Source organism: Brachionichthys hirsutus, unplaced genomic scaffold, assembly GCF_040956055.1.
Source record: "Brachionichthys hirsutus isolate HB-005 unplaced genomic scaffold, CSIRO-AGI_Bhir_v1 contig_800, whole genome shotgun sequence".
Classification (NCBI taxonomy): Eukaryota; Metazoa; Chordata; class Actinopteri; order Lophiiformes; family Brachionichthyidae; genus Brachionichthys; species Brachionichthys hirsutus.
The window spans coordinates 1-72,089 of NW_027180394.1; the positions used below are offsets into that span (position 1 = coordinate 1).

Sequence of the window (72,089 nt, forward strand, 5' to 3'; positions counted from 1 at the left end):
TTGTTTGTTTTTATCCACAGATGAATCTTTCGATATGATTTTGTAACACTTTAGCAGTGACCCAGTTTCAGTGTCAACAGGCTTAATCCACCGACTTTATTAGACTGGCTACGATGTAAGAATGAAGATGTATTAAAAAAGAAAAAAAAGTCATATCACAGCCTGATTCAGTTCTGGTGATTCAATAATATGCCCAAATTGCATTTCACTGAGATGAGATGGAATGTTGAGGCAGGGGGGGGGAGGGAGAGACGCTGGTGAGAGTAACTGGACGTAGAGCGCTTCTACACCAATCCGCTGCCGTGGCGTGGATGACTTTCACGTGACTTTCATTGCTTGGGGCAGTTGGATTTAACTTGACAAAGAGTAATGAGGTTATCGATTGGGCTACAGCAAAATAAGCAGTCTTCAACACCTCTAAACTCTCTTGGGAGAGGAGGAACAGCCAAGTGCAACATCCTCAAAAACGTGGCCTGGGAAAATGCAGCTGATTGATTTTCGATAGATTATTCCATTAGAGCTCTAATGTAGTGTGTTGGGGGGGACAAACGCCAGCCTTCTAGTTGATTATAAAAATAAGAAATCAAATAGTGCTGCCCTGCCTGTAAGTGGATGGGAAAACAGCAGTGCATCGTCAAGCCACACTGTAGATAAAGTTAACACAAATTTCAGAACCTCTTGGCTTTAGACTAATTTAGATAATGTTAATAATATCTGTTGTGCTAAATTGTAAAAAAAAAAGTCTTATCAGTTCAGTCTTGTGCTGGGAATTAATGGCCCTCATTCATTTGACGCTTTATCCTCCTGTCCTCATTTCATGTAGCGTCAACGCTGCCTCCCAACCCGTTTTTGTTGCGTTCTTTTAATGGATGCTCCACATGGTCGTCTCCGTGTGGGAAGAGCTCACACTCACACTGGCATCAATCAAAAAGGAAATGTACAAATAAAAGAGTCACTGACCTAAAACAGAAAAACAGGGCACCAGGTGAAGTGGTGCTAAAAGACATTTATGTGGTCTATTTTAAGAGTGACAAAGTGTCTCTGACTTTATTGCACAGGTAACCAAGTCGGGACGTGCCAGCTACTTTGTGTCCTACATGAGAGAATCCTTCAAGCAGATGAAATTACCGAAATACTGTCTCCCAAAGGTAAGTGCAAATGTACAAAACTAGTTATCAAATACAGTGAAACCGTGGTTCTCAAACAACTCTGTTTTCAAACTAAAAAAAACTGAGTTTAAAATGCCTTGGAGGTCGAACAGACTTTCTGAATTCGAACACACGAGTGGTGCCGAGGCAAACCGAAAATGCGCGGAAGAAGGTGATAGAAGAATATTACAGAACGAATTATGTCCGAGGTTCCACTGTAAAATATCTAAAAAAAAGAATCAGAATCATTTGCTTTTGCTTCTCGACCAAACAATATTATATTACCTTTTCTCTCTTTCATCTGTCTCTCTTTGTCCCCCTCACTCACCCCATCCAAAAGGACATGCATATTATAAGTACAGATGAAAAGCAGGTATTCGCTGCAGTCCAGGAGTGGAATCAGAACAACACTTACAGCCTTTATATCTCAGACTCCCCCGGGGTCTACTTCACTCTCTCATTAGAGAACCTGAGAACAAGCCGAGGGCCTGCCGGTAACCTACTGGTCGACTTTTATAAGGTTCGTAGTCAGACTCATTTACAGGTTGCTGCTGTCACTGCGACCCCTATTCCCTTCACAGATATTTCACCTAGTAATATAAAAAGCTGTGCTGTTGGGTAAAACAGAAGAAGAAGAAGAATGCAAATAGATGATGTAATAATATCCAGTTAACCTATTTACCTGTGAAATAGTCCAATCAAACTTTCCTGTTTCATTAGGTTTAATAAAATGTTGCACCAAAATATTACCATGGTGCAGTTTTCAAAATATTGTGTTTTACAAATGGTCACATTCTGTTTTAATTGTGCTTAGACTGACTGATCGAACATGATCGAATAGATCAGGGACTTTTAAGATGCTTCTGCATTGCTATTTTTTAGTTGACTCAAATCACTGTGTACTGCCCTTGATTCTACCACAGTAGAGGGTCCAGCACCGCTCAAACAATCAATGATTATTGATTAATTCACGGCGTTTCTGAACACGTCGTGAGTGCCTGCAAATTACCTTTTAGAGAACAGATTAATATGTGCTATTATCCTTCCTAGGTGGAGGGGATTAATGGTATGTATCTCGCCAACAAACTGGTGAACAATCATGTCAAGACGTTTATCACTTACAACAAGGGACAAACATGGGCCCTGCTGCCGGCTCCCACCACCGACGTGGCTGGAAATAACCTGAACTGCCTTCTGGTGAGCTTAAGCCTTTTTGCAGCAATGAACGGCTGCTCTTATTCATGACAAAAGAAGCTCTTGACATATATCATTCATCAAATGTTTCAATTTCATCCTTCGCGCTTGATTCAGAGGCATATTTGCACGAGGATAGGCGCTAGCATGAGCATCAGCTTGTCCTTTTTAGCCTCTTAACTGGGCAAAGAGATGCTTGACTGGGATATCGCTATTATGTGTAAGCCACAGAGTGTTATCGCTTTTAGTTACAGGGGTCCACACTTTCCATTAACCTCCATGATTTCATTTTACTACCTGTAGTCACACTCGACTAATGAAGGTTAGATTACACCAAATTTCATTATCTGGCCATGTTGTTATTCAGCTGGTGTGATATACGCCTCATCCAGTCACTATGTTCCCTTGTCATAATGTATTTGTTCATTGAGCAGGTTACAGTATTTCTCTGTGTCTTGCGACCAGATGGCCGTTATGTCGTTGTCTGCGTTCCGACCTCCCTCCAGCCCCCCGGCTGTTTGAAAAGTGTTATTGATGTTTTTTCAGTATGCTTTAGTCTGCGAGATGAGTGGAAATGATTTGAATCAATTTTGCCAGTTTTATCGGTGCATCTTTGGGAATTTTAATTACATGCCTTGTTTGCCTTCGAATGAGACAATTAAAATGCCCTCTGTGTCCTCTCAGCTTTTTCTATCTTTCTCCGGGCAGAGGAGATGAGAGGAACAAAGCGTCTTTGTTTTATAAATTGTCTCAGATAATGTTCGCACTTTCCTCTCAATGGGAAGAGTAGTTTGAAGACAAAGCCCGTCGATCGCTGCAGCGAAGATCCTCCTCATACATATTGTCTCAACATGGGTGACATCTGTTTTGTTGACAGTCGTTTTGCTCACTGCATCTTCATCTGGAGATGTCGGAGAATCCCTACACATCCGGGCCCATCACCAGCAAGAAGTCTGTACCAGGCATCATTGTGGCTACAGGTAGAGGGATGTGCACTTGATTTACGCATTATGAGATGGTTTTCTTCAGTTGTCATCAACAGAGGCATCCCTTTCTATACATGCATGTAAATGATAAATGTACTGTAGCAGCGCCCCCTTTAAAACACACGCAACTAATCCCACACTGTCCTCTTTGTGTCATTGAAATCAGTCACTATAACTCCAAAATCTCATATTTTGCGGGAGACTATTAGGTCGTAGTAAAGCCTAAACATGTCCTCTGGTGGAAAATGAGGACATGCGCGGATTTGCAAAACAGCTAATGATTTTATTATATGATTGTGCGACTAGGTGTGTCATGGAGCCTCTGTTATGTAAATACACACGGTGGAAAATGATTCATCTCTCTGTTCTTCAGGGAATGTTGGAAAAGAGCTGTCCTCTGCCAACCTTGGGATGTTTATAACATCTGATGCAGGAAATAGCTGGAGACAGGTGAGACCCATCTGCATGTATGCGCCGCATGCATTTACCTTAAACTGATTATGCATTCAAAGAGAAGTTTGCCATTGTGCGTGGAACAAAAGTTTTCTGTCGATGTGTGGCTATGCAGATTTTTGATGAAGAGCACAACATTTGGTTTCTTGACAATGGAGGTGCGATGCTGGCGGTCTTACATGCAGCGACGCCCATTCGACACTTGTGGTAGGCATCATACGTCATAATTACTGCAAGCGGGAGCTGTAGGTGGTGGAGTTGTGGAAAATTACCTTGTTGCAAGCCGCATATGATTACAGTTAATGTTTTGAAATGCTGATGGCAAGTTTGCATGATTATTGTATCGGCTCTACAGCGTCAGAACTGTTAGAATTATTTCCAACAGACGAGGGTCTGTTACAGCTTCGTACTCGTGGTTGGAGATGATGGTTTGAGTGCTTTTATGTAAATGAAAAGTAGAGCAGGGCGGGAAAGTGAGACTGAGAATGCCCTCATAAGTGCCCCATATTGTGGGAGCTTTGTAACACGATCGACTTTGATGTCCCTGCTCACTATAGCCCTGTCAGAAGTGATTAAGCTCTGAGAAAAGTGATTTGAACCCCCCCAAAAGCCAATTCCTAATGTTCCAACCAAAGTCATATCTTTCTTTTATATTGTTTTGTCACCTTCAGAAATGTAGCTGTGCTCAGGAGCATTTATTCTGTTGTTCAATTTGCCGTCAAGATCATTTTTCATTTTTCAACACAGTCAAGGCTAAGTAGCCTAAAATCTTTTATAACATATCTCTGGAATTGTTGCATGCAGATAGAAGAAAAAGTACATTTAACCCCAAAAGACATTCAAACACGGATGGATCTGCAAGACCACGCTATGTTGTTTTTATTTTTTTATGCAGGATCAGTCTCGACGAAGGAAAGAAATGGGACCGTCACAGTTTCTCCTTGGTGCCTCTGTATGTGGATGGTGTTTTAATGGAGCCAGAATCTGACAACCACATTATCACGTAAGATGGGATGCACAAGTGGAGTCCAGCAGGAATGAAACAAATATCAAACTTGGATTAAATTGGCTGGGGATGCAACCAAAGAAAGATCCAACTGATCGCCTCACCACTTTTCATCAAAGGGAATGTTATTTTATCTGTCAGTATAAATTACAATCTCATATTAATATCTCCAGAGTCTCAGCATAAATTGCACATTTGTGAATCATCTTCCAGCTTCTTCGGACACTTTAGCCATCGGTCGGAGTGGCAGTTGATTAAGATCGACTACAAGGGCCTCTTTAGCAGGCGATGCATGGATGGGGATTATCAGACGTGGCACCTTCATAACAAGGTAGCAGGAATATAAGACATTATAGATTTCTTGTCATCCCAAAGATATGCACGTTTGTGCACTTTAATTATGGACAAAAACCTTTCTGTGCGTCCGTCCTTTCCAGAATTTCTTTCATTCGTGTGAAAGTCCAGTTCATGTTTTTCTTTGTTTGATAGGGGGAGCTGTGTGTGATGGGCGAGAAGCAGATCTATATGAAGCGCCAGCCAGGCAACCATTGCATGCTGGCCCAGGACTACTCAAGGATCTATTCCTCGGAGCCGTGCCTCTGCACAGCCTATGATTTTGAATGGTAATGACTTCACCTATCAGATTTCCCGACCGAGAATACAAGTTGGACTTTTGTCATACTGGCACCTAATTTATTTCATTGCCTGTTTACCATACAGCCCCTCTCCTATGATCATGTAATTCCATCACACTTAATTAATGCTGCTTATATGTATTTGCAATCAAAAACACAAGTATCCGCTTACATTACATTTTCACTGGATGTCCAGTTCATCCGTATTCAACGAGTCTAATTATAGTTTCGAAATTGTAAATGGGAGTTGGGAACTTTTCATCGTGCAACTGTAATTACCATAATGTCAAGTGACTTATTAGAATTCAATTAATAATGAATCGCTAAATGAATTTTGAATATCTTTTATCCATCCGACTGAAATTCTGTTTGATCTGTCTAACAATCGTGTTTCTCGTTATGTTCTTAAAATATGCCACGAAGATCCGGCTGCGGAGCATTTGCCCCACCACAAAAGCTCATTGAAGCAAGATTATTTCAGTAGCAGTGTTTATCATTTCATGAAGTACTCTTTTTTTTTTTTTTTTTTTGCCAGTGATTACGGGTGGGAACGCCAGGCAGATGGAAAGTGCTCCCCTGCTTTTTGGTTTAATCCAAATGGTGCGACTAAAAGCTGCAGCACCAGCCAAACCTTCCTTAATAGCACAGGGTAAGTGGGCCTCTGTGTTCAATCCATCACAAAGAAATATTATTCCATTCATGCCTGTTTGTCATGTTGTCTAGAACACAAACAGAACATTCTACTTCACATCCTTAACGGTTTAGAAAATGAAACTCCCAGTAAAGGTGCACAACCTTGACTCTGCCCGAATTCAGTTTTAGCACAAAGTACTGAACTGCACACATTTTTGCAAAGGTGAATATTTTTACAGAGCTCATTCTGTGTATAAACATGTAAACCTCTTTTTCTTTTTTAACATAATGCTTTAAAGGTATCGAAAGGTTTTGTCCAATAACTGTAAGGAAGGAGGGAGAAATCTGTACTCCCCAAGGAGACAGGCGTGTCGTCCCAGACCTCCCCGAGGCCTCTGGCTGTCCACCAGTCAGGGAGAGTTCAGCACCGCTGTCGGAAGTAACGTGACCTTCATAGTTTACCTCGACGACGTAAGTCATGCCAACAAGTCTTTGTAGTGTTACGTATCAGTGTCAGCATAGCTGCAGGTTCAGTAGATACAGAAACATAGACATATAGATGCTAAAAATAAAAAGGGAAGCTGTTTTTATTCATTGAGCGCATGAGTTATTTAATTTTCAAGGGTTTTGCAATAAATGTGAAAAAATGTCTCTAGTTTATTTTTAAATCCCAATAGAATGGACAGAATTGCTCATGTAGTGGGAAATAAGTAATTATTGAAAAGCTCCCGTTGTTTGTTTTTGAGTTTCTTCGGAGTCTTCGGAAATTTACGAGACAAGTGCAGAAAGTTTAATATAATAACTAGAAAAACACTCCGAGAGCGCAGACCTCCACCAAGCAGCTCATTCCCCTTGTAATTGGATTTCTACCATCAACACGGTGATCTGGATCATCACCAAAAGGTTATCAATTGCTCTTGGTGTCTTTATACACCAACCGTGAAAAGTAAAAGGGTGCCAACATGCTAAATGAGCACCATGTTAATAAGCTAATATTTAGCATGTGTAACGTTCGCCATAGCGAACATGATATAATAGCTTTGACTCATGACTGCCATTAGTTGAGCTGTTCAGACTTATGGTTTTAAAAGTTTTACGTGTAAAAAGTACGATTAGGGAATCACAGACATCAAAGCAATTAATTCTCTGGGAAACAATAAATGCCTTATCAATATAATGATAATGATCACCAAAATTACACGGATTCCTCGCCTGGGGGAGAATGTTGGTACCAAATTAAAAGGCGAGCTATTGAATGTTTGTTAAGCTAATTCACACAAAACAACGGCACATTAGGGGATCTCCAACGTTGTTGTGATACTTCCTCTGGGAACCATGTAAGTGTGCAAATCTGCTAACTTTATAATGAACCAAATGGTAATAATAACGTAATAATGGCTGCAAATGTATTTCCCCACTCCCTTCTAGTGTAAACATGCAGATAGCTTTGTTTTTATTTGCCCAGAAGTTGTTGAATTAAAAGGACGTTGTCATTAGCCTTTTTAATCATCACATTTCTGTGTTTTCTTCATGATTCTACTTTCAGCTGAAACAATACTCCTTGTTAGACCTTGTCAATGTGCTGGCTGCACTAAACTACGTTTAATCTTAAATACTGTATTAGTACGGTGCCAGAAATCGTACAGAGTAAAAGCAACACTTTATGGATTGCTCGATGCCATTTGGGGACAAGCCGTGTTTATATATTTGAAATTCAAATGGAAAAAAATACTTCAATAATGAGAAAATATATCTTTGTCTGTTTTAATGATTTCATCAGTTGGTGAAATTGCACTAGATTATAAATTGATCCCATGTACTCTGGAAGGCTTTTATGGCTTTGTTCGCCTTCCTCTTTTCTTACCTCGGCTGAATTCCTGTCTCCAGTCACTCCTACAAAGTGTTTATGACACAGCATACATGACAACTCAAGTACTGCTGTACTGGACTGCGCTTACTTCACTCTGATTTGGTCTCAATGACGTACTCTGACTTAAGCTGTAGTGACGGAGGCCATGTCGTCGATCCACAGGGAGAATCGTTGGGAACCAGCATCCAGCTGGATTTTGGGGACGGCATCAAGATCACATACTCTAACCTCAGCAGGACTGATGATGGAATCAAGCACATCTACCGAACCGCCGGGATTTACCGAGTGACAGCTTCTGCTGAAAATGGCCAGGGATCTGACAGCAGCACGTTGTTTTTACACATCACCAGTATGTGAATAAGACGCATCAGTACTCATTCCTGCAGTAGGGCATCAAGCATGCAGCTCTTTCCTGGATCGTCACATTCCTAGTCTGCTGAATAACATATCCAATCATGATTGTATTACTTTCATCCACTAGAAGATGCAAAAATGTGGACCAAAATGTACATGAAGCTGTAATCACATGTTCATGTTCAGCGAATCTCTTTTGTATTGACTGTCTGTTGTCACCTCAGGTCCAGTGGAGCGAGTGTATCTCTCAGCATCTATTGTAGCCATCCGGGGGAAGGAGGCTAATCTGAGTGTGGCGGTTTGGCCAAGCCACACCAGAACATTGACATATTTCTGGTGGTTTGACAACAGCACTGCTGTGAGAATCCTGCCCTCCCAGTACTGCTCCACACACAGTCTTTTGTCTTTACAGTCGTCTTTTCCCATTCCCTCACTCCTCTGTTAAAGTCCGTCTGTGCTGAGGCTCACTAAGAGGGAGTCTATGAAGCTATTAAACAAAACATAAAATATGGCTGCATGTTACCTGGCTGTGTCTTCCTGGAGGATCCGGTTAGGATGGCCGGTCATATATTTGTCACATTGATTCATCATGCAGTATGTCAAGGGCTGCACATGTGTGGAGCTCTAGATCTTCAGCAGAGCATTTCCTTTTTGTGAAACATTCACTCTTTTTCTTTCTGAAATATAGCCCATTATAACCTTGGAGGGAAGCATCTCTCACACATTTCATAAAGAGGGGAAAAACAAGGTCACGGTCCAGGTTGCATCGGGGAGCACTATAATCCAGGATTCAAAAGTTATAACTGTTAAAGGTGAGTTGCGGCGACAGTCTACACAACACTTTAATTGATGCGATGCACGCCACGTGAATATGCAATTCGCTATTGCCAGGAAAGTGTGATGCATCTCGGTCCACTCTGCAAGCAGCTCCATGTTGATGTCAGCGTGGACTCATCTAATGAATAATGTGTCACAGTGGGCGAACACGAAATGTTGAGGAGCAATTAACATCAAGGCATACATCGCTAAATGAAAAAAGACAAAACCACGCCGCAGATTAATCAAAAGCCAAACCAGATGTAGCACTCATATTCTAAAAGGCATTGTTTTATCTCTCTTCCAGGCTTCTTCAGGTCATTGCTGCTGTCGTTCTCGCCGGTTCTTGATGAGCACAATCCTGACATCCCAGAGTGGAGGGAGGACATAGGGCGTGTGGTGCGGACAGCTCTGTCACAGGTACATCAAGTCCCTATTGCGCTGAAGTCTTTCCAGGAACCAACACCAGCCTCCAGTGGCTTCTATGGCTTTTATTATTTCATACCTGTGTGCAGTATTGATAAAGCAGTCGAGATGTTTTACGGACCCATGTGAAAAACAGTGCCTTTTTTTAAGTTTACTGCAGATGACAGTAGCGATGAATGGTCATCTAGTGTGTATTTGAATTGCTGTCAAAATGTTTGCCATGGGACCTTGTCAGTTGAGAGACTTTGAATTAGTCGTCCAAACTTTAGAAACAGCCGCCAAAAGTTTAACTTCCACCGTGAATTAGGGCTGTCTGTGTTATCCTGCTGCTGCAGGTGTCTGGGGCTCCCGAGGAGCAGCTGCTGGTGTTTTTGTACCCGGGACTTCCATGTTCAGCTGAAGTCTTTATCCTGCCATATGAGCATACATCAAATGAGCACAAGAGAAGCAGTAAAGAGGATCTGGATAAGGTCAGAGCCAGGAAATGTAGAAATATAGAAATAGCGTGCAAGTCATCGTGTTGATGTCGATGACTACTGATATGACACATAACTAATAAATATACTGTACATGTGTATATATTTATTTATTTTTTTCATACTAGTTGCTAAGTAACAGCAACAAACATGATTCTGGATTTTTTAGATGTCTGTCGCTCTCTTTATTTTCCATTTGTCTTTTTGTTAACTACCTAAAACAGATAGCAGACATGTTTGCCACTGCCCTGAACCAAGGCCTGATCCAGTTTGTGCTGAAGGCTGATATTCGTATTATTGTCTACATGACTCAACAAACTTTGGGTGAGTTTGTTGCCGGCCTTTTCAAAATCAGTTTGCAGGTAAAAAAAAAAAAACATAGAAATTATTTATTTCCATTAATTTATTCCACTCTACTATTATATGCTGTGGTAACTTACAGTATACACTGGATTTAAATATCTTTGATACAGTGCTTCAATTTTACAACTGGGCTTGTGAGACTGGAGTACTCATTCAAATCAGCAAATCAATGGCCTGATTGACAAAGAAAGTGTTTGGTATGCACTGAGGAAATTAGCTGGATCACCAGGTGATTAGCATATCTCAAAAATGTGTCGATCAACCTTGCACGGGTTTACCCTTTTCATCCACCAACTGATCTGTCTTCATTTGTGTCTGCACACAAAGGTCCGTGTTACCTTTAAAATGACGGACAAAGGTCAAACGCTCCATAGGCTTCTCTCAGAAGAGAGAACGCCTGGTGGATAGGAGAAATACTTTGAATATTGCATCTCAGTATTTAAAATACCATGACTATGCATAAGCTACCCGCATGGTGGACTCCAGAGGCAGGCAGGAGACCTCCTGAAGCTTTCCTGTAATACTCTGAGTGGATAACGTGCAGAGAGCAGCTGTTGCATGACATGAGGTAGTGAAAGGGTTTAGTGAATAACAAAAAAAGAACAGGTCAAACTAATTTGATGACGCTCATTTGATGACTTTGTCTTTCAGCACCGCTTGTAAATTCTAATTCCATCCATAGTGGGTCGGCAATGCTGATGCTCCTCACTGTGGTATTTGTTGGTCTCGCAGCATTCTTCATCTACAAGTTCAAAAGGTGTGTTTGCTTAATAATTAACTTATTTCTTAATAATAAGAATTATTGACTGAAATCAACTGAAAGCCAATCTTGCCCTTTTCCTAATGATTAGGAAAATTCCTTGGATCCACGTTCAGACTGAGGACAGCCACGAGAAGGACCCCGAAGTGATCAGTACAGTCGGACAGAATGAAAACATGTCCAAGGTCAAGCTCAGTGAGTTTTCTTCTGCAAATGAATTCATGGAGAAGGAGCTGGAGGCCCGGAGCAGAGGTACATTTACTGCTGGAAACGATAATTATTAGGGATGCTTCAGTGCTCATATTGAGTCCGATAGTAGACGTGCAGTGAATAAAACTTACTGTAGTACCTCTTCAATATTAAAGTGGTACCTCGTTGGATGCAAGCAATTTGTATACTTGATAAACCAGCACAGTGGGAGTTCAAGTTTTTTGCTAATTCAAGCTGACAGCTATATATAATGCTACCTCCCACTGACTGTTTTGTCTATTGCTGACAGTTTAGTGAGTTTGATGCTTTACATCCTCAATAAAGTTCACCAGAACCGGTATTCTAGTCAATAATGTTGACCGACTGGGCAGTAGTATTGGTGGTCCTCCATGTGAGGCAAATAAACAACACCTGATTTTGAAAGTAAATTACTTCAGCCAGTACTCAAATTTAAGTACTCGTATTCAGTCTGAAAACTGGTGCATCCCAAATAATGATGTATTGTACTGACTGAAGCATTTTAAACATTGTTGGAAGCTAACTCTTGAGTTCAACAAAAATGTATTGGTGGAGTCTACTTAGAAATTAGATTTAATCCAACACTATTTTACAGCCATGATACTATATTAATACCAGTACTAAATATTTGAGTATTACTTAGGTGCATGAATATAGTAGAACTTGAAGATAGCTGCCACCATAGACATCCTGTTCGTGTGTGATTTAGACACAAACTCATTGACATTTTTTTCAATTTAAATATAGTCTAAAGAACGAGGTACTAGAATTTGTTTATCAATGCAATATCATATTTTAAAAAATTGCCCACCAAAAGCAACACTTTATATCACGATGACAGGACGACATCAGGATTACATCGACTGTGATGTTTTTAAGATGAGAACTATTTGGTCCCTGCAGTGAGGGAGGATTCTTTGACACGAGTAGCATTGCAGTGCTCCCGAGTCCCAACAGAGAGATGTGGGCTGCAGACCTTTTTTTCTGGTCATTCAGCACTTTCTGATATTCTTCATTTCTCAGCTGTTTCTAACTTTGCTGATCTGAAACAATTTAACTCCTTTTCAGTGACTTTCAAAAAGTGTTTATTTGTTAAAAAAAAAAAACAATGCGACCTCTTACTTTTTGATTGAGGGATGGATTCATTTCCATCTGAAGCGAGTTTTGTTAGAAACACTATACTTAGTCTTTTTTATGTTGCTTCAGTCAATTTGACATCCATCAGTTAGTTTATTTATCATTACTGTGTTTAAAATATACTGACAGCAGTATAAAGAATAGTATAGACATGCATTTCCTTTGACTCTCACCCACCCCCCACCCCCCAGTCAGTGGGAAGCATGCCCCTTACCAGGGGAAACACATTAACCAGGTTTAATTTAATTAATGTCTCTGTTCAGTGATTTTATGTTTTCTCATTTTGGTCCAAATGTCTTTAAAAGCTCCAAGAAGAATCCATCTATTCATTGATGGTCCCACAGTGAAGCGAGACAAAGTAACGGTTGTAAAATTCAACAAGGAAGACTTCAACAGCTAAACCCGGACTAGTTGACTGATTAAAATAAAAAAATCCAGATGCAGGTTTAGATTGGAATATGAATTTGAAATATATTAAAAATAATAATTTACAAATTATTAACACAACATCTATTGATGCTAATTTTTCAGAATCAGCAGACATTTATGTTTCAAGTGGAATAAGCTCTTAAAGGACATTGAGATTCTCCTGAATGCTGCATCACAGGAGAATCTTGACACGCAGGAGGTCATAACAGAGCCATCTAAGGAGCCATCAAATGTGTATTTAAAAATTAACATTTTAAACTGATCTGTAAGGAGACAAGTCACACATATTAAAGTATACTCGGGTATACTGGTCCAGTATTAAACATATGCTGAGGAATGCCCATTTAACAAACTCAATGAATTTAAAAACACACTAATGTGTATAATCGTGCTTTTGGCAATTTTCGCCTAAATATTACCACCAAAAATAAACTTTAGCCTCCTCTTCTGTCCTCTGAAGCTGATAGCTGGAGTAAAGATCATTGATCAGTGCTCCTCTCTCTACTGATCCTTGCACAACCCTTCTTGTGCACGTTTCTTCCAAATGTGTTTCAGTAGGTGATTACAGACCTACGCAAACGACGAAGGAATGACTGGATGGCTTATTTAGCTGTTTTTGGGCCTAACTCACCACCATAGTGGAGAAACATGGGAAGATTTTGTTTTTCATAATATGGGATCTTTAACTAAACAAAATTCTCTTAATTATCTCTAACCCTAACTTTTCTAAAGAAGAAAATGAGCTGGGGTTTTTTTTAGGATGTAGCCTGTTTGTTCAAATTGTAGGCCGCTTTTACACACAAAAATAAAAAAAAGTGTGGTTAGGGTGGGGGCTAATGTTGTTCATGACTGGAGTTTGCATGTCTAAAGGATAAGAACTTGGGAAACACAGCATAGGTATAACAATATGCCTACACCAGCTGTTCAAGCTGCAGTTTGCATCAATTTCTAACAAACTCACTTATTATACTGTGTGAGGTGAAAATAAAATGAATATCTCAGTGTCCTCACTTAGGAACCACTTTTAAAATTAATATATAATTCAGATAAATGACAGAAGGCGCTGTCACATGTCACTTATCAATAAGAGCTGGACGTTTTACCACAAACACATCATTTGTACAGTTATTGTAGGACACCTCTTGCTTTCTCTTAAATTTCATAGAGTTGTTGAGCGGCTACAAACTCAGGTCCCTTCCCTCGTGGACACTCAGCCCTTTGAAGGCAGCTCATCCTGGCTGGCAACGGGTGATAAAGTAACCTCTGTGGAGGCTCAGTGGGCAGCTAAACCTTGCTGCAGACTACATTTAAAATTCAGTCTATGCAGTAACACATCTAAATCTTTATGAAAAAAAAATCTTGAACAAATCTGAAGTGACTGCTAGATCTGTACCTTGATACATTTACTGCCAGGTTATTAGATCTATGGATGAAAAATGAGCTTGGTGCTTAGGTATTTGGAGATAAACCGCCTTTGAAAGGTGCAGCATCTACACAATCTGAGCAACCTCACCAGCGATCCTATCTTATCCATCCATCGGTAGCTCAACCCTGTTTGTAGAGGCCATGCTCCTTCAGATAACTGGTATCCTAACACAGACAAAAAAAAGAAAATAAATTACACACATTAAAATAAAAATGCATGCAAACCATTAAAACCTTTATTTAAAGAATGATTAGGAAGCAAGAATGTACTTAAAGTTGTTTTCTTGATGTTAAAATCTCATAAATACTTTCGCACAATGTTGATATCGCAGATTTTAGTGCAATGTTGTGTTTGCAAATAATCTTTTTCTTAACCCTTGAATTCCCAAAACAAGCAAGTTGCACTGAGCATTTGATGTTAAAGCAGCAGAGTTTCAGCATTTCTTCAATTCTATTTTTGTTGTTTGCATGTTTCCAGGAGGAATTGGAAGAAATGTCGAAAGAATTGTTACAAGGGAATTTCCAAACTGTACTAATGTCTAAAACAAGCTCCCTGTCGTGGAGTAAGTACATATTGTTGTTACAATAGTGCTGAAACTGTTTGCTTTGTTTTATTTAGCTTAGCTGCTATTGTTCAGAGTCATGTTTTTAACATATGCATAGAGTTAGTATGTACTTTACAATACTTGGTGAAGGTTAATCCATCAGGCCAGAGCTGTGGACCTCTAGTTTGAGGGCGGTCACTGCTGAAATTCACTGTTAGCTATGATACCAAGCACAAGATTTGCATTTAACATCAAGATACCCAAAGATACTTGGTGTCTGCTTTGAAATCAAGTATCTATTTCATAAATATTTAGGTATCCTTGTTAATTCAGACAAATTATTCACTGCCTGTTACATGTCACATTGTACAATTACATTTTGACATACCACAAGGTGTAGAAATCGGAAATATCTTCACACAATTTAAAGAAAGTGCCATTAACTTGTGGGTCAGTCAGAATGTATAGGTTTTACTCCTCACACCTATAATGCGTTGAATTATTTTGTGTGATTACATATGAGGATAATTAAGCCCTTAATGAATATTACTTGTGTATATTACTATATGATTTACTATAATTTATATTTTTTGAGGCTTTGATTTATTTACACAAAAACCACAACGCCCTCCAGGCATAGTGTGTGTTCTTGAATTTAAACGGTACAATTTACCTAGTATAATATTTTTTATGATTTAAATGTTTTTATTTTCTTTACATTCTTAACGGAAATATAACCCAAACAATAAATAGTTTGAGCGCCATAAGACATGATGTTACCATGTCTATATTTTAAATAAAGCCCTGGATGCTCTGGAGAAATGCATTTACCGCCCTATAACTGGATGTTTTTTGAGTTTTGAATATAAAGTAAAATGTGAGCGAGAACTATAAATACAGTATGGAGATGTTCTGTAAGATACCGTGGTGCTTTCAATGATATTTTTTTTCTCAGATGATGGTTCACAACAATAATGTGATATATGGGCATGAAATATAAGGTCTTAGAAGTTAAACACTGAAAACTTGTAAATAAAATAAGATGGGATGTAAGTCTAGCTTCACCCTAATCTTTTGTAAAATTGACCCACTGAACAGGCCGTAATATCTTTCTGTGACTTAAAGGACAGTTCACACCAAAATCAGTAATATATATAAGATATGAAATTTAATTTCTTATTATTTAAAAAATATACATGTGTGAATTTGCATGGGAATATTAAAATGTGCCGATAGCACCCAGTTCTTTTTCCCCCATGGATGAGAGGGTCGACATGGAAACATGAACAGAATCGTCTTTGGATGAGCCACATAACATTAGCTAGCATAGTTATCTTGCCTTACATCCATATATAGATGGACACTTTTCTCTGTGCTGTGGTATGGGAAGAAAATAGGTTGTGCAAGAAGCTACGCAACAAGTCTATCTGTTAGCATGTCATGATTTCAGGACAGACTGTTGAGTTTTTAATTTCATTTTTTTATTTTCAATAAATGTGATAGATAGCTGACATCTTTACAGCTGATATCTTAAATCCCAACAAATCACACTAAAACAATTCAGACAGATAAATAAGACTGCAAACTAGAATAAAAATATGTTTGATTTTGGGGTGTACTGTCCCTTTCAATCTCATAACAACCTGTACCTGTTTTTTATTTATTTTCTTTTTTTTTACAGTAGCATGCCCTAATTGTCTGTGATGAAAGACTTAAATCTACATTAGGGTGAGCAACTGCAGTATAAATATATATCATGGCTGGTTTTAAAGTTTACTTGACACATTAAACTAATAAACACCTTGTCTAATAGTCTAGTTGTGCAGCTGCAAAAAGTTTTGCATGATCTATGATATTGTCCATTTTTGTCTGTTTTTGTCAATGATATAAAAACCATCTTGTTTTGAATCACATTTCTTACTGTGAACAAATTGCCATTTTAAAATTGTTCAAAATAAATGTATTTTTACATGAAATTATATATTATTTTCTCATTTCCACCTACACCTACAGAACAGCATGGGTTGTGAACTTTATTTAAATGAAGTCCTTTGCACACTTCTAAAATACTTTTAGAGGGGACCAATCACAGGCAGGTAGATCTGATTGCAGGTATAAGCACATCCCAGATACATTGACATGTGGGTATTCTGGCTGAATATGTCGACACGATTTTAGCAGCATTTTCACAACTGTGTTTTGGGCAATGCTGCATAGCCGCCTACTCAACTGACTGATAAGCAGAAGGACTCACTAATTTGCACGCCAATGGCATTAAAAGTGCTAAAGAACGAGAAGAGGCCAAAAACCCAAGAGGAATTAATTCTTGAGGATGGTGGACATAACACTTGGGCCATTTGAACTAATTGATTCCTCATGCTCAAACTTAGAAACTTTTAAACCACATTGCTATAAGCCTTTATTTTTATTCCAATGTAGGCATGGGAAGGACATCGCTGCCTCCCACTAGTTAAAAACAACAGGTTTCACTGCACAGAAATTATGTGTGTAGATTTTTATATAGATCCATTAGCATGTGGTCATTTTAGATGAAAGTGGAGACATAATCTTACGCCAGGTGTCCACTTATGCACTTGGAGCTGAACACATGAGATCAGATCACCTGAGACGCATGTTAATCTGGATGTAAACAGAGCAACAGGTGTCTTGTGGCAGCCAGTTCATCAGGCTCATTGTTCAATTTTTAATGATCCTGCAGAGGATCTGAAGTTGGTTTTAATGAGCAGAAGTTTTAAGACACACTTAATAATATTCCCTGTCTGACACTTTAATGGAGCTTGATCACTGAAGGTGCCAGTTACAGATGGTTCCTGTGAACACACACACACTGAGGTAGTAGAACGATGAGAAGGATGCACTGGTATCACCCCTTCGTCAGCCTCAGATTAAGAAAAGAAAGTTGTGCAAATTAAAATGGCAAAGAGACGCGATGGCTGGAGAATGGAACCGCTTGGTCGATTGGCTAATATGACTCTTCGCACAGCAATCTTCGTCACTTCCACAGCCATCAGTGCCCCAAGAGTCTTTTTTCTTTCTCCTGCTGCGCCGTCTGAATTAACAACAAGGCCTTTGTCTAACTGCCCTGGGATGTCGGGTGGGACACAATCAAATTGAACAGTGACAATTACTAATGGACGATTCGCTACAGCCAGACATTACTGTAATGTAGAACTCAATGAAAGGAAACATGCTCATCAATTTCACACTGTGGATAACACAATATTGCTGTAGGTTATTGTTGTGGGACATTTTTCATTCAAGGTGCTATCCAGTCTGGTAACTCTCCCTCGCCTTTGTGTGTGTGTGTGTGTGTGTGTGTGTGTGTGTGTGCGTCAGAGAGAGCGAGAGAGAGTGTGTGTGTATGTGCGTGTCGATTTCCTGGAAAGGGATAATTAATTTGTTGCGCGATGGGAGAGCGGAATAACCGGCCCATTAGAATGGCTCCAGGCTACTTGGTGCTTTTCTTTGTCCTTCCGGTTTGCCCCATTGTATCAGGCAAAAGCCTACGTTGAAAATGTAAGCATTCTAAGCAGCGTCTTTTAGAAACAAAGGATGAAATCTGACAAAACCAACCAAATGAGGAGGCCCGTCAATGAATTCCTGGCTCACAAGGAGCTGAGGTGGCGTCAAGGTGTTGCCCTTCATGAGGTCTGTTGATTTAGTAAATCGAAAGGTCAGACACAATAAACACGTTTTAACGATTTTAGCAGACTGAAGGCAACTATTTATGCTTCTTTTTGCTTTTTAGCCCCCATCTTGTGAATAACACTGGATTCCCTCATCACGCAGCACATAATCCGAAGATGGGTCTTGGTCTAACTTAGATCTCATAAAATTGTGAGAGCGATCCGGATACCCGTTTGGATACAAAAATAAAATTCCACGGTTGGTGTATAAAGATACCAAGAACAATTTAGAACCTTTTGATGATGATTCCTATCACCATGTGGACGGTGCACATCCAGTTATGAGTGGAATGAGCTGCTTGGTGGAGGTCAGCGCTCTCCGGGGGCTTTCCTAGTTTTTTTTTGTCTTGAATGATCTCCAACTGTACTAGCTCCACCAAACCTTTTACCAATGTGAAACATACTTGTTTTCTTTGTATATTTGAGTGTATGCTAATTTTATATTTCATGGTTTCCATGGATATGTAATTTTTAAAGTGAATCTGAAGGTTGGCCATGTTCTCCGCAGCATATATCTAAAACAGTACACAATTTAGGAATGCAGGAAGATATGATATATAATGATAGTTGGGGGGGTGGGGGGGGGGGGGGTACAGGGCATATGAAATATAATGGTGCACAGAGGGGATATGTGAAGGCTTTTGTATAACTTAGTAACAAACAGCCACAACGTATTAATTTTGTGTTCCTGCTTTATTCTGCAACCACGGATACTTCTGCAAGATCAAATGGAAAAAACATAGAAACAACTCACTGTATAATCACGCCACTTGTAATTAATGAGCTGTCTAGCCTCTGAGAACACTGCAGTCCACGTTTCATTTTTTTTCTAATTAAGTTGTAATTTATGTAACTTGAAAGAGTAAAAAAAGAAACATCATGCAAATATGTTCACAGCTGTATTCACAGGTTGATTAATGGGACTCAATGAAAATACTTTTTAAATATATAACAAGCAGAAAATAAAACTCTTCTGACGATCGCCGAGGAGATCGTGTGATGTTCATCTGGTAATGAGCACAACTTTATTTATGATTCAGGCTCAATCGCGGTATTGGACAGAAGAAGTATGGAGAAGCCTCTCGTCAATTCGTCTTACTGACATACGATGCTGACAACACTTAAAGCGGAAAGTTTGAAAAAGAAGAACTTCAGTGCTTATCCCAAAGAGACAGCAGCTGACCAAAGCTCTGTGCGTAGGCTGAGCCTTGTTGACAGGAGATGCGTCTCCTCTAGCTCTGTCCCTCACAGCAAAGGAGATGAACAAATCGACAGCCTTTTGTCCGTTGAGTCCTCTGGGGGGGACCGAGAACAAACTGCTGGCTCCTCTGCAGCGCTTTAAGCTCCATGTGGCGATGCTGGTATCATTATGGCGGATAAACAGCCCAGAATAAATAAAAGGTGTCTCAGCACAACTGAAAACGAGAACATATTTCCATTCAAACCTTGTGCAGTTTGAGTGTTGCTATGCGTCCTGTAAAAAAGGCACTGCAGCCTTCACAGTGAGATCAGCTCAATGAAAAAACGAAAGAAAACATGGGGAATATTCTGCAACTGCGTAAAGAAACACACATCTAGTTATTGAGTCTGGAGGGGAAATGAATGGGTAATGACTTTTCAGCTCTAAGTTCATTCATTTAAGTACAGATGTGGTGCTGTAGAGCTTCTCAGTGAATTACAGTCAGGGTTTTGTTGCTTTATCGCAGCTTCTTTTTCAATGCAGGAATTATCAAAAATGTACACGTAAAACCACATTAGATACTAGAATATACAAAGTAATGCTCCAGGCAACATAACTAAGAAGCAGAATTGGAAAGTTGGTCTATTTGTTCTAATAGTTAAAAGGGAAACGCATTAAATATATGGTTGGTACGGCAACTATACAGAACACTTAATCTGTTTTTAAACGTAATTTAAAAACATTCAATTTATTTATTTGAGCGTTTTTCGAAAAAATAATTCCTCATATTCTCATCTACTGTGTATATCTATGGAGAATAGCCTCTTCAGTTTTCCGTTTTTATTTTGGTTATGCCATATATAGCATTTTGAGCGGTAGGCTTAATGGAATAAACAGATCTGGGACTAGAAGCCCTCCTTCATCTTTCATTTGATGAGAATCTGGTGATGAGATTTACTGATTGTGCAGGGCTTAATGAATCTGCTTCCCTAACTCTTACTCGTATAAGCTGTTTCCGCACAGTTAAACAGCGCAAAGTTCACAAACAGGAGCCCAGATAACTTTGAAATTGGTGCACATTTGGAGATATTATTATATATATATAACTGCTTTTCTATCGTTTGATGTCGTCCTGTTTGAGCAGACGCAGCCGTAACCAGCTGAGACAAATAGCTTTTTCTCTTCTCCAGTATGGATGAACATTATTTACATAAAAAGATCAATGTCCTTGCAAAAATACAAGTATTTTCAGTCAAAAATTGTCCCTTTTTCAAGAAGCGAGTAGAAATCTGTACAATCTCCTCAGAGGGATTAGGCAGCACAGTGTGAACTGGTCCATCCATGCATGGGCAGCAAAACACTCGAGACCATTCATTGTGACCGTGGTTTCATAGCTTGCTGGAAGTAACTGCCAAAGAAGATGTATTGCTTTGCAGTCGGTCATAGACTCTCAACATTAAAACACATGGGGCGCTTCATCAGAGAGCTTGATGTCTGTGTGAGATGGCAGGTAGCCTGGCAAGGGAGACAACAAAACAAAAAAACAGAGAGAGACAGAGGATGAATTTTATGTCACTATTTGCATACGGTTGTATTTTTGCAGGCAAACCCATTTATCTTGGATTTGGCTGATTGTTTATCTACAGCTCGAGGTAAATCAGCTGGAACTTCACAGAGTTTCCCTTGATGAAAATGCTTTCAACGCTTCACTTTCCTAACACGCTAATTATTTTATTGGGTAAAAATAATTCACAGAGACGTTCTCAGCACTTTAGCTCGCATCTGATTGTGTTTCGCTTACCTGAAAATGATGTCTTGCCTCGCCACGCCAAACTCCGTTTAGCGAGTGCATGAACATGCGGCGCATGTTAATAATGAGTGCGTCTTGGTGACTCGTATGATAATGCGGGGTCAGGTAGCTTTAGCGCTTAACAGTGGGTGACTGTGTTGTACCGGTATCTATTCCTTATGCAGATTGTTTACATTTTATGTATCTATGTGTGTGATTTCTGCCAGAACACAAGTTCAAAACAGACCAATTAAGTGTCTGAAAACAGAAACACTGTTGTGATTAAGGGAAGGGTCACACAAACCTTCTGTACAATTTAACCGGCACATTGTTCAACCTGCCAAACAATGTGATATTGCAATTTAGTCTGGTAAAAAAACCCAAAAACAAATAGAAGACCAGGGGTGAGTGGTTCATGAGTTCGAGGCAGCAGACTGTAGCCGGATAAAGTGACAGAGAGCAAAACAAGTCGATAGGAACTTTCTAATTGGTTAGGATTTGTCTCAGTCCTCCAGTAACACATTTTTTAAAATAAGAATTTAACTTGTAGCATCAAACATCAATAGCAGAGGAAGGAAACCTAATAGAAGGCTTCTTTTCTCATCTCCCAGTCGCCCTGCAATGAGCTGGTAAAATCTCAGCTCCACTGTACTGATTAATAACAATAACAGTGACGTTTCTAAACACATCGCATTACCGTTTCTGCAAAGTCACGTGAAAAAGTTCATTGAAAGTCTGATCAAAGAGTGCTGAAGAAGACAAGCACCCTTGATTTCGTCAGGTCTGAGGAAGTGGCGGAACTGTGCGTGTTTTTAACGTCTCCACCCTTCACTGTTCCCTGTTAACAGCTTTTATTCAAATGACGGCCTCCTTGAAGAAGAACATTTGACGCTGTGTGTAGCAGATTATCCAAAGTAATGGAGAAACTGTTCCAGAAGAGAGATGATGGTGTTGAATTTCCTACATGTTGCTTCTTTTTTTAAGCTGTTAGCAATAAAATTCATTTCCAGGAATCTCATAGATGGATATCTTAAAACCCGTCAAAATAAAACCACTGGATACCACTAAATATAATTAGGAAAATATCAGCTGGGATTGGCTCCAGTCCCTGCAGGAAAACACATGTTTAATGATAATGGAGGGGTGTAGGTTTTTCTCTCTCTCATTTGGGCATTTTACCAGTCATTTTCAGAACTATTACATACATTTTAGGCAATTGCTTTCATAATTATCTAAAAGTGTGCAAATGCAGCACTGCAGGAAAACCAGATCTCTAGATCTTCACTGTCCTGCATGAGAGCCTGAAAATCACAATCTGAATACACCCTGCGTGTGCTCGAGGAACTGCTGCTACTTAAAGGAAGAAACCGGCACATCGATACCTCTGCTTTTGGAGTCCAGCTGTATATCCACATGATCCTGTGAGGTCAGTTTGTCTGCCTCCGGCTTTGGGATGGCGATGGAGGCCACTGTCGGGATGACCTCTTGTTCTTTGTCAGGCTGCTCCGCTGTGTATGTGTTGATGACCGGTATCTTCCTGTAGGTCACCCAGAGGCAAAGAAAAGGAAAAGGAAGTTAATGGAAACCTGCCATCAGGTCTGTTTTACTAATGCCTGCACTGTGCATAATGTGCCGCACACTATTTTTAACTGTTAAGGATGGAAGAGGATTGCTTGAAAGCTGGAAACTAGGGCATTTTGCATTCCACTGGGCTTTGCTCTCTCACTTTCACATTGTTCACCTCACTTTCAATCAATTTTTCATCCCCTCAGATGCACCCCCAGTTCTGCTTAAGACTAACAGCATTTCTAATTCCAGATCTCCCTCCCCGTGATTCGGTGCTGCAGCTGGTGCCGTGACATTTGAGGCAGCTTTAGAGAAAGTTGATTTCCTAGTGCCATAATTACAATTCTTAAAATTAAGTAATGCTTTACGTTTATAGTGAGTAAGATTCTACTTATTCCAGAGGATCTTAATTAAGCCCCCCTGTGAGTGGCATGGGATTACCTGCAGCAGAGGATGCTGTTTACTGTATGTCCCTCACTGTATAATATATGTTGTCTCAGGACTTATCTCCTCAACCTTCCCTGCCATTCTGCAGAGTACGCCTCACCTTGAATGGCCGTGTTTAGCATTTCCTAAAGGTCAGCCCTCACATTGTCAGATAGATGAATATTGATAACTGCAGGACTCTGACACCCATTCAGCTCTCTGGGAGAATTGATTAGACTGTCATTCCCTGTAATATTCTGCAGATTGAGACAGAGGGGAATTGTCTTATTTCTCGAGCTATTATTGTGACGTAAATGCCCGTAGCTCTGAGATATATGGAGTCTGAATACTTGCAGGCACTTTTAGGAGTTCGGCAGCGAGGTTGCTTGTAGATAATGGGGCCAAATCTAAATAGCTATTATGCAATACACAAAAAAAAAAAAACAACATCTATCTTATTGTAGATATTTCAATGTTTGATAATCAGGGCATTGATCTAGCTGGATTTGGCAGATGCGGTTCCAAACATGTTATCCAGTATACCTTTTAAATTTATATATAACAAAGATGGCCAAGCCCATCAGAGCGACCGACACGAGCATGATCACTGCGGTTCCGCTGTGGCCGCTGTCACTGCTGTCCACAAGAGGAGCTTTGAGGGGAAAGAAAATTAGAGAAATTGAGTGGATGCTCAAGGCAAATGAGGACAAATGCACATTCTTATCCAATATAAATAGAAGTTTCATAATAATCTTGTTAAATGGCCATGCAGAATTATTGCTGGCTTGTTTTTGCTGAAAATAGTCAGGAATAATCGCTAAAGAAGCTCATGTCCAATCAACACGCCATTTTCTCTTCATGCATGATTTTCCACTCACTAGCAATGCTGCTCTACAGGTAAATGTACAATATTAAAGACAAACAAGAAGACAAATACACAAAGTCTGTAGATCAAGTTTGGTCTCCAGATTTCACTTTACGTTTTAAAGCTTTAAAAATAACAATGTAAAATAAAATACAAAATACGACCAACTTTGCAGAGATCACCTGAAATGCTCCTCTAGGTGTGTTGCTAGAGGCAGAAGGCTCACCTGGAGACAGCCGCGTGGCATACACATTCACCTGCATCCCTGCTTTAAGCCTGAACTGGATGAGGTCTTGGTTCAAAGCACTTAGCAGAACCTGAGAAAGCTATAAGGAGGAGTGACAGAGCAGAGAAGGCTCTGTTAGCGCCAGCTGCACAGCAATATTCCACAGTCATCAATATTTCAATTGCAGTCATTTCATCCAAAAGCCTGAATTATGAATCTAGATTTCTGCCTCTTTCTAAAGAGGAGCAAATGTTGATATGACACGATAAAATCGAACCTTCTTCACTGGAACCTGCCGAGCTTTTTGGAAGCTATGGAAACCCTCTCAGGTAAAAGGGCAAGCTATGTATGGTAGCAGTGGCAGTGACATTTAAAAGAAAATTAATCTTTTGCCATTTCCATCAAAACAGGAACATTTTCACGAGGTTTCAATGTCTTACAAGTGCAGCGAGGCAAAGCCATCGGAAATCAAAGTGTGTCTTAGTATCGGGAAATTGCAGTTTTAATTTTTCCCCCTGACGTGCCTCACATTTCCCTTTTTTTCCCACACCGAGATGAAGCAGTCATTTAACAAGACACCAAAATGCCTTGCCAGAGCCCATTTGAGTCCTTAGCCATGCCTCACTAATTCCATCTCCCTCTTTCTAAAATCTTTCCACTGGTTAAAATTAGACCAGCTCCACACAGTATGAATAATTACTTTTTGTTCTAGTGGCATATCAGGGTCAGCAAATCTATTACACATTTTAATAAGCTGCTACATAGATACACTCGCAACGCATGTGTGTATGTGTGTGTGTGTGTGTGGGGGGGGGGGGGGGGGGGGGGGGGGGGCACACATTCAGTTGATGCATCCACACTGCAAGTCATTCACTGCAGATGAGAACAGTGAACTGAAGATTTATTACTCTATTGTCTGTGGGTCTGCCAGGTAATCAGACAGGCTTTAGATAAATACATCTCTTTAATTCCAAATCCAGGCCGCCTGCCCCAGTTTCTTCATGGTGCCAATTATGTGATGCATCAATGTAATTAAATACCTATTAGCATAGTTCAAGACTGACTGTGAGCCAGTAAAATTCTGTTTACTTGTGATACATCAAGGTCCTCCCTGTTATACTGAATAAATGAGTTTGTTTTGCTGTTGCTTATATTATAGTCTTTACATTTAATTGCTTTCCATAGCGTGATAATAGATAATTGATCAGTTCTGAAGATGCAGGATTTTTTTTTTTTTCGCTTTAACAGATAATAACCATTAAGCATGGTGCCTTGAGACGATCAAGGTGAAGCTGTTAATAGTTTAACTGAGGCAGTGCAGAATCTGATGGACACTCAGTCTGTGCTTTTCAATGAGTAGACATTGCCCTCTAGTGCTCAGGCCCAGCATTACTGCTTTAGCAAACATTGAAATGCAAAGTGCATGTGCGCTGAAGAAAAATTAGCACTAAATGGCAATAAAGGCTCAAAATCCAATTTTCTTTTAAGCTTGAGCATCTGTAACGCAATGAGTGGAACTATTGACGAACCATTATAAAACCATAAACGAAGCAAAAGCTAAAAGCAGGATTTTTTTTTATCTAATGACTCCACAGGGAATGTGTTTTTCTATAAATATGGGAATGAAATGTGTCTTAAGGAACTATATGAGATGTAACCTGTCTGCATGCTAATGACAATAGTACAGGAACATCTTCCTCTGCTTCTCTGTGTGCTTCCTTTTAATGATCCAGAGATGTTGTATCTCTTAACCCAATTACTACCAAAAAAAATTATACTTTCCCATTACTGCTGACCTTTAGGAACGGCATTGCCTCCCTCCTCCTCCACCTCCTCCTCCCACGTACCTCACAGCCAGCAGTGTCTATTTATCTCACTGGGGTATGAAAACACATTTGCTGAGGCTCTAAACTGACCGAGGTAATCCATCACCAGGTTAACCTTATTGCAGAGTGACAATGGACTGCAGACTTTCCGAATGAAGCTACACTTAAACCACCGTTACCATGCAATGATAATGCAAGTTTGACAAAAACAAATGCGGACACGATGCTTATTGTGATGCATTGCCTCGCTGAAGACATTTTTTTTTTTAAGTCAATTTTTTATGCGAAATGAATGGCAACCAGTGGCTGCACAGAAGGCAGAGAAATGAATTCAAATGTGAAAGGCTTCATAAAAAGAAACAGAAAAGAATACAGGATAATTTAATATTTTTTGACTTTCAGTCTTTAAAAAAAATAGATAAATCATCATATAAATAAATGAATAAATAAATGTCATCCAGGGAACATAAATAAAAATAAAAACAATTTTAGCCATCTTCCCATCTCTGATATATAATATCTGCCGAAGTGTAAATATCTGTCCATATATTTTGATACCTGCACACAGAGCAGTGCAGTTAGGGTTTAACCTTTTCTTTGCAAGCACGCATAATCTTGAAGAATGTCGGTTTGGCATGATATCTTCAGGCCACAGATTACATCGGTAAACAAGCTAAAAAAAATAGAATGACTCAAATGCCTTGGTCGAATAAAAACTGGAGGAATTTTATGATGATTGCGGAGAGATATGGCAACAATCTGATGATAACGATTAAAGCTGAAATTAAGAAAAAAAGGGGATAGAATGGCTGTTTATATGCATTTGCTATCCTGAATAAACTCATGGAACTGGGTTGGCTTGGCTTAAGCAGCACAAACAATACACAAATAGATGCTGGCAAATTCCTCAACAACTAGAACGCAAATGTTTGTGAAATAAAGTGAGCATTAAGACTGCAATGTGAGCAAATATATAAATACTCAGGTAAATAAGGTGGTGTGTATGTAGCGAATAGCATAGTTTGTGTATAAATTCTGTGTTGCTCCTGACAACCCACGCATTAGGCTTGAAAATACAAACAAAAGCAAAGCTGAGAAACAAGATACAATCTTCTGGTGAGCAAAATGTCCCAACATGACAACTTTATAACGTAAAAAAAAAACATGATCCAACAATAGCACTGAATCTGGTTCAACAATGTCGTGTGAGATTTTAAATGAAAGGAAATATTCTCCGGGGATGCCACCTCCAGACACATTCTCATGTTGTACTCAGTGCATGCCGGATGCCATTAAAATATTTTTGACAAGATGATACCTGATCCAGGTGCCCCCACTTTCCGTCGGTGGGTCTTGACCTCTTATCAGGCACAATGAAAACCTCGGCTGTTGTTGGTAAACCGGGAAGCACTGTGACCAGGAGCTGATCCTCGCTGATCCCTGTGACCTTTAATAACAGCAACAAAACCTCATTAAAAACATATTTATTTATTTTTTACCAACACTGTTCGGGGTGTTAGTCTGCGTTTCAGTCCTGAAATGAGATCAGGGCTCCGCTGTATTGATGAGTAAATACTTCACGGGTGGTAACTCATTTGCCTAAGTACCAGTCACTGTCAACACAGAGATCAGCCGGAACATGCAAGTTCACTTTGACGGTTGTTAGTAAAGGCCAAGGCTTTTAGTGCATTTATGCCAGAACCAGAGGTCTCCTGTCAGTTTCTGCAAACCATACCCGTATCTGACAAGTCAGAAGGTCAAAGTCTCGGATGCTATATATATATATATATATATGCCCAGTGTCCAGAATCTTCTACCCAGTCTGCTGTTTTATTTTCTTTGTAATTAACCAATCTTGGGCTCTTTGCTTGAGCTTCTGGTGTTATCGACCTATCAACAGATGGGCAGCGGCAACACACTACCTCATTGTCTAGTTGCCATGTCAGATAGTCTTCATTGAGGCCAATGTATATGAAATGCAGTAACAGCATGCGGAAGCTAATAAATAATTGCACAAGAAGTGTGAAAAATCAAAGACACCGAGTCCATCGCCTGATATAAAAGCATACGCATACATTACAGATGCAGCCGCTGATGACATCACTGGCTGACCAGGCAGGGAGCCAATGAGTTTTCTCTGTCGACCAGCATATAGCTGCAGAACTGACCTGAACCATGGAACTCTTCACCGCTCTGCCGATGTCGTCTCTCCACTCAGACAGTCCAGGGTTCAGCTCGTCCAAATTAGAAGAAAAGCCCAAAACATGGGACCGGAAAAAATCTGAAATCCACACAGACACATAATCCTTCTTCTGCCTCATATCAAATTCTTACATCTTTGTCTAAGCCTGTCAAAAAAAAATGTTTTTTACTTTTGGTATTATGGTCTGACGATGGTGATATCCACAGACCTTGTGCACTGAGGTATGCTAGAGAGTAGCGTCTTATACGGCCGGATGATTTTCACTGTGTGAGCCTTTTCAGGATTACACTTTTGTTGCCTTCTGTCCAAACATTTTTGCCCACATTAGGTCATGTTTGCAAAGAGAACTGCTTCTTCAAAATTTCACCTCACACAAATTTGTGAGATGTTGTTGGCATAAAAGAAATCTGCATAAAAAAAATAATTTACCAATATCATTTAAACTTTATTTTTTCTGAAATAGAGACAAAAAATATATGTCTCTTAAAATAAAATAATAGTAAGAATTAATAAAGAAACTTATAAGAATACTGGAATGATGACTGAATCTTGCAAAGTTTCAGTCAAAATAATAAATGAAAGAATTTACCTTCTTTGCTTTTGACTTTGGAAAGAGTAAACTGGAGAAAAAAAAACCCCAATTTCAAACGACTAAGTCGTCATTCTTGACCTTTCAATCACATCTAATGAGTCTGGTCGACAGTGCAGTTTTGAATAACAAGGCCAAATAAAATATTATGTTTTTGGAATCAAACCCACACTATCGCTATGACAACGAAACCAGTTCAAGCCAGTGATGAAGGCGATGAGAGCTCTTGGAAAAACAAGCCAAATTTAGTGACACACAGAAAAAAATAGACATTATATGTGCAATGATTAAAAAAAGTATATGTTTATAAATAAGTTTATATGTGTATGAGTCACCATAAACTGCCATAGTCATCTGGTCCTGAAGGACAGTGTTGCCGACCGAAGCCTGAACCGTAACCTTGTGCCTTCCTTCCGTTGAGAAGGTAAAGGAAATCACTCCCTCCAGGGTCACAACAGGCTAAAAAAAGAGAGAGAGAGAGAGAGAGAGATGCTGTGAATCTATCATCCTCCTTCAGTTTATGGCCTGCAGCGTGAAGAAGGAGCAAGTAAGGCTTGCCTCTGTTTTGTTATCAAACCACCAGTAATAGGTGACCGTCCCCACGTCGTCGGGGTGTAACACCGTGGTGAGGTTTACCGCTTTGTCTTTGATGACCACAGAAGGAGTCAAAAGATGGATCCGTTCCAGTTGACCTTTAGAGGGAAGACATAAAAGCTAGAATAACATTTAAATGCAGAATTCAGACACTCCATTTTCCAACGGAAAACAGACCTTTGACCAGACGCAATGAGCACACGGAAAGACATTGGACAAGTTGATTGCCCTGTCAAGAATCTGTGGATGCTATGATGCTAAAATGTCACTGTTTGGATTCATTAAGATGGGCTGGATTCACACTGACCGCTGCTGCCCTTTTGACAATGAGGAGATAACCAACAGCTGTCTGTTCCCCTTTCACAGGTGAGTAACACGCCAAAGTTTGGATGAGCCAGTTTGAAACTACAGCAGAATTTAGAAGCGAGTGTGATCAAAGGCCACCCTTGAAGTTTTGATCAATTTCAAGTCTGCTGGATCTCATCATCTCTCATCCGCTGTGACACAGCATAAAGAGCTTCGTGTTAGATCAATTCTACATGAAGTAAAATCAAGTTGGAAGCGAGCAATGTCACGAGTCAACCATTAGAGCCACCCTTGAAGTAAAGATGTGTTCCAATAATGCAAAGCAAGCATTCATTTTCCTTGTGCAAAAGCAGTCAGAAATTGCTTCTTGTTTAGCTGCAACTTTTTAAATGATTGCGACTCACAGGAGATATGGAGGTACAGTATCACTCTGTCAGAGCCCAGAGCGTTGGCTGCCGTAGCAGAAACTTGGTAGATGCCAACTTTACTGTAGATGTGCTTGATCCCGTCATCGATGGAGCTCATGTTGACATATGATATGGCGGTCCCATCGCCAAAGTCCACCGTTATGCTTGTCGCTGAGCTGAGACCCTTAAAAAATAATAAATAGCTGTCACTTCCATGAAGCTTTAGATGTTTAAGAGAGCACCTTAACTAAAATCCACAAAAGTCTGGGCTAATCGCATCACTGTACATTTATCTGTGCTACGTCGCTAACAGATAGACAAAGCATTGTAGCTTGATTTGGTAAAATAAAGTCAGCACCTCTTCCAGAATCACCAAGAAAGTGACATTCTTCTCCAGTGTTGCGACCAGTGTTCCCTCACTGGTGAATAGCTGGAGGCCCTTGGGGGCCTGACTGGGACATTTTTTCCGCCTGGGGCTGTACTTCAACAGGATTCCCTCAGTGCAGTTGTTGGACAAAGCCCTGCGATACCTGGAAGTTGTTAAGGACACCCAAAAAAAACATGCACATTTGAGAACAGCACAAACATAGCTATATATATTTATAAAACCACACAGAATAGAGAAGCATTGCCAAAGAGCTAAGGAAAACAACTGAGCAAATGTATTGTAATTTACATCCCTGCAAGATATCAGATGAACTTCATGAAAAGAGAGCTCAGTTTGTTACCCAAGGTCTTTGTGCACCCACTAGTCTTTGCTCCTGTCAGTACAAATAAAGGATGTATACCCAGTCGTGTTGAAGAAGGTGTCCCCAGTGATGCAGTCTCTGGATGTCACCGACGGAACAAACCAGAACGCCGGAGTGCAGCTCCCATCAATCTGCCTCTCAAACCCATAGTCGCTGTTTCAGTTTGGACACGCAAAGACAAAAGATAAACCTGGGTGTTACCACAATTAGTTAAGGTGCATTGGTGGCTGCTGTAAATAGAGGCTTGAGGAACATTTCGTGGGGCAAAGCGGGGTTTTTTTTTCCCCCTGAAATTTCTATGAGTATTTTGGAGCTTCTCTATAATTGTTGTGAATTTGACAAAAAAAAATGAGCTACGGAAATGAACTTGAAGTAAGTGAAATATGTCATAATAATAATCCATTGTTCAGACTGAGATCTAATGTTTGTTCAACGTTTGTTTTATTCTTTCAGTTTTTCCTATTATGATATGCAGCATAATTAAATTAGAAAGACGTGCATGAAAATGTATCTGTGCAGATCTATAATGTAATAAGCTGCAAATTCTAATACATAACCCTTCCAACACTGCTCTTGTTGTGCTTTAGGTATGGATCACAGACTCTGCAGATTGACAAAGTGCTGTGGATTGGATTGGATTTAATGAAGTGAAAATAGTAGCTACAGAGCAGGAACTCACCACTCAAAATCGCCGTCTGTGCACAGGCAGGAGTCTGACATCTGAGAAACATACTGATCTCTGGCCTTGACACATCGAACGTTTGCCTTCGGTTTTTGGAAGATTCTCTTCATTCCCATGATGCACACTTCGCCCTTTGATAAATAATGCATAATAAACATTTCAGAGGTTCTTCTTTTATTCTTGTATACAATCCTGCTTTTGTTTGCTGACTGAGAAGAAGTACTGTTTATGTTTCGCCTGCAACCGCATTGAGTTATCAACAGACGGGGCAGCGGCAATACACTACCTCATTGTCTAGTTGCCATGTCAGGTAGTCTTCAGGTGTGCATCGTCGTTGGAAAATGAATCGGAAGTCAATTTTGACAAGTTGCCACTCGGATCGATGACTAAAATGTCCAAATATTCTGCACAAGTCAGAATAAAACTGGTCAGAAACACATGGTGCAACGGGGATTTTCTTCTGTGGGGCGCTTATGAAACCATTGCAAACCCTCATTAAATAAACTCACAAATATCCAGACACACTTCATCAGGGTAATCTATAATAATTACCCAGAGCATCTAGTATCAAACTAGAGACATGTAAGCTGTTATATCATACGTCATTATGAGGGTGTCCTCTCCAGGCTCCCCCAACACACCATCGACGTAGAGTGGAGACGAGGTGAAGCTATATTTGTCCCAGTTTCTGCCCTCATCAAAACTCAGCCTGAGGGAAAGAACAATGGTTGGATCAGAGACAGACCAGCCACAAATAGAGCTGAATTCAAAGCCTCAGCAGAAAAGCAGTCTCCCTCCTTGGTGTGAAGATAGATTATAGTCTCCAAATAGACGTGGCACATCCCTGGAGGGACTTACAAAATATGTCTAATTGGCAGAGGTGTGTGTCGGATGGCCACAAGAGATCCTCCTTGATTCAGGAAAAACACGCTGTACTCTTCCTGAAAAACCTGCAGACAGAATCTTCAGGTTATTGAGAGAACTAAAGAAAACTACGGTGACAACATCAGGAATATGTAACCATGCATGTAAAGAAACCTCAACGGTTAAAAAAAAAAAGAGTGAGAGAGAGAGAGAGTCTCAATTGCAGCAGCAATTGTCAGTGTTGATTTCTGCAGTCGGATGTCAAATTTCTTTGGGTTTGTTTGTTTGTTTGTTTCGCAGCCAAGAGATGAAAATGTCTCACACAAGGCTGGTTGTCAAAAACTCTTTAGTTCTTTGCGACTCTAAATAACTGATAAGTTGGTATTAAAATATGCATCATATTCCTACTTTTGTTCTACTTGTTTTTATTCAGCTATTTCCTGTTTTTACGGATGCTTAAGTCCATGTTATATATAGAGCAACGTTCGGGGGGGGCGGATGCTCTGGTAGAAGGAAAGTATGTAGAGAAACGTGATCCAAACCTATCCGACGTACACTTGCACCATCATTGGTTTCTCGTGCCACCCTGCCACTTGAACCTCTCACACATGCTCAGACTTAATTTTCTGCCATTATCTGCAGCTGCTTAATCAGTCAGGCTGCCCTTCACCTCCACATCAGTGACCAGAGCTTGTAGATTCACCAATTGTGTAACCTCAACAGTTTCGGTAGAGTGATCAGACACCACCACCACGCCAAAGGAACCACAAAAATAACAACATTTTCATCGAGGTGTCATACTGTACCTCTCTCCAAGTGTTCCCGGCGTCAGATGTGATGAAAATACTGACATTGGAATTGGTCAACTCAGGTCCAACCACACCTGAACACAAACGGTAGAGGCGTAGAGGTGAACTATTTTACTTCAAGCGTGTCTCACTTGATCGGTTACACGGGCGGTAGCATAGCTGCTTGTTTTGACATTTCGAGTATTTCTTCAGGCAAAAACAAAAATGTCTTTTTTTGTTATTCTTTCCATTGGAGCAACATGGAACAGATGTGCACGATACAATTATTTCATTTCATTTTGCAAACTGCTGCCATCTGAGAAAGACAGCGCTGCAAACAGATGTAACGAAACAGATTTGATTGGGAGCATTGGAGGATAAGATCAAGAGGAAACAACAGTATGGCTGTGCGAATCAAAAGTGCATATCAAATAATCTCCTCACCTGATGCTATGATAATTCCTGGAGCTGAGTCTTTGCTGACAATATTTCCTGAGGTGTAAGGATTTTCTGATACGTGAAGGTGTAGATGCAATGAACAGTAAGGCTGTGAAAAAAAGAGGAAATGAGTTTGCCAAAGTCAAAAGTAATTTTTGACCTTGTTCAGAGAAATAAAAGGTTTCAAAATCACAACCTTTCAAAATATCACATACATGTAATTACCGGTACGTACCACCATCATAAAGTGTAATGCATGCTAGATCTCCGGGAATTGTTATTTACATTCGTGCATACACAACAGAAAAGATCAAAATGTGTGCAAGCAGCTATTATGATGGCTGTTACTACAATTGCTATGATTACTGTGAGGTATTGAAAAACTGATTTAAGAAATACGGTAGATGCATCTGATATGATCTTCCGCACAGTAGAGTAATAGCTAGTTGAATGATGGGATAAATTCATGCATCCATCCATCTATTTTCTTTTAGACACCGTACCAGCTTGCTATGGGCGAGAGGCATGGTACACCCTGGACTAGCCGCCAGTTCATCACAGGGCCACACAAGGACAGACAATCCCTCACACACATTCACACCTATGGACAATTTAGCATAACCAATTGAACTAATTTGCATGTTTTTTGGTGGTGGGAGGGAAAGAATCCACGCAGACACGGGGAGAACATGCAAACTCCTCACAGAAAGGCCGCAAGTCGGATTCGGGCCTGTGACCTTTTCGCTGTGAGGCGACAGCGCTAACCACTACGCCACCGTGCCGCCCGGGATATATTCATTTGACCTTTTATGAACTCATAAATCAAAAGCATCATTAGATTTTATTTACAGCTAAGAGCATTCACTGCGCAGGATTATCAATGTGATTCACAATTTGATGGCATTTTTTGGCCATTGCCTGATCCCGTGTAGAGTTTGTTGGCGTGTGGAGTGGAAATCCAAATAACCATATCTCTTTCTTTCAGTGGCCCACTTACTTGTTCACAATAGAACTTGTTTCCCTGGAGATCTGTTGTTGGAGCCTGAAGAAGACGCCAGTCTCTCCCCTTGTTGTATGTGATGTAAGTTTTCACTTGGTTCTCGACAACTTTATTTGACAGGAACACCCCTTTAATCCCAGCAACCTGTGAACATGAGCAGTGGAGGAAAAATAACCAGAAGAGAAAAAAGAACAGCCGTAAATTATTCAGACTTAAGTACAGCTGAAGCCCTAGTTTGGAGAGGGAGAGATTTCTAAAAGTGATAGCTTCTCTGACAGGGAGCACTATTTTGGACCATCTGTAGAACTGCAGAATCAAAACAACATATGTTGCAGCCTTGAGATATTCCTTCTCTTTGTGTTTATGTGCATGGAGATGCAGATCCTCGTGTGTCTGTGCCGTTTCCCTTGTATTTAGATAGAACAGCATATTTTGTCAAAAGAATGACCATTTCCTATCATGTACTGGTCGAGTCTTTGTAATTCTGAGCGTAAAATGTGTGTGCAGGTCAGTGAGCAGCGAACGTGACCGGTAGTGCTCTTAGGTGTGTGTGTGTGTAACACTGTGATGCATTTACTGCTGGGTGCAGAAGAGGATAATCGAGAGTGATGCCTGCATGTGCAGTCACTGCAACCTCACAGCATATCTGTCATCACAGATAACACAGACATGATGTTCAGGACCGACATTACAGCTCCAATTGCCCTCAAACGACTGTAGAGATGGTATGTTTTTCTAAAGACTGAAGCTACTCAAATGTTTTTCGATGTAATTCCACAGAATACGTAGAGGTGGATAAAAGATACACTCGATGCTGCGTGAGGAAATACAATGCACCTGCATCTGTTCCATTGTGGTGTAAAACATGCAAGACATGGAAGAAAATCAAGATGAACAAGTTTGAGGCTGTCTTTTCATGCTTCACACACCAGAGTCTGTTTAATTGTTCATGAATGCTGCGCAACAAGGATTTTCCATTTGTGCGGTGCTCTCACTGGTAAATTGAGTCTTCTTTGTGTTTATATTACCTCGATGTTTCTCATTGTGAACGAGAAGAATTTATGGTTTGACGTGGAGAATGGTAAGTACGCCTGAGCTTCCGTGGCTCTATGAATAATCGTCAAAGTTGAGCAAGCATTCATTTCAATATTGATCAATTCTGATTAGATTTGTATGCTCAATCATCCGCACAATGTCACAAATCACAGGTGGAATCATCAATTTCTCAGAATACAATGTGAGTTCCTCACATTTCATGTCTTGACCATGTAAGAATCAGCCGATAAATTGATTTGTATTAGATGGTCAAATCTATCAAGCCATTTGTTATTGATGAGACAAATGATGGTCCTGCTAATGACATCACTCCAATTAAAATGTCTCTTTAGAATAGTGGATAAAATTGCAAGATCATCAACCTGCAGTTACAAACACTAAAAAGAAACTTCAAATTTGAGAACCTGGAGATTGCAGATGTTTAATACATGATATGTTTGCTGACTGATCGTTTTTGTTTTGTGTCTATTGATTATGCGCCATCTAATTTCAGCACCAACTAAAGGTATAGACTGTATTCAGATCAGCTTTGGCACATGCAAATATCAAGCTAAATTTGCACAAAATGTTTAAAACATTGCACAACAAAACATAATTTTGAAACTGCACCAATTATTGCATTAGTTATTACCGTAATGAACAAAAAATATCTTGAACAGAGAATCGCGCGTGCATGCCTGAATACCATGGCAACATGTGAAAAGATAACCCAGCAGCTCTGCCCACCTCGTAGAGGTCTATCATGATGTTGCCCTCCGGCCCCCCACTGCTCACAACGCTCTCCAGCATCATGGTGAAGAACAGCCCCCTGGACTCGGACATGTAAAGGTTATAGGAGTCGTTCTGATGCCAGTCCTGAATCGCTGCCACCACTTGGTTATCATCTGTGCTGATTATCTGCAAGTCCTGAGTACATTCAAAATTCATGAGCACATGAAGAATTGATTTAAATGAGTTCTTTCAACATTCGCAATAAGTGTGAATCTCCACGGTAGTGACCTCATAGTGAGCACGGACCGCGAACAGCAAGCTATCGATTCAGCACTTCTGGACATGATTCAGCAGCAAATAGACCTCGGGGGGTTTCGTGGCATGCACTAAAAATGAAGGAAGGCTCCATTTAATTTTACTGAATCCTTTATCCAGAGCGAAGCAAGGTAAGGGGATGCGTGTCCTTTCCAAGGTAGCTGACACCATACATGAATGGATGAATGCCTGGACAGTTTGATGAAAACATCCAGTAAGCACTAATTCTCTCCTGTATTTTGGACTAAGATACTCTGTTATACTTTCAGTAAATGAATTGAGAATGGAAGTGCCTTCGCAGTCCAGAAGACTGCATGACTCCAGATTTAAGTAAATCTCACTTGAAGGTGTGATGATTAAAAAGTGATTACAAATCATGAGAGAGTATATTTAAATATATAATCCTTCATAAATAAATCAATTTGCAGCCGATTTATTACGATGTCATGTAATGCTTTTAATGGAGTAAAACCATTCGAAGTTGTGTTTCACAGTAAAATTCATGTTGCACAGCTACTCACCAAACCGCGCATCCTTTCCACTCGTCTTACCTTTGGCAGTGTGTACTTGGGAAGCTTCATTGGGTAGAAAGCATTTCTTTTATAGGACACATAATGGACTGATTTGCCACCTATTGGTACCTGGAAAAGGATACAGGGCAGTTTTCTGATCACCACATTTCCGATGAATAGCACTTTGAGATTTATTTGAAATGTAAAGTACATTATAAATAAGATTTTTTTTTTTATTATTGTTATTATTATTATATATTCACTGTGTGCACTGATTGTTAGCAGCATGCTAAACAATTGAAAATGTAAAAAATCATCAGAAGGTTAGGTTGAATTCTAGTTTGCATTATGACAGAGTTGTGCTGTTGTATAATACACAACGCAGCGATTTGAATTTCATACCACACTTTCTCAGGATAATGGCCCCTTTTAGTTAATGAAAAACATGACTTTACATTAAAATGTGATGGAGTGCAGCAGTTTTACAGCTTTTAATTGTCTTTTAATGAAGTCAGACCTTGTAATAAAAACCCACCTGGATGAAGACGTATTCATCCTGAACCACCAGGGAATTAGGGATGATAGATCCTGGGAAAGGCTTGCCCTTGTTTCCATCAGAGCAGTTTTGAAGTTTGCACGTTATGTACTGCGACCCTGTGGTAAACAAGAATTGCGTGGTAAAATTACTGAGGTGAATAAACAGTCTTCTGTAGGCTACAATCAAGGTTTAGCGTTGCTTATGCTGATGTCATTAACTGAACCGTAGAGGCAGAATTTTGGAGGCCTGTCTTCACTCTCTCAGATAAAGTAGAGAGCTGTCCCAGAACATCAGCCAAATGAAGCTGGCTCCCCGGGGACAGGGCATTAACACACAAGGCATTATGGAAGTGCAGCCCTCTCAGCACCGTGGCCAAGATAAGAGCCAAGTCACAGCCTGGCCCCTGAAAAATTAATTAGTTTAATCGTATGAAGTCTCCATCCAGCCAATTCAGATGGGGACGAAAATGTAAGTGCGGAGAGTAAAAAAAAAAAAAAAAAAAACTTTAATCTCTCCACAGTTTTTTATTCTTATTAATTAAGTTTTAGAAATCACCTCAAATGTACAGAAAATCTAGTATTTGGATTAGCCTACGTTTCTGTGTTGTTGAGTAACATAGTGTTATATTACTCACGTCCATCAGAGATGCTGATCTCCAGGTGAATCATTCCTTGTTCTTTGTCCAAACCCAGTCTGGACCTGTAGCACCAGGACAAGCGTTAATAGTCAGACTGCTTTAATACCCACATCGCAAAGCGAGCGGCGTTTGGCTGCCTGAGATTTGCAACCTCACTAGAGGTTAGGATGGAAAATATGACTAGGTTCTGGAGCAAAAGATGGTGCCCCTGCGAGTCAAAAAGAGTTGCTCAATTACTGCATAAGCCACAAAAATGTGACATATTCATTAGTCCATCGAATCAGAGCAGGAATGTTTTTCGTCGCTGCCTGCCTGCCAGTTCTAGCGTGACTAAATGACTGTAATGATGATATTATAAAATAGCTTTTCACAGCTTGAAAAGAGTTCTAATAATTTAAAAAACCTACAAGTTTCAAATGCATTTGATTGAAAGAGTTAGAGTTGGCCTTATAGGCAGTTCAAGGTGTCCTATCAACAATTTTACTGAAGTCTCTTTCCTCTTGTTTTCCAGAGGTTTCTCAACAGAGGCACACAGTATAAATTCAATCTATCTGCCTCACTAAAATGTTTTCAATCGTCTCCATGGTAGCCAGAGACCCACTGCATCGTTCCTGGCGCTGAGTGGAATTCTTAAGAGAATGCAATATGCAGATAGATTTTTTTTTTCTTATTTGAAATGTTCTGCTTAAATATTCTCATCAAAAACTGCTGATCAACCTATGATAACAAAACTAACATCACTTATATTATCCACACAGATCAAATAGCAGCCTAGCCTAAGAATATGAAGTATGACCACAATGTCAAAATATTATAAGTGACTCGCTACCTAGTCGGTCACTGGTGTCTAAAAATAAAAGTAAATTCCTGTCTGATGGGGGACCTGGGCCTAATTCAGGGTCCCTAATGTGAGCAACTGGGCTCATTTTTGAAGCAATGTTACTTTATAATAATGTTACATATTATTTGGTTGGTGCAATGTGGCACGGGTTGTGGAGTTGTTTTTGTTTGCTTATTTTGCATTTGCCTGAAATAAATAAATAAAATACAAAAAAATACAAATACAAAATTGATAGTTAAAAAAAATACGCTTTAGAATAGATAGGTAAAAATTAGTTATGGACTTAATGTACAGTATATGCTTATACATAATGTTATGAGTGGGAGAAGAAGCAAAGATGAGAGAAAAGGCAGAGTAATCATTTTGATCATTGTTACTTTCTTCCTTCGTGAATCACCTTACAACCCGGCTGATGAGAGCTTTTGACACTGATATTGGTTACATACAGAGTGCCTCTTAGACCTGGATACAGTTTGGATAGTTTCCCTTTTGCTTAGGTTGTATACCTTTCCTTTTCATCTTGAGCATTGAGCAGCGTAATGAAGCACTGAGGCAAAAAGCTTAATTAATTACATTCCTGCTGTCCCAAGGCGTGTGCGATAATGTCTACGCACTGCGTGAATAGCATCCTAAAAACAAATACGGTAGCGAAAATGTTCCTTTTCTTTGCTTCATCCTGTTATCAGACATGAAATATGGTCCTTTTGACTATGGAGATGCAGCGGAGATCTTTAAAGTTCCTCCAGGAGCAACAACGAGCCCTTATCTCTAACTCTGACCTGATAGCCATTTGGCATGTCCTGCTCTTGACGCATAAAGTGTGCCTAGCCATTTCATTCTATTTCAAAAGAGATTCTTCATGGTAGCGGTTAAGTGCTGACAGTTGTGACCACTTGTTGTCTTAATAGCAGCTGTTTTGACAGAAGATGGGTTTCTACTCATTCTATATGCCATGTCTAAACTATAATATAAAAAGGCCTATCCTGCCTCCCTCAGCACTTTGTAATTGCCTCACAGCTCCATCTCTTTTAATGGACTTTCTGTCAAATGCTTCATCCAATCCTATCAGTGAACAGCCGCCCTGCTCTTAAATAAAAGCCCCTGCAAAGTTAAACTATGTCTATCCAGTCAGGGTGCTTGTTAACACGTTTTCATAAATCGTGTTTGTTATATTTTCTTCAATGAGATGAGCAACGCACGGTGAGATCAAAGCAAAGTCTTTCCTTGTTACTCTGTGGCCATGTGGGGAGAATTGGATCTGCTTTTTTTTTAACACCAAGTCCTGTTTTTATATACCGGTATATATATATATATAACTGTCCTTCAAGTTTGTGTTCAGATGCTGCTAAAGACTGACTCAAATGGTAAAGGATAATTAATTCAAACGAAACTAAAGGTCATGGATGAATCAACCTCAATATAAAGATCTTTAAAATTTGGGTTAGCAAGGTGAAATAATTTTTTGATGTGTTAATTTATTTTTCAAAGTGGCTGTCATACACTATTTACTATTTATAAAACTATGTGTATTCAATCTTTGGTGGAAAAGTTAACTATAAACTTGCATTCTGAGTTTAAAGGAACATCACTATTTTATATTTTAAAACAACAGCCTCAACATGATTTTGATGGTCCTCTGACATTTAATTAAATTAAATTCATTTTTATTTCTATAGCGCCAGATCATAAAAGAAGGTTAGCTCAAGGCCCTTTCCAGGTGTAGCAGGGAAAGACAGAACCCAACTTGTACAGGAAATACTGAAATTAATACTATGAATGCTAATGCAGCGGTGACTGTAATTGTTGGACAGTCACAGAAGTCGGACAGAAGGAGCGGCAGAGGGAGTCCACAGAGGGACTAACGGGAGAGCAAGCACACAACTACGGGGAAGAAAGAGGAATTAGTGACCTATATTTATCAAATGTGAATAACCAGATGGAGAAGGAGGAGCTGAGTGTGTCGTGGGAGGTTACGCCAGCAATCTAGGGCTACGACAATAGTGAGTACTGTAACTTTAATGAGCAGTTGAGGTCACAGCGAGTGAAACTAGATCACACAAACCAGCTTGCTTTTAACGGCTATATTTACGTCCACACAAGGAGGTTATGGTTCCACCTGCATCTGCCGGTTTGCAGGCAAATTACACAAAAACAACTAGATGTATTTTCATGATATTCGGAAAAAGGGCTATAAACTGTAGCGAAAAAAGATCTGTATGTACGGTAGTGCATAAACGGTTGCTTCCGTACACTCTGCACTTTGACATCAATTCAACCACGATGGGCAACGGCGTCTCAAACGTTTCCATAACTAATATGGCAACACTCTGAGGAGGGTGTGTTAATGTCCTTGCCAAATAAAGTTAATGATGTACTTTAGTTTAGGTGGTCTGTAAGGTCATCAGGTAAAGACTAGATTTGAGGAAGGAGAGATTTTCACTTTTCTTCTTCATTTGTCATGCCGTGCTTGAATTGTGGCCATGCTGCACCGAACCATTTCTGGTGGGTTTGCTCCATTTCATTAATCGCATCCGTAGCTGTAAGCTCTCTGAAAACACGCCCGATTGCTCGCAGAAGGCTACATCTGTCTTCTGTCCATCAGGAGCAGGAGATTACATAAATGGTGTTCAGCAAACGGCCATTAATGCTGAGTTATAAGTAACATTGCTTAAACAAAATGTTAAAGATCCATAAGAGCAAAGCTGAATTGGGACACAGCTCAATTAGCTGCAGTAACAACTTTAATTTTTTCCTCAGCAGGAAAAAGGGTTGTGATGTAATTACATTATGACTCGGGGCTGCACTTTTAATGTGAGCATTTCTGCATAGCTGATTATTACAAATAGGGGCTGAGTGTTAGTAAGGGAGCTTGAGAGCTTGGGACAGAGGATAAAGGTCTGTGTGATATAATATCATATCTAATTTATCACCATTGTAACTGAATTTTTGGCGTCTCCGTCCAGCTGGAAATCAGGGAGTGGCACCATTAATAAATTACTTCATGCGGATTTACCTCGTGCTCAGTTGTTTAAAGTTGTACAGATGTTTTAAGCTAATTGCAAACGTCCGATCCCAAAAATCCCAAATTTGAACAACAGTATTAAAGAAAAACGTCATAAATAACTCCTCAACCACGATTAGTGCATCCACCTTCCCTTTGAGGATAAAAAATCATCTTGTTGGAAAAAAAGATGAAGTCTTTGTTTTCATCTATTTCCTTGTCCTTAACTATCTTACCTCCTTTTTTTGCAATTCTATGCATGAACACATATTTGCTGCCAGCGACGATAAAACTACTATAAATTAAACATTTATCTTGGACCTCAATCCCTGTTCCAACACCCTAGAGCGAATTAAAGCCAAAAGAGACACCAAGAAACTCTCTGCCAAGCCATCAGTCCTGATTCTGTGCATTATACATAATGTATCATACAAAGTAAATGACAAAAAGATGAATAATATTTAGACATGATTCAATTTGTAATACACTGTGGTATCCCAACACAATCTCCACAATATTTCATGAGGAGACTGAATTCAACAGATCAAATATTCATTGGCATGTGTGGAAGTGAGAGCCTAAAGTGCATTATTCAAAAAGTAAAATAAAGATGACACGCATAATTTATCAATGCAAGATTTGCCTGGACAAATCTGTGATGGTATTTTGTTTACTCGGTGTTTACCATTACTCTAGTGGTGAAAATGGAACGGAATGTTAAACATACTCTCCTACATAGACTAGCCTTCTGCCAAAGACCGGTTGTTGGTCTCACCAGTAGAATCTGTTGGGGACGACGCTGTCCTGGACGTGCTGCCATCTCCTCCCAAATTCAACAGAGACATAGAGCTGAAAAATGAAAATGCATTAACCAAATGAATGACGCTGTGAATACTAATTCTGTTAATATCAGAAAGACTTGCTCTCTGATTTACATCCGATGCTTTATAAAGCAGCTGTCACATTTGCAAGATTTGTGCCGTTAGCATGGTGATGTTGTTTTGAATAATGCGGATAATCGGAACGGATGCTACGTTGTGAATACATTTATTCCTGTAAGAATGCACAGAGATGCTGTCAAGACGGGTTCCTCATATATCAAAACAATAAAGTAGTTCTCATTTAACTATGTATTTCTTCCCCCATAAGACCATCCCTTTTTTTTTTACTGCAGCGTCGGAATTGTGTCCAAGTATTCAGGATGTCTCGCTTCGCCTCTTCATAAAGATCAAGCAGCAACCACTTTCAGCCTGGAGCTTTTACAGGGATAAGTAATATCATTCTTACTTGTGCAAAAAGCTTTAAACTTTTAATAGACATGACTGACAATAAATGAAAAATGAAACCAAACTTTGATTAATTTCAGCAATCGTACAAAACTGATGAAATGTAGCTTCAGAAAGAAATATAGACTCACCTGAAGCCAAACCTCTCTTGAACATTGATAATTTGACTTGTCAATTCTTTCAGCTCGCATCTCGGCCCTTTACTATTTTCTCTGGAAAATCTTCCAATAGCAGGCTGGGCAGATCAGGGTTGATGTTTTTTTGGCGTTGCATGAAGCAGTCGGCAGGGCTCTAATGGCGGCTGCGGTATGTGTATGTGTCTTTGTACGAGTGGTATTGTTTAAAACGTGTTCACCTTGTTAAATTCACCCGCACCGCCTTGGACGCATCAATTCAAAGTCTGCCGTCAGACCTTGTGACTTGTTGAGGGGAGCAGGTAATCACTCGTCTCGCTTTCTGGCAACCGCTTCGATTTAAGCGGCGGGTGTCTCCCTTCACACAAAGACCAAGTGCTGAACGCTAGCTGCTGTTATTGGAGTGAATCCTTTCCAAAGAGATAAATGCCCGTTCTGCAATATTTCATAGATATATATTCCGGCAGATCGCTTGCACCAAACTATCAAGCTGAGCAGCATCTGAACTATAACGCTGCAGCCCTCCCCTTCATCCAGACAACTTTCCAGTAAGTGAACTCAAGCTATTTCAGGCTATATCTGACAGCTACGCATTACCTTTTGGTCATGGCTGTAGGCCAGAATCCAGTCCTCCTGCTCGGGGTGAAAAAGCAGGCTGAGGATATCGAAGGCTAAGCTGTGTTTCTGATAGGACGCCCCCTCGTCGAGGCTAATGAGCAAGCTGCTCTCCACCTCAGGGTCCGTCAGTAACATGATCTACAGCAAGACAAGACAGTGGACAGGGGAATCAGGGGCCCACCTTGGCAGCGTTCATTCCACAAGGTTTAAATGTACTTGTGCAAGGCCTGGAACATACGCTCTCTCCGAGCTCCAGCAGGCGCTGCTTGGTGACAGATATAGTTTCACTTGAACGCAGCGATACATCCGTGCAGCATGTGTTTTTTTTTTTAAATACATGCATGTGGAAACATACCTTTCTTTTGTTGTTTGGACTCACGTACAGGTAACTCAGTATGATTTTTGGTCCGACTTTCTCATTAAGCTTCTCATATGTTGTCCCATAATCAGTTGACCTAAAATTCAATTATGGGAGAACGTGAATGAATGTGGTGGGGTGATGGTATCATTACGCACATCTTTCAGGCAGAAAATTGAAACACTGGAAGTCGCAAGGCAATTTGCTCGATGAATGAGGGCTTTTTTAATTACCAAAATAAACATGAATATTGTTTCTGACAACTTGAGGGCATATTATGATTATTTTTATTATTGTTGCTGTTGTACTGTACTATATAATAATATATATATATATTATGTTTTATTCCACCCTTGTCTATTGACTTTATTCTGAGGCTATATGCGTGTAATAATTGAACTAAAATCCAACGCAATGTTCTCTCACATATTTTAGGGAATTCATGAAAGCCATTACGTTGACAAATACTTCAGTGGCAGCATCTGAGACACAAACTGGACAGAGACGCGGTCTGCCACTGAAATAGGCTTTTAGTCAGAATCAATTTGTGAACATAACATAAATTTGAACATAATATTTTCAATCATCATTAACTTGAAAAAAGAGGGCATTTAGACATCCAGAAAAATCTCATGTTTGCATTTCTTCAGTTACATCTGTCAATCAGTCACACCGATCTCCTGAACCAAGTAGTCATTCTTGAACCAGGCAAGTGGATTAAACTAATGCTAATTCCTTAATCACTAACTACTTCATCATTAGTTATTATTTAATAATATTTAATGCTTCGTCCCCTCAAGGAAAGTGTTTTATCATGCTTATGTCAGCCATTGCCTCTGGCCTTCCCGCCACCAGCGAAGTTGACGAGTAGTTAGTCTCGAGCAGCTGCCAGTGTGCAGACACGGTTGAACTCACGCCTCTGTGCTCACCAGACCCGTGCATGTGGTGCAGAAATGCTCCCTCTTTTCCTCTTGACGTTCCCGTAGTGCAAACTTGATTTTTATGTGAGCAGATTTTGAAAGTAATTAAACACCATGCTACTTGTTAGGAGCAGGAAGTAATGAGGGACTGCTCAGTATGATGTTTCATTTTACACGAGGGGGTGCGAAAAGAGCAACTCATGACAACATAGTACATTAAACAATTCCTAAATGGTAAAATGACAAGCTATAGAAACATCCCTGAAACACGTGCGTGCATGTCCAATGGTCGTATAGCCTATTAAGTGCTGTCAGTCCAGTCAGTTTCATCTTCACTGTGAATCATCGCACTCGAGTACACCCTTAAAACAAGCCCAGCTCTGGAGCTACCCAAACCAATTAGGTTTGGCTACATCTATCATTTTCTTCACTTTGCAACCGTAGAGGGACCCAGCAGCAGCCTTCCTGCTGACACCCATCTTTTTCTGCCAAGACCAGAGTCACTACGGCAACAAAGGAGCAACAGTGGTGGTGCGGTAGGAACTGCATCAGCCAAAGAGTTTCTCTCTCTATCTATTTATCGTCAACCTTCAGAACTGTTTCTGTGTAGTTATGTTGCAGAATGTTATTGCAGGTAGAAGCTCTTACCTCCATAAAGAACTCTCTGTTACTCTTCCAGAGCTGAAGTCGAAGTACTTTGTCAACATGAGGATCACCTGCAAAACACATGAAACAGATTACTATCTTGAAGTGTGCACATCATCAGTTTTGACAACCGCTGAAATGACGTGTCACATAGTAAAACAAAGGCGCTGAGGCTTCCCCTTACATGTCTTCTAAACGTCCTGTCAGCTGAGGTTTTATTAAAAACCACGCACAACTGTGAAGGCATGTCAACCCATTGTCCCATGTGTAATAAAGCTCTAAACATGCTTATTCCCTGTGGGAAAGCTGATCACACAGGTATGCTATAATGGATTCTAAATCCCAGCAGGCAACTGGCAACTGGTGATCTAATAATAAAATAAATCACCGTTATTAGAAATTCATTCTTGGCACTGAAAGATGAACCTCATAAATAGCAAGGACATCTTTTTTGAAGAGGATCATAAAAAGTGTCACAAGTGGTTTAGAAAATTAATAACAGACAAGCCTTTACTTTTGACACATAAAGCGTGCAGATTACCCCACATGTTAATGGCTGTGTGGATGTTTCCATTTGGTGCAGCATGTATTGGAAACGAAATCAAAGGCTTTTATATGTATGCAATTAAAGTCATGTTTGCATATGTTCAACATATGTTCAATCATTTTCTCACAGAAAGGCAGAAATATATATAAAAACAAACATAATTGTTAGAGTAATTTAAATCCTGGAGTGTGCTTTTTTTCCACTTTTTTTTTCCTACAATGAGCCAGGATGTTTTATGAAAAGTCAACAGTGTTGTTAACATTGTGCCCTTCACCCTTTACACAAATGAATCACTAGAAATGCCCCGCCTCCACTGGGCAATCGTAAAATCTGCAGATCGCATGGCTCTCTTGGGAAGGCTGTCCGTAGATCTTGTTCACAGCAATCTTATAATTACTGAGTGTTATGAGTGTTTGGGCTCTCATTACCTATAACAAGAAAGGACTCGATCATATAAACAATGAATGTGATTTTTACTTTATTTTTTAAAGCCCTGCCCTCACGATGTTCTTAATTTTCCAAGATTTTGCAGAAAATCAAACAAATCAGTTCTGCCAGATAAAAACCTTACAACACGCTTTGATGAGACGGAACTGTGGAATGGGCAACACTGTGGCTCCTCAAGATCGCTTAGCTACAGAGCTGACTCCAGAGAACAATTTCAAAAACCAGTATCCCTGGTTTGTAAAGCTAAATTAGTCAGCCCTAATATCCCACATGTAAAGTCAATTAAAGTGTATGTGATTTATGAATAAGAATCTTTCTAACATATCTGGCTTCCTCTCGCCTCAAAAAATCTAATATATGGTCAACTCATGATTGTAATGGTTTCTGATTGATTCATTTCCAATGTACTAAGGGATGAAATGACTTGTCACTTCAGCTCTTTGAAACACTCTCAATAATTTTGTCCTTCACAACATAACCATCATAACACAATGCTGTCCTGTGTGATATATCAGTTTAAATACTGTGAATATCAAGTAATGCGCCACTGAGGAACACAATAAGTTTCAGAAGAAGCTCCCACTGTTAATAATGCATATTAATGCAGTCGGTTTGGTTTTATGTCCTAATTATTTGGCCTCATTGTGAATAAGCTCATCATGAAAACTCAGAAGCTGTTATTACTATGTGAAGAATGGCTGAAATTCTTTATATGAGCAATAGTTTACAGATAATCCATGTGGCTTGTAATAACTATAGTACCGAGTTTCAAGACTGGGTTGCAGAGATTTGTAGTCTGTGGGTAAAATGACATTTACTTTCAAAAGGTCATGCCCTCATGGACACACACACTGCAGCAGTCTGAAAAAATCAGAACAAAATATATCCCTTCATTTGGTGTGACAATTCTCTTTATGCATTCACTTTGGAAGGGCCTGGGTTTACAGTTGCATATAATGAGCTTCACCCTATTACCAGCTGAAAAGGTTTCCTGTGTTCTAAAGGATGTTCAAAGTCTAGCATAGGTGAAGCGCTGTGGCTGCAGTTAAAAGCAGCGATACAATATTCAGTTTGTAGATATTTCTGTTAGAGAGGGTTGTTTGAAGTTCGGCATGTCACATAAGCCTTTACATTGCCATTTGAAACCACTGGATAAACATTATTATTTTATGATTTATATAACCTACTGTCTGATTATAAATAACATTTTCATATCTATTACCGTTTTTTTTTTTCTTTGAATTTCAACCGAGATGTGACATCTGATGACAGCTACCACGTTGTGTGCAGCCCATTAGTCTGCTGTAACATCAGCAGATCTCTAAACTAGATTACTTGGCAACCAATAGCAAGAAAATTGATTTTTCAAACTCTAATCCTTTGTAAATCTTAAACCTTGAGGTAAATGGACTGGGATGAATTTGATCATTATTGCAAGAATGAAAGGCTTAATGGTGCCTTAAAGGGCTTAGGTGAGGAGATTACTGTTGTGAAATAAAGGTGTATGAAGAGAAGGAAGAAGATGCTGTTATTAAAGAATGAACAACCTGAGACAAATGAAAAGAGAGACAGAGTACCCGTTCAATTTATTCCCACTCTAACCGACCCATTGATCCACCTCATCAGTTTCTAGAATTAAGATTTCTCATCAATAAAACTGTTGTCACATTAGCCTCTGCAATTACAACAGACGATTCCATAAAAGCAATTGTTGTGGGATTTACTAATGGCAAGATGAATCATTAACACTAATTTGACATATAAAACCAGCTCACTTTGCAATGGTGCTTCCCAGCCTTTTGTCCACTGCGCTGTGGGATAGGCGGCGAAACAGGAAATGTAAAATATATATATATATATTTAGGGAGAATGCATTCTTTAAATCCATGTGTTGAAATACTTTATTGTTATTATTAATATTATTATCATTATTATTATTATCAGCCTCATCATCATCATCATCAGAGTTTGTAGTAGCTTTAAGTATGAAATTTAATTTTCACCTTTTCCCAGCACTCTCAGTTTTGTGTAATGATGCTATGCAAATCAGAGTTAACATCAACAGCACATCGAAGACAAACTAACTGGATGGAAAATGGTGAGAAAACTAGCCTAAAAATACTTACAAGGAAAAACAAATTTTAGCAAGCAGATTCAAAGAATCCGGGCACCACTATATCACATGAACCTTAACTTATTCATATGAAATTTAACAGCATCATTTAACATATTTTAGAGAGGGGAAAAAAAAGAACAGATTCTTATTTCATTTCATTGTTTATGTTTATGTCCCTGCATTTCCCTCGGCATGCAACAGAAGCCCAGCACCTCACACATGCCAATGCCACCTCTGTGAGACACGTGACGTGCAGAGGCTTTTGTCTGTCACATCAATTTACATCACTTCATTAACAAAGGCAACATTTCCTCACGGAGCAGATGTTGCGCTGAAGTCGTGTTGTTTGAAGTCAGAGCTGTTGGCTCGCTCATGAATATCAGGTCACTGCAATTATAAATTATAAAGCAGCAATAAAATAACACTTTACAGGTGGGCACTTACTGAAAAATGAGTTGATAGTTAATGAAGCATTGATAAGCAGTTCCTGAATAACTCTGATTAAGGGGTTGTATATCGCATGAGGATGTGTTGCTGCAGAAGCATTAAATTAAATTATACGGAGATAATGAGAGGTTCATAAATATCTGTTATCCCTAATTACTTAATGACTGACCGTGTCTTTTATTTGTGCGGGTTGTTCTTTAATTTCTCCTCACTTATTGCTTCGTACAAAAAACAAACATCATATGCCCTATTGCGAAGTGTTTCACAGTACTTTGCAGAAAACAAACAATTGCCTGCACTCGAGAGCACAGCCTTAATGCTTCGAAGACGAATGAGAGATCACAAGTCTTTGGTTCCAGAGGAAGTTCTGCCATGATGTAATTTGTGGCAACATCCCGTTAGTTCGGCAGGTGGTAAGACCATCGATCCATGGTCATTGAGCAACACGGATTTTAAATGGACAGCAAGCACATCCTCTGTGTTACGGTTGCAGCTTCACAGCAGAAGAGCCGGCATCGGATTTCATTTCACTGCTCATGTTGAGACGGCTGCCATGTGTGCAAGAAGAAGCTCGGTTGATCAGTCATCTGAGACGGCTTTCTTCTTCTGTGGGCTTCTGCTCTCACATCATTTGCTTCTTCACCATGAAAAAAAAAAAAGCCCAGTTCAGTCTGGGCTACAGCCGCCTGCTGGGTTTGGAGACTTCAGCTTTCATAGGGAGGAGGTCTGATCAATGCAGGCAAGCTTATATAGCAAGTGTGTATATTTTTCACCCCAACCCCCCGAGAATCTGTCGTTGGTTGTGCAAGAATGCCTTCATTTTGTTTTCTTAAACTACTTTATATTCTTGTGCGGAGTGTATGAAGTTCTCAGTGTAATGGCGAAGGACTAGTTGGGGTTTGACCAACTAAAAAAACTCCTTCGACTCTCTAATGTCTAATTAATTACGAATTCATTTCCAAAGATTGTGTTGCTGTGTAGAACGTATGTTACCATCTGCTTATCCTTCTTGATACTTAACTGAAAACAGTAAAGAGACAAAATAGTTCACGTCTCACCCCACAATAGAATAGCTATTTTTAAATAAATGTTTATTCTGAATTTGATCCCAGCCAGCCAAAAATATCGGTTTGAAAAATTTACAAGGGACACAGGTTAATTCTAACAGGCAATATTGTCATGACTAGGTATGAGGGAACCCATGTAAGGTTCCACTTTTCACAAACATGGGTGTGGAAGCTGACAGAGGACTTTGGCTTCTGGTCTTGCCCACCAAAAGAAAAGTGAAGAAAATTTTATTAAATTGTTCCATTTAATGGGAAATAGCATAGAAAATAATTGTGCGTTTCTTGGCTTCTAATTGAGTGGGCAGCCGAGTCACTCACTCTCCCTGTGGCGTCAGATACCCAGAGTGCAAGCTGAAACAGAACTCTAAGTCCGTCTGCAAAGACCTTTCCTGGCTTTACTCAGTTGCAACACTGGCTGTGTTATGCATCAGTTTATTATCCCTGTAGCCGAGCCTAGTGCTGCATCCAGGGATGCTGCCGCTAGCACAGCAACGCTGCAGCAAGAGAAAAAGCATCAGTTTAAGCAAAACGCTGGTCTTATTTTGCTTCCTGATGGATTCGGCTTTCAGGCTACTAGTCCATTTCTCTAGCCTCTGGGCTAACTGTTGTCAACCTATTATTTCTACCAACCCAACCTAATAGACTTGGCTAAAACTTTAGTTCACATTCTGTTTCTATTCCACTTCAATTCAGAGAGAAATATGCTCCCGCACTACATTTTTATGACAGCATTTCATTTACTTTTTACAATAATAATCAAGATTTATCAAACAAAATCTATGCAAAACCAAATCATCTACAGGTCAAATGTGATATATATATATTTTTATGTTTTACTTCCCAGTAGTCAATTAATCAACTAGTTATATAATGCGCCTAATAATGTTTGCCAGCAGATAGGATGCATTTCTGCTCCATTCTGCACACAATAAAGAAAGCCTCGGAGCGAAGCAAGGATTAGTAATTAAAGGAATAACCTGAATGGCTTCAGGGTACGAGACACATGTCACCATAGAAGGTTCAGTGGCTTTCTGTAGCGTCGCTTTATTCAGTCAGGCGGCGTCTGCACGGTGCTGAGCTAAATATTACCACCTCTGTTTATCATTGTAATGCAGGCGATGCCGCATCCACTAATGTGTCAGGAATAACTGATTGTTTATCTGTGGCTGTCTTGGGTTTAGTGGCAGCGTCACAATTCTAATCATTATGTATTTCATGAATTTATTTATGTTTCTTTAGCAGAATGTGTGATTTTCACTTTCTGAAACAACAGCGTAGCAACTCCCTCCCCCCCGCCCCCCATATAATTTCCTTTGCTGTGTGTCCGCCACAGCCAACCAGGAGTGGAGGTCCGCATTGTCGGCCTGACCCAGGTCGTAAAACTGTATGAATGCATCAGTGTTCAAAACAGGGTAGTGCATGGTCTACTAAGGGGTCACAGAATCATGGTGGGGGGGGACTCAAGGTTGAGAAATAATGAAAACTGTGTCTAGGAATAAATTGAATTTAAATATTTATCACATTAAGTGTCCCATTAGTCCCCATAAGGAACACTGTGAAAAGACAGAGCAGAGCAGGTATGACAGAAAAATGTCTCTGGCGTCAGACAAATTAGATGCGGCTGTAATCAGTCAAGCTATAATGTCTGCAGAAATTGTCCTGTAATGCTTCCTGCAGGGATTGAGACATTAAGACAATCCAAAAAGAAATGGACACAACTGAACAAATTAATTCATAAATACTTCATAAATCATTATATTTTCATTAATGTGTGTTTCTGTCCTGCAGGTTTCAGTTTTTTCAGGAATCTATTGATGCAAATAGGATTATAATCTGTGACAAAAAGGAATAAAAGGGTTGCCAGTCCATCTTAAACAGGTGTACTAAAGTAAAAAAATACAAATAAATCATGAATGGAATATACTATTATATCACCTTCTTTAATCGCCTGAATTATTACATGGAGATTAATAATTCAATGAGCCTTGCTTTTTTTTTCAAGACGAACAGTTCGATGTCTGCATTGAATAGAAATGAGGTGCGTCCATACAGGACGATCCTGCCCAGCTGCGACAAAGACGTCACATATTTCAGCAGCACAAGTTATTCCAAGTTTTTCAGTAAATCTTACTGTGCCGTTGGACAATGCCACCGAATACGGTATTTTAACACAGAGTGTGTAGCCATCGAAGCAATAAGTAAGATGAAACTATTGCAGGCTTGGACAGTCTCCAATTTGCAGAGGTTGATGAGACTCTCTACCAAGAGCTCAATAAAGCAGAAGAGCAGAAGCGGCACACAAGGCTGTAACGCGTAACGTCAGCAGAGGCTCCACTAGGAGCTCAAAAACAATCCTGACACGGACCTGAGTAACCATGAGCAGAGCACAGATTAGGTTTGGGCAATATGTTAAAACCTTCCAGCTGGCCTCTCTTCGACTGACTGAAGACCAACAACAGTCACGTAACTCAATTCAAAGTCAGCAGAAACAAAATAAAACTTGCCGAAACTGATCTGTTTTCTCTTTCCACTCTTCCTGGAAACAGAAACTCTGATTTATTTTATTTTTTTTATGAACCTTTTATTCATTGAATTATATTGCTCGGCTCTTTTGCTACTAGGTTAGCTTGCTGCTCCACAACATTCTATTCATGCAAAATAAGCAGCATACCATAGGTTTGACATTCAATGGCAGCATTTCAAACATTGAAAAGCTCTTTTTCAAGGTCGCAGAATGAAAAAAGCTCTTCATCAAAAAATAGAAGAACCTAACAAATGGTTCACAAATAGATGGGGTTTTTTTTGAAGCTTAAGGAGAGAACGCTTGTGTCGCTGTTTTTGCCAAGAAATGGAGAACCCTGAATTGTTACTGAGAATAAATGCTTTCAATGAATAAGAGCAATCCGAGGCTTACGGCCAGCAAGATGTGGACAGATGGTCTTGATCAAAAGCTTTTCTTCAGGGCAAAAACTCAAAGCATTCTTCATCACCCTGGCCTGCAAGCTGAGACAAAGATGTAAAGGAAAAGAGGATGGTACTGATATCAAACTCGGATGTCTTCATGCTTGGTAACACTTTTTTTTCTTCCGTGGATTTTGCATGACTCATGATATATGTGGCATTTGAAACAGGTAGATAGTGCGGACACAGAATGTTTAACACACCATGATTCAAATAAAACTGAACTTTGCTAGCGAACAAGCTACTTTGCCTGTATTTTCCAGCCCTTTGTGGGTCAATATTTATTTTTTCCATTCATAATAAAGTCCCAAAAGGCAATACATTCTGGGTTTTAGTTAAGGAAAAAGAAGAAAACATTGTCACGGGCATGTTTGTATTTAAGCTCTTGAATAACTTAGTTGGAACAAAGCGGCTGTTCAGTGTCAGAAGCCGCATTGTGACCACGCAGTTGAGTCATCTGATCTGGAGTCAGAGATATGCCCCAGTCAAACATTTTCCATCCGTCCATCAAACAAAGATGTCTTTGTTTATATCGGCAAAGAGAACAATAACCTTTTACAGTGTAAAGGCGGCAGACTTGATCAATGGCAGACTGTATATCACAAATGACCAACACTGAAACACATTACTGCATAGTACTAGAAATCTGCATTTCTTATATATATATAGTGTGAATGTGGACTTCTTCTTCTAACGTGTAGGATTTAGTGGCATCTAGCACTGAGGTTGCGGTCCCAAATGCCTATTAATACATTAGAGGCTCAAAGTGGAGCTGGTGTCAGACAATAACGACATGAATCAGTCGAGCTGCAGCTTTCAGCTGAACGCTCTTTTGTTCAGTCCTGGGTTTTCACGTTGATTGGAAATCCAAAATAACAAGCAGCTTCAGATTTTAAACTGTGATAAAAAGGACAGATGATAAAAGAAGAGCATCATCAAGCAAAAGCTTGTGGAGCAAAGAGGAAAATTAAAAAATCAAGTCAATGACGAGCTCAGTGTCTCATAAACTGTGTCCACAGATTTATTTCATTCCTGCAAGCCATAACCAATTATCAGACTTCTGAATATGAAGCAACTTAGCATCATATCAAATTATACTTATGACTGTAATTTGTATTCATTTTCAGCGTTGATTAATCTGCAGATTATTGATTAGTGTAAAATATTAGTTGTCTTTCCATTAGCAGATGAATTGGAGTAGCTCTTGCAGCTCTTTCGAGAGAAAATTTAAATCGTGTATGACTAAGTCAATGCAACTGCCTGAAGTGCGACGCATATGATGTACATCAGCCACCAAACCGTTTCTTCTTTCTGTATAGATATGGACATACGTGCCTATCCTTGCTGTCTATCATTCCACCTGGCAGTGGAGTTTGATGGTGTGGTGTGAATGGCTGCTGATATTCTCATACACAAGGGGCCGTTTGCACCATTGTATCTGAACTGTGGCTCGTAAAAATCTATGCAGCGATGGAGGGGTGTGGCACATATACGAAGTGGGAACAGACTCACATTAGCACAGGTTAGCAGGCAAAATAAGCAGAAGCAGTGCTAGAATGATTTATATCCTGATGATAATGACCTGAATAAGAGAATACAAATGTATATGCAGTATTAGGTTTAATGAACTAATAATAGAATTAATGAATGGATGCTGATCTGGAAACTGATTTTTCTTTTTGCCTTCAAATGTGTTATTGTACTTATACTGTTTATTAATGTTGGATAATAATGTCGTTTTCACTGTCTTGCAGAGATTGTCAAACAACTGTCATGCTTGTATACTAAACACAAAGCTAAGAGCTTGTACCTTAGCATAGTAAGCAAAAGCTAAGAATTCCAAGGAGTTCATGGCTGTCAAATAAAGCAGCAACCATTGGTAAATATGTTGACCTGTTTTACTGATAATGATGCCTGATATCTGAATTTATTTGACGTAAATGTAGTAAGTAGTTTTTTAATTGCTTTTTTTTTTATGATGCAATCGGTAGAGTATATAATATATAAACCACATATTTCCCCATTCTGAGTGAATGCTGCATTTGATACATTTGATTGCATCACTGTTGTGAAATGAGTTGGTCTTGCTGACTGTGATTTAAATCTGTTTCACAAATGCATCACCAGGTGGAGATGTTATATTAATTCCTGTAGCTTTGGTGTCAGAGAAAAACATCTTCTGTTCTGGTTAAGTATAAGAAATTGCGATTTGTCTTGTGATCTTCTCAACCACGCTTGCTGCCATTAGATGAGAGCACCATAATGTCAAGCTGTGACTCACAGTCACACGGATCTATAAAGCAAAAGGCAAACATGTCGCACTGGCTCATTATCTGTCTGCACTTCATAAATAAATGGGTAATGGATTTCTACTACTCAGAGAAAAACAAACAAGGCTTAAATTGCTCAGATGCCCCCCAAAAAAAGATGCACTTTCCACCTTGGATCTCGCTTTCCTTCGATCAATCCTATACACCATAGACTGATTTCACATTAGATCACACCTCCAAATGATCTGTCTTGCATCTGAAATGTTCCCAGGGTGTAATTGAATCCAGCAAAATGCCTAAAAGCTCATTGATGCATCCATCTCAAACCGGCTATATACTAAAGCGCATATCGCTTATTGGAAAGTCCGTTTAGGGGGATACGTGCAATTCAACTCCGGCTGGTTGGCTCCTGATAAGAAGAAAATGGAACATGGGTGTGGTTTGGGTGAACATTATATATGACTCCACATACATTTTGGATTTGAATGTCCATTTTCTGGTAAAACTCTGAAATGGATAAGAACCATCTCCTATGGCAGAATCCTCATTTGTACTAAGAACCTTCTCATTGTCTCACATGCTCTATAATGGAGGCCGTGACATGGGCAGAATCATAAAAGGAGTGGATGCACTTCTTAAACTGCATGGGGGTAATGGTCCCCTGGGTATTAAGGATGGCTCCAACAGGTAAAAACTCTCATAGCGCATTACTGTGTTCATCTCTCTGTGCTTCTTTATTCTATAAATAAATAAAAAGACAATATAATGCTTAATCTTGCTGATTTCATTAGCTGTGGCTCACTTCAAGGTGTGTTTTTTCTAATGATGAGAGATCAAACATTATCAGGTAGATAAGGCTCTACCAAAAAAGGATTCACTGATGTCATTCATGCAAGCAACGTACATGCTTACACAGTTCCGGAGATGAACACATCCTTTGCGCAGTCGCCACTAATAATCAATCAGTCAAATGGCCAACGCAAGCCTAACGAGGTCCGTGCGTAAAGCTGGAGGGCATCGACTACTCACGCTGCTGTTCTGGCCCGACCAGTGCACCATCGCCTGGTTGTGAGCCGTGTCCCCGGTCAGCGCAAATGTCGAACTTGTGAGCCGAAACTCCTCCCGATCTGAGAACGAAGCATCCTCTCCGTCCTCCGGTCTGAATCCGGTCCAGGTCTCTGCGCTCCTCGCGCCTCGCACGCGTCCCCAGTTGGCCGCATCCGCGTCTTCCTTCCCCGTTAGACCAGCGGGCACGGCGCTTGCACCATCGTCGGTGCTGTTTTCGTTTCCATCGTCGTCGTCGGCGGAAAGGACAGGAGCGCGCAAGACACTTTGAGGAAACTCTTCCAGGTGTGAAAGTTTCTGCGGACCCTTCGGGGCGTCCTTCTGGCAGCAGTTTTTAGTATTTCCCTGCGCTTTGGGTGAACTTTCTCCTTTCGTAGATAATTCCGCAACGTCCCCGCCGGCGGTGCGTTTGGCGCTCGGTGACTGTTCGGTAAATCCAACCAATTCTTCAGACGGCGCGTCGCCGGAATGAATCGGCTCCAGCGCAGAGACTCCCCGTTGAAACGCTGTGACTGGCGGCAGCCGGCACGATGGGACGCACTTTACCTCCGCTTTTATGCCGCCCAGGGTGGAAGTTAAGGTGAACAGCAGAATCCACTCGGAGAAGATCCTAAAAAGGCATTGGCTGTGGCGCGTCTCCATCGTGCGTTAATGCCGACCTCCGGCGCGTTAGAAACGTGCCATCTTTTACCCTTGAGTGCTGTCTGTCATGCACCTGCTAAAGCGCAGCCCGTGAATGTGCTGTGGGAGGCGCGGCAGTGCGCGGACAAGTGATCCCATGTACTGATGCAAACGGCGCATCAGAGGAGGAGCTGGAGGCTGAATCTGCGACGAGGGGGGAGAGGGGGGGGCCCCATCTACCCGCATCCTCATTTCAACCTGGATGAAAGGGGGGGGGGGGGGGGGCAGCAACTGGCTGTACTCTTAATTAAGTTATACTTCTGTAGATGCATGTGGTTCCCTGGGGGGGGGGGGGGGGTATTCTGTTATCGAGCGCCAGATGCAATATAGTTATGGAATATCTGAATGGGTCATCATCCTATATGTGTAATTATGCATTGTGTTTAAAATAGACCGAAAGGTCTTCAGATGTCGAAGTCCGTCGGGAGAAGCCGAGAGGCATTATTGGGACTGCCTCTGGTCGTCTTTGTGGAAATGCTCCATGCCAGAGGCTTTATGGAAGATACAATGATGCTTTGCATTTTCCATTAGCGCAGGCCTGAGTAATCAGTTAACAGGGACGCGTGCGTTCACTGCCAATTACAGTACGCTGCGCAGGTAATGACTCTGTTGTGGCCCAGCAGCAAAATGGCTCAGGAATTATTTCACTGCCGCTTCATTGCTGCGTCGCCCATTCAACACAGCCGAATGGAAAGAACGCCCTCTCCACAAATCTTTTTTTTTTTTTTTTTTGGTTGAATTAGAGACAATATGCACAAGAGAGAAATGTTGATTAGGATTCAAACTGGAGGCAAACTGAGAAATTATTTCCTGCATTGACCCGATTTTGTTGAGCATAAGCTCGGAGGAGAGTTAAGGGAAAATGGCAGCAAATTAGACCTCATTATTTCCATGTAATGCAGACACTGGAATATCTTTTATATCTCTACACATGTAAAGACCGTGTTCCAGTCAGCTAATGGCAAACCATTAGTGGGACTAGAGCCTTTCAAATCCCGCGATTACATTTTCTTTCTTGGCAGCATTTAGTCAATATGGATGAGGATGCTGTTGACTGGTGACTGATGCTGAAGAGACTGCCCGTATCGAGCCGCGTTCTCCCCATCGCTCCGAGCTGTGATGGGATCTTGTTCCACATACGGGTCAACTGCACAGAGATGTCTTTCATTTGCAGCCATTAGTGATGCAGTGAGCAGGCGCTGTCTCAATCTGTTTCAGTTAGCCCCCCACCAGACAAGGGGAAACCAGTCTATAATGCAGATTGATGGCTGACTGAGAATTTCAATCAGGGAGAACATTGGATAAAAGCTCAAGTTCTTGACTGTAATAGACATTCCATATACACTAAAGAAGAAGAGCATGTGACTCGTGTGTGTGTGTGTGTGTGTGTGTGTGTGTGTGCCACCTGTGAGACTTTGTACATGTATTTTTTACTTGCTGTGTTGGGGATACATCTGCTATGACATTGCAGAGTGACTATAATGGATTCTGGCCTGACCTGTCTGCTGAGTTTAGACATGGATGACTGTGCCGATGCATGACGTGTTTGTGCTTGGCTCATTTTTGTTACTTAATGTTTGGCTAAGATTCCTGTGATTAAAAGTAACAGCCTCAAAAGGTATTGGTATGGAACATTGGTTTTAATATCAATTAATACAGGGCATAATAGGGAATTCGTTTCCATATTTACCAATTGCTTGTTATATTTATGATTTAGAACATTTATTTGATAATTGAAAAGGACCAGTGACCGTTTTCCCAGTGACCAAGGTGACATTCTCAAATTACTTGCTCTGTTGGAAATTGGTTCAGAAACCCAATGATATTCGATTTACAATTATCTGAGCCAGTGAACAGAAGGAAAATATAAATGTTTTAGGTGCTTGAACCAAATGCTTTTTTTTTTTTTTGCTAAAAATTAGTCACAGATTAATTTTCTGTTGAATGACTAAACGCGTCTTATACTTAGCAGGTTTCTATATGAAAGCAGATAGTTGTTGTTGTTGTTGTGTGTTTGTCTCAGAAGCCATAGTGCGAGGCTGATGTTGTGTCTGTGTGAAATAATGAGTAATGATTTTCAGAAGACTAAGTTGAAATGATAGCACCCTTGTTGACAAAAATGCAAGCAGGTTCTCGATGGCAGAAGGCACGTCTTAAAAATAAAACATCACACAGCATATTTTTTGTTCACAACCTTAAAATTCCACATCGGAAGGTGACAGGTTTCAGGACTGATGCCGTGTTCCACATTTGTGTGCACAACAAGGCAGCTGAGTGAAATCATTGTCTTTCGACAGACAAGATTGCTGCTTTGCCGCCTGTCACACAGGCTGAATACAAACTGCATTATGATCCCCAAGCTGATACTTCTGTAATGGAAACTTCTGAGAAGGAATGAGATGACAGCGATGCATGCTGTGGGGTTATTCCTTATTTATTTGAAAAAAAAGAAAAAGTGTACTCTTACAGCTCATCTTTAAATTAGACGTCTTCCACCCTGGTTCCCCATCACCACCATCTTAATTACCGTGCTGCTCATAACAGTCAAAAAAAAGAAAGAAATAAAGAAAGCAAAGACACTCAGGACATTATTCATGCGTAGTATGTTGTCTCACCCTTCTGCTCGGACTAAAAAGCTAACATCTGCTTCAGATGATGCTTACGGTTGCCATAGAAAAGTCTCTTTTCAACATTCAATCATTACCTAATCCTCTTCTTAAAGGCTTTATGTAGATGTGTTACAGAATCACACGCTAAGGTTATTTGTGGAAGTTTCAATAGACACCTGTGACATTTAATTAGTGCCGACAACACTTCTGGGGCTCCAGGAGGGAAAATTGCCTTTTCAAATAATGATTTCAATTACGTTATGGAGAGATTCAAAGAACTGCAATCCAGGCAGCAGGTTAAATGATCTGAACTCGGTGAAATGCTGTAGGGTTGTATCTGTTTGAAACCTCTCATCCTTTGGTTACGCTTTTAAATATGTGATATAAGGTTTGCAATGTGCGATAACGCCAGTTAAGTAAAAGGGTGAAATGATCCTTCAGCAGGCTTAAAGATAAATGTAATTAATTTCTCATTAATCCAACAGATATGCACATTTAATTAATAGTGGTTGGTTTAATTAGATGCATTGCATCTGGCAACTCTATTAATTCAAAACCATCATTTACTTACAGATTCAGGTATCAATGAGGTGGATTTCTAATAAAGCACCTTTTTGAGTATGAGGATAAAGTTCTTCCAGCTTTTTTTTTCAGGATTACGTGTAAAGAATTTGTTGTTCACTGAATTGGATTATTCTGTATTAAAAGAAAATCTTAACACATATAATAATTTAAAAATAAATATTACTAGCAAGAAATAAATAATTTAATTCCTAATTCATGACAGTAAATTTAAATGAACAGACGTTACAAGATCTTCAGCCAAATTAGCGTGATATGTGTGAGCTCATTATTGGCTCAAATTATATTTTATACCACGAGCATAATCCTGGCAAACTTTAGTGAAAATGCATGTGACTGAAACAATTTGTTTGTTTGATTTGAATTTACAGTGCGCATAGAAACAAGTCCAGCAATGATATAGCGTGATGATAGTTTTGGAGGTGACACCATTTCCTGTCTAATATATCAATGTAAAAAATGTTCTCTCGAGAGATATTTATGTCACATTAAAAGATTTAATCAACAAATATTGGAGGTAGGATGGGCCCAATCGGCACTTAGGCACAAGTGGAACAAATTGTTCCATTATGTCCTCATTAGTCACAGCATCAGCTTACATTCAAGACTACATCACCACCCACCGACTCAAATCTATTAACACACATTTGTTTTACTCGACTGCTACGGAAACAGACTTCTTGGATGGTGACTGTGTTTTCAACTGCCAAGGTTCAGTATGGAATAAAGCTGCAATCTTGCTTTTATATGATCTACGCCGAACAGCCGTAACATTATGACCACACGAATATTATCATGTTAGGTCCACGTTTTGCAGCCGAAACAGTCGTGACCCTTCGAGAAATGGACTCCGCTAGACCTCTGAAGTTGTGCTGTGGTTTCTGGCACTAAGTTGTAAGCGACAGATCCTTTAAGTCCTGTAAGTTGCGAGTTGGGGGCCGACATGGATCAGACTTGTTTGACCAGCACATCCCACAGATGCTCGATTGGATTGAGATCAAGAGAACTGGAGGCCAATTCAACACCCTCTCTCAACTCTCAAGCCATTGCTGATCCATTTTTGCAGGGTGCATAATCCTGCTGAAAGACGAAGGGGTGTACATGATCTGCAGCAATGCCTATAGGGTACGCGTTAAAGTAGCATCCACATGGATATAGGACCCAAGATTTTGTGGCATTTCCCAATGCATCGCACTGCCTCTGCTGGCTTCCCTTCTTCCCACAGCAGATCCTGGTGTCATGTTGTCTTCAGGTAAGCAACACACACACACACACACACACAGAGCCACATGATGTAAAAAAACAACAACAAAAAAAGTAATTCACCAGACCAGGCCACCTTCTTCCATTGTGCTGTGTTCCAGTCCTGAAGCACATGTGGCCATTGTTAGCGCTTTCGGTGGTGGACAAGTGTTACCATGGGGACCGTGACTTGTCTGTGGGTCAGACGCCGGTTCACCATTGCTGTATTTTGCAAACACAAAGTGAGCAGCGAACATATTACAAAGCTGAGTAACATCATTTCAAAACAAAATAAATGTGCATTCACTCAAAGTGGAACCTCAGATGACGCAGAGACAGTGAAACATGATTCTCTGTTCAGGACTTCACGTAGCAAATAGCTGTTTGCTGCTCTAAAACCTTTAACTCGTTCAATTCTTTGTCAAATAAACTCAAATGAATTCACATGTCACATGAACAAGAGGCATCAGGAGAGAGTAAAAAGTAAAAAGGGACATCATGCATTACCTTCTTTTCCAAAAACAAATTGTTGCCATGGAAACATATATATATATATGAGATATTCTTTATAGAAATAACAATTGGTCTGATAAGTGTGGTCCAAATACATGACTTTTTACAAAAAAAGAGGTGCAAGTTGTTGCCATGGAAATGCAAAAAAAAAAAAAATTAAATAGAAGAAAAATTAAATCCTAAAGTCATCACTCCAGCGTTTAAACCCTTAAAAGTACTCCAAACTAACACTCCACACTCAAATTGAAATTGAAAATTTGAAGTTTAATATTTTCCACCAGAACTATTGTGAAGAATACCAAAATTACTGAAAGGCACCACTCTAGTATAGTTCAGATGGGCGGCTGTGGTTCATTTGGTAAAACACTGAACACTAAACCCACCCCAGTAGGACTGGCAGCACTTTGCATGGCAGCAGGAGCCCGCTGGTGTATGAATGTTTGAGTGAATGTGAGGCTTTGTAAGCTTTTTAAATTAATTTAAACATTTGTAACAACTAAATGACATTTGCTTTCTGGACAACAGTGTATTAACATTTGTTAGAAACTGTACATCCAGGCTTGAATGAACCTCATCCACACCTCGTGAAAAAGCAAAATATCTCCTGAATTAATATGCCAATCGGTGTGTGTGTTTAGATTAAGCTCTTCTTACATTATAAACCCTTTTTCTTACATTCTAATCCAACATAATATCCTGTTTCAACAGGAAATGTGTACTCTTCAGATCTTACAATAGAGCCGGATGATGTGCTCTGATTGCTGAAATTCAGAGTAACAAGTTTGCTGATAGCGGTATCGTGTCGTATTATTCCCAGTAATCACATGGTAATCATTGCATTAACAAATTTGAGTCATCGAGAGATTACAGGAAATCCTGAAATTGAGGTGAGGAGAATATCTGAGCACTATTGACATGTCAGCACACCAGGCGTGAACTTCATCTCAAGTATCTTACAATTTAAACTTTCAGTCAATAATGTTCACTTCAACATTGTCTGGTTATCAGAGCAGTCTAAGCCCCCTGTTGAAGATTAAAGCGTTGTCTTTCCTTTTTTTTCCACCTGTTATCTTCAGGGATGATTACAGCAGAATGAAGATACAGCTTGAAATCTTGGGTAATAGCAACACACGGGGCAAATATAAATGGATAAAGCTTTAAAGTCTTACTGCGGGATGTTTCATTATCTATCTATCTATCTATCTATCTATCTATCTATCTATCTATCTATCTATCTATCTATCTATCATATCCTCTTTCCTACATGGACTTTTTCACTCTGCACTATTACTGCCCATAATTTGTACTTTGCTTTTACTATAACTGCATCATGTGATTTTGAGGCATTGACTAAGACAACAGTGGTGTGGCAGTAGGGATTTGGTTCAAGCTCAAGGGTGTCAGGGAGAGAGAGTTAATTATAACGGCAGTTTTCTCTTCTACTCATTGCGCTCTCTTCCTTGTCTGCAGTAGCATGCTGGACCTGAGACACTCTGCCTGCGAGAACTGAAGACATGTTTCAAGCTATAAAGCTCGGCAGAGAAGATGGGGAGCTCGTGTTGTGTTTACGGTAAAGGTATATTTTTATAAAAATAAAAATATACTGCTGTTGTGGAAAGCAACGTCTTGCATGGTCACTGAGGGAACTCGGAGTATTGCTGCATTATGCTCTTCTTTTCCCTTACAGAGAATTGGGAGAGGGGATCAACACCGCTCAAGTCCATCCAAATCTATCTTTGCTCCAGGTTCTTCAAAGCTAACAAATCTTGGTCTGTCTAATTCTGAAATCTCTATTGCACGTTTGTTGTTGATCAGATTAAAAATAATTTTACACAGGAGAGGCAAGTAAATGAAATAAAGACAGCTTATCTCAGCAGATGCAATGTGCTAATATATCTGTCAGAAAGCATGGCACTTGCTCTCTTCAGGGAGATTGGGATTGAAGGCTATCTGCCATGAAAAGAAGCAAGATAAATCCCCAGTTAAGTGCAGACACAGGTGGTGTTGGCGGCTGATGACTCTGCTGAGACTAATGAGGCTGGTGAGGCTCAGTTATAATGAGATGTAGAGGTTCTGGTATGTGTAACTTTTAGTACAGAGCCATTTAGCCATTTCACTGATCTCCAGTCTATGAGGTAAGGTAAGCTAAACAGTTGCTGTAATGCTAATTTACTCAGCCATATCATGAGTGTCGTCAATGCTCTCGATAACGAACAATAGTTAAGTGGATTAACCAATAGCTGAAATCATTCCCTCAAACTTGGCTTGCACACACTGTTGCTCTGGCAGGACTCTGCAGCAACATGTGTGCTCACAGTTAGTGCCCTTTCCCTGTATGTAATTTAGTCATAAAGAGACACGTACGTGAAACGGATAAGGTCATTTTTGCTGTTAAGCATAGACATAGACATTTCAGGACACAGACCACTAACTTTGGCCAGTGACTACTAATGAGGATGCCGCAGCCCTTTTTTTCTACTAGTTTAAAGGCCATGGCACGCTTAAAGAGACGCCGAACTTTGCAAAATAACAAGAGAGCAAGAACTGAGCAGAAACTCCCACACAGGGCATCAGTAATTCACAAAGTGAAATATTCCATCCTGCAGAAGATGCCTCTTATTTTCAGGAATGTCATTTTTGAGTCATACGAAGGAGAGCTAAAGAGAGATATCCTACCAGACATCAATTATTAACTAAAGCTTATATTGCAACCTCAAAGATCAAAACAGCAGGCTTGTACGATACTTGAGGGCATCTCTTATATTTAGCACTGCCAGAGAACGCAAACGTAACACAGAAAGGTTAGGCGTTGAAATCTTGACGCGGACTCACGAGTCTTTGTAATTTCTCTGACAGGTACATGATACAGCACAGGAACACTGTAGGGTATGAGTCTCTCTTTGTACTTTTCCATCAGAGGCAGGGGATTTTCACCACCACAGAAAAGGGTTCCTGTGAAAAATGAATATTTTATGATATTGCTACCAGGCTATGATTGGTAGCATAAGAGTGGATTTGCATTCCGAACTGCCTGTTGTGCAAAAAAAAAATCATTTTTACCAACTTTAGATAAGACTTAATGTACTGAGCAGTCCAAAAGCATGGTGGTGTGGCAGCGTGCTTTCTATTATCACCCTTGAAGTGAAAACGTTTACACTGGGCTAAAAATCTCACATTTCCTGACTGATTACAGCCAAATTTAGGTCCTCGTGGCCTGTTTCATTTTGTTACCACCATGATAAAAAGATTATTCTCAACCTTGTGGGCACTTTTACTAATTATGAGATGCAGTTTGCGTAGCGCCATTATTGTATATTTTCAGCTGACACAAAAAAAAAGGGGGTCTATTTTTAGATTTTATTTTGATGCAGTAAGTGAACCGTTGTTAGATTTGGCTGCTCCTTGCTGAAATCAGCTAGGTTTCCTGCTCTGCTTTAAGCACTGCTGTAAAACAAAGACATTCGAGGTGAAATGAATAATGTAAAGTCATTTCTCTGTAAGGAGATCGGACACTTTCCTCAGGGGTGCTGCGTCACTCTCTGAGGCCTTGTAACCTATATTTATTTGAATCGTTACAAACAGTCCAACAGGGAGCAGAGCTTACACCTTACAATGAGCTTGCAATATTATATTATTATGACTCGTCTTTTTCTTTTTGCTGATGCATTAATATGATTATGATACATTTAGGTTTTAAATATGGTTTGGTTCACAGGAAGTGTTTTGTAACCACATTCAATGCAAGATGCAGGTGCAAAGCTGAAAAAAGGCAAAAAAATAGTCTTGCTGCTTCTGCATTCCAAAGCTTACTCCATCCTGATCCAAGGAATCTGTCACTCTCCACCTTGTGACACAAACAAACTGGAATCACCTCAGGTACTCAATGCTGATTTGCATTTTCTTTGCATTGTTTTTTGGTTCACTGCCAGCACAAGCATAAAAATCTCTGCTCCCCAGATATGGAGGCCCTGATTGAAACTATAGGCAGAATGGAGGCTCTCACTTTGTGCCTCTATATAGAGAGCTCATTAGTTGGAGAGACCTGTGTGCATTGTTCCAAGTCTGCAGAGTCAGCTACTCATCATTTCATACAATCCAGACTCCGGCACATCTGGTCTGGCAGCTTCAGGGTGACCTGCATGTGCACACAAACCAATGAATGCAAATGTATTTTTGGCAAACAGTAGACCTCAAATTGATACCCAAATGCATAATCTCTGGTGGCTGATCATGCATGTATTGTGTCGCTCAAGCTCTGAGGATGAAATTAATTTAAACAGGCACACTCACGCATTTCCACACAAAGCAACACCCTGTATCACCTGTGATTTACTGGCCATTTTACACCCAGCTGAGGGGGCATTTCTTGCGCTGACCCTGCAATGCACCTCAGGGATGCAGGCGCAGCATTTGACAGCACTCAGAAAAGGAAACTGCTGTCAATCTCCTTTTGTGAAGATTCTGCTTTACTGGTTTGAAGGACTGAAATGCCCAACTCCTTTCATATAGGTCATTCCCAGCTCTGCTGGTCCCAGTTTTCAACTAGCACATACAGTGAAGTGGACTCCTCTGCATCATGCTTTATAATGAAACTCTTGCAGCAGTTGTGTGTGCTTGTACTTGCAATGCTTTCGCACAGAGAATTTGTATTGTGAAGTCATCAGCATGAAGCGAACTGTCACGACTGAAAGAAAAATAACGGATTCTATTCCACTGCAAGGGAGAGGCCATGCCTCTATTGAGAATATGTCAGTGTGCATTCTATTGACAGACTCGTTTTATCTCGCCAAGCCATTTCCGAGACATGCTGAGCACTGAGTTGGGGGGAAAAATAGACTAATAAAGCGGGAGAAACAGTGAGAAACAGAAATACCCCATATTGAGTCTCTGCATTAGTGTAAAAGAATTACACTTAATTCCACGGCTGCCATTTCAAAAGATTGGATCAATCGATGGAATTTACTGGAACAGCTTTAACATAATGGCACCAGTTTAAAACCACAAATTCAAATCGATACTTTTGAGCTTATTGGCTTCCAATGACAGTGGAAAGGTTTTACACAGGCTGTCCGAGTGTGGCCCGGGATGCAAGATGAAGGATAAGAGATTAAAATACAGTACCTTATTTAATGAGACTAAATATAACATTTGTGCGGTGACTTCCAGTCATAAAAAAAGTTCTCAATCTGAATAAAATCTTCCCTTTGACTGAAAAACATTCCACTAATAGTCAGGATTATAAAAGATAGTTCATTAGCTCTCTTGCTTTTGAAATTGGAGTAAAAAACTAGAAATGCACTCGAAGAGCTTAAACCTCCACCAAGCAGCTCATTCTCCTCCTAATAGGATTTACACCGTCCACATGGTGATCTGGATCATCATCAAAAGGTTCTAACTTGTTTTTGGTATCTTTATACACCAACCATGAAAAATAAAAGTGAATCTGAGTTGATTTTTAACTGAATTTTTAATCCATAAATGGGGTTTTAATGTTAAAATTTAATATTTAACAAGACATTTTTCATGATAGTGCCTACAGGACCCCTTTATGACAATGATTTTTGGTGAGTGAATTGAATGCATATTTTACAAGATATGTTTTTCTTTTTAAAAGTCTCCATTTTAAAGTAAATGAGAAAATCCGGATATTTTTTGTTATATAGACGGGTAGCCGCATTGCTCTCAATATTTTATGTGTTAGAACAAGACCCAAATTCAGTTTATTTTTCATCAAGATCCATCCAGTAGTTTTTCCGTAATCCTGCTAACAAACAAACAAAAAGACAAACAGACAAAAGCCGACAAAAACATAACCTCATTGGCAAAAATGCCCCAAATTAAAGAGAATACCTTTATATATATATATAAAATATACAGAATACACAAATTCCCTTAAGCAAAGCTTAGAAAACTTTTACATTATTTTACAATATCTAAATTATATCTCACAGATAAATGTCTCCCAAAGTTACACCACGAAGCTCCCACGTTGCCACGAGTCAAATAAAACCTTCTCTGTACATTACCTCGCTGAATTTACCCCTGGCAGCCGACTAATCTAACTTAGCAACAAGACATCTTACCACCACTGTGTTGAAATAAAAGCTTTTATCATGAACATGTTTTCTGTGAAGACACTTCATAGGACGAGCTTGTGTGATCTGTGAAGGTAATTTATTCCATTTTTCATCCACACATTGCTCATTGTCCCCTGTCAGATGATAATAGATGGAGCCGCAGCGTTTCTTGGAAGCAGCAGCAATCTTGCATTTTCTTAGTCTCATCATTGTAAATTTTTTCAGCTTTCAACTGAGCTGCTCAGGTCTCCTGCCAGCGTACAATATACAGGTATGATTTGTGGCCAGTCTACTTTATCTGGCAGCAGACCGCTATTTTAGGAGGGGTGTTTAAGTGGTTTGGATAGATGTGCCAAAAGGATTAGATCACCTTTGCTCCAAGTGTTTCCATCATGACAATACTTTAGCTCATATGGTTTTCTGGATTATTAGCAAGCACAATATCTTTGTAAGTAACTGAGAGAGAGAGAGAAAGAAAGAGAGCGAGACGTCAAATGTGCTTTAACATCAGTAAATTACATTCCCTTGTTGTAACACCACCTCTTCAGAAAGCTGCTAATTGGGATGATTCAATCTGTTCTCAGCAGCCAAGAAAGGAAAAAGAAAGGTATGGAAAAAAGAAGCGTGTGAGACTTCCATGTCGCAGGCTCGACAGTCATAGCACGACGTACCTCTGCTCCTCTGTGATTTTATCTCTGTGAAACGCACACACAAAGGCTTCCAGACTCTTCAGTTGAGTTTTACCGGAGGTGTGAGAGAACAGAGTTGTCAAGACCATCAGAAATGCAGGTTCAAATTAATTTGTACTGTGACGTCAATGGATCTCTATTAATGGAAGCATTAGTATTCAGCGTTGAGGCGATAACACGGATATTCTATTTAACCGCATGACCTCATCGCTTTCAATCTTCGCCCGGTACACTTTGTTGTGCTCGGTTAAAATAAGACACGTGTCACAAATGAGGCGCAACTATCTCACAAGGGAGGCTGTCAAAGTTCCGTGGTGTTTCAGAACATTTTTGATGTGACAGCATTGGAAATATTCCCTGTATCAAAGCGTACATTTTGGGGCAAACTCATCCTAATGAATTCCAGTGATATTATTCCTCCACAACTTCCATAGTCCGTACGCTTCTGGACACTAAATCGGCACTAGCTTTCATTCGGCATAAAAGTAAGCCTGGATTACTGGAGGCAGTTGAGCCTAATTTGCTAACCTCCTCTAATCCAGTCAGGAATCTTCAAAGAAACGATAACGATAATTTATGACACGAGCAAGAATCGAACCTGAGAGGGAAAAACACCAGATATGGCTACTTCCAAACTTTCAAAGTGAAATGAAATAATAACAAACATGTTCCAACATGTTCATTTTGAAAAGAGCTGAAACTTTTATGAGCATCATCTCTCTTTTTTCTTTTTTTGCAGCCTGACGTAGGATACCAAGCCTTCTATGTGGCACACATCTCAGGCTTCATAAATAAAATATGATGTTCGCATGGATGTGCTTAAGGAACAAAAAGAAATGCTGTCTGGGCTGTTCTACAGTGATTTCAAAGACTGGGTTTTTTTTTGTAGAAAAAGGCACACAAAAATGTCATTATCACTTCCAAACTACCTCCTTTGAAGGAACTCGTATATTTTTCCCTGTAATAAATGAGACAAATGAAACTGGGGTTTGATCTCGTTGTTGTAAGTGAGAGCCCTAGCACCGGTTTAATTGTAGTGCGATGTAAAAGACATTTGTTTGGCGAGTTTTGATAAAGCCATGGTGATATTATTCACAGGATGGAACTGCCAAGGAACAGGGCTAGAGGTCAACCCAGGAGAAGATACATGGACGTAGTGAGGGAGGACATGAGAGTGGCTGGTGTTGGGGAGGACGATGCAAAGGACAGGGTGAAGTGGAGAACTTTGGGTTGCTGTGGCGACCCCTCACGGGACAAGCTGTAAGTATTATAATGGACATGGCTGCCATGAAGGCGTGTTCAAGATTTACGTTTGTGTGTGCGTTCTGAATGATTGATGCTGACTGGACTCAAGTCATCGAGCTCTCTTACATTCTAATTTAATGGAGACTGGCCTCTTTAACATATAAAAACAACAAGTGTTTTGGGGGCCTTATTGAGGGTTAATATCTGCTTCATATCCTGAAATAGAAATTACATGTGCTGCTAAATAAAACGGCTAAATGCATTTCTTAAATAATAAATATTAAACCGTTCTGTTTTTGCTGCCGAATAAAAGATGTATAGATCTCAATATTTGTTGATGCATTTGCTTAAATCTGTGAGCATGTGGCCTTTATGGAGATAATCCATCCACCTGACAGGGGCAGCATAACAAGATGCTGATTGGACAACATGATTATTGCACAGCGGTGCATTGGGAGGCGTAAAGTCTACAATAAGATGTACAGTTTGAAAAACTTGTATTTATTGATCTGTCATGACTGGGGCAGATACAGATGCAGCATGTTTCTGAGGAGCAGTCAGTCTCTGGTGTGACCACTATAAGCCTTTTACTGCCTGTCTCTCTACAGCTCCTTCATGTAGAGTCTATCAGGATGGGCCAAATGGAATCTTGGTCCACTCCTCTTCATTGGTGGAAGAGGAGTGGGGGATACTTGCTAAATCTCAGCCTGTTGTTGATATCAAATTCAGTATTTTCATCTCTGGTAGATTAGACTCACCTTTTATTAAAATAAGTGTTTAACATCCGCCAAGGAGGTTATGATTTTGATGCCTTTTTTGATTTCTTTGAATATTCATTTTTAAAAACAGCCAGAATTAAAAACAAGGTAT

General features: G+C 39.9%; 2 protein-coding genes across 2 annotated transcripts; one reads left to right on the top strand and one right to left on the bottom strand.

Moving 5' to 3' along the window:
- Positions 1-878: 878 nt before the first annotated feature.
- On the top strand, positions 879-14,882 carry LOC137914549 (VPS10 domain-containing receptor SorCS3-like). Its single transcript, XM_068758089.1, has 21 exons — positions 879-937; positions 1,037-1,148; positions 1,489-1,668; positions 2,199-2,345; positions 3,220-3,322; positions 3,702-3,778; positions 3,897-3,988; positions 4,677-4,784; positions 5,001-5,118; positions 5,277-5,410; positions 5,958-6,071; positions 6,355-6,526; positions 8,088-8,274; positions 8,504-8,637; positions 8,968-9,091; positions 9,403-9,515; positions 9,857-9,991; positions 10,222-10,321; positions 11,012-11,117; positions 11,212-11,372; positions 14,818-14,882. Exons 1-21 carry the CDS (start codon positions 879-881, stop codon positions 14,880-14,882), a joined length of 2,541 nt encoding a protein of 846 aa, XP_068614190.1.
- Positions 14,883-21,227: 6,345 nt separating this feature from the next.
- Positions 21,228-58,223, bottom strand: LOC137914557 (VPS10 domain-containing receptor SorCS1-like). The gene is made up of 27 exons (XM_068758097.1): positions 57,546-58,223; positions 46,665-46,732; positions 45,094-45,193; positions 44,718-44,876; positions 43,476-43,549; positions 38,856-38,920; positions 38,219-38,337; positions 37,723-37,812; positions 36,872-37,051; positions 35,087-35,233; positions 34,096-34,198; positions 33,670-33,746; positions 32,858-32,949; positions 32,601-32,708; positions 32,286-32,403; positions 31,997-32,130; positions 31,357-31,470; positions 30,927-31,098; positions 30,566-30,752; positions 29,820-29,953; positions 29,597-29,720; positions 28,638-28,750; positions 27,788-27,916; positions 24,644-24,743; positions 24,096-24,204; positions 22,943-23,097; positions 21,228-21,286 (listed from the first exon to the last, which is right to left on the bottom strand). Exons 1-27 carry the CDS (start codon positions 58,221-58,223, stop codon positions 21,228-21,230), a joined length of 3,708 nt encoding a protein of 1,235 aa, XP_068614198.1.
- Positions 58,224-72,089: the final 13,866 nt, after the last annotated feature.

Coding starts and splice junctions, on each gene's coding strand:
- LOC137914549 (XM_068758089.1), top strand. CDS start 879: ATGGTCGTCTCCGTGTGGGAAGAGCTCACACTCACACTGGCATCAATC. Junction 1,669..2,198: donor TACTGGTCGACTTTTATAAG/GTTCGTAGTCAG, acceptor TATCCTTCCTAG/GTGGAGGGGATTAATGGTAT. Junction 8,638..8,967: donor GGTTTGACAACAGCACTGCT/GTGAGAATCCTG, acceptor TCTGAAATATAG/CCCATTATAACCTTGGAGGG.
- LOC137914557 (XM_068758097.1), bottom strand. CDS start 58,223: ATGGAGACGCGCCACAGCCAATGCCTTTTTAGGATCTTCTCCGAGTGG. Junction 37,813..38,218: donor ATGAATACGTCTTCATCCAG/GTGGGTTTTTAT, acceptor ATCCTTTTCCAG/GTACCAATAGGTGGCAAATC. Junction 32,950..33,669: donor CCGGGAACACTTGGAGAGAG/GTACAGTATGAC, acceptor TTCTGTCTGCAG/GTTTTTCAGGAAGAGTACAG.